The sequence below is a fragment of the Hyperolius riggenbachi genome, chromosome 8 (genome assembly GCF_040937935.1).
Source record: "Hyperolius riggenbachi isolate aHypRig1 chromosome 8, aHypRig1.pri, whole genome shotgun sequence".
Taxonomy (NCBI): domain Eukaryota; kingdom Metazoa; phylum Chordata; class Amphibia; order Anura; family Hyperoliidae; genus Hyperolius; species Hyperolius riggenbachi.
This window is the reverse complement of record NC_090653.1, coordinates 221,984,581-222,056,669: the sequence shown is the minus strand read 5'-3', so window position 1 is coordinate 222,056,669 and position 72,089 is coordinate 221,984,581. Positions and strand designations below refer to the sequence as shown.

The following is a 72,089-nucleotide window of genomic DNA, read 5'->3' as shown; positions in this document are numbered from 1 at the left end:
AAAAAATCGGGAAAAAAAGTAGGGCAAAAGGACAACCCATAATTCAAAACTTGATGTTCAGTCTCAGTCAACTTGTATTGAGAGATATTTACTACTAGGTCTACAGCCACTATTTTCGTATTCTCAATTCCATCCTGGAGTTTCCTTTCTGTTTCTCTTTGTTTGCGTTTTTGATATTTCTTGCCTCCCCTCCGCTTGTAGTGTCCGAGTTTTGTGACTGATCGTCCGTGATTAAAAAATCACTTGATGACTGTTCTACAGGTTCTCCTGGATATCGTTTTTTCAGATTTCTTTTAAACTTTCTTGGTCTGCCCGTTTGAAACCGGGTAAAAGGAGCACCTCCGGGTCCTCTTTGCCAACGGTATACATATCCAGATTGGTAGTCTTGGACATCACGGTGGAATTTTTCCCGTTTCTGTTGCTCCAGACCAAATTCATGTTCCTTAAGTTTCGCCAGGAGACCATGGTAATATTTATCAAATTTGTCTTACTCCATTACTTCAGTCAAGGTTTTAAATAGACTGGCAATTTGTGCATCCAGCAGGGGGAGCTCTTTCATAATCTTTTGTACTGTAACTAGAATTGCATCAAAAGATGCCTTATTCCATATTTGTTCCCACGTCGTACAATATTCTCTGCATTTTGGAAACAGAACAGGTGCAATTTGTGCTCTCATACTCCTTGGGATCTTTCCCTCCTTATAATACTCCACAAGAGTTTTGGCATGCAGATCCAATTCAGTATACCGTCTCTTTAGATTTTCCAGATCTCTCATTATAATGGGGTCTGGTGCTTTAAGAAAGTCCTTGCCTGCAGTTACAGAGGCCACAATTTCAGCAGCATCATGCTGTGTAAGTGAAAATGAGATACTGGATGCCTTTTCACCCAATTCTTCCATTGTGCAATATCGCTGTACTCAGTAGATCCGTATATTCTCCTATCGCGACAGCACCAGTGGAGTGAGACGTGCAATGATCAACCCTGGAGTGCACAGGGTAACTAAATCAGATAAGATCTCAGGATCTGCACCGTCTAAAATCAATATTTATTTAAAGCTCTTTAAAATTCGTAGCAAGCATCATTCAGTGTGGCCGGGTCACCATGACGCACGGCGTTTCAGAGATACAGCTCTTTCCTCAGATAGTACTGGCACACACTCTACCATTCATCTATTCAACTTGTTTGTGGGAGGGCCCACGCTCGAGCCCAGAGTCTTTTGTGGAACAATTACATGTGGTTTGTCCAGAGATTAAACTAACAATTGAGAGTAGTAGAGAAAGGATCAATTTTTTGGATACGTGGGTGATCAAACAAGGGGGACGGTTTGTCTCCGATTTATATGTAAAACCCACAGACAGGAACTCCATACTACATTATAACAGTTTTCATGTTCCACATGTTAAGAATAACATACCAAAGGGTCAGTTTAAGAGAGTTGAGAGATTAGTCAGTGATCCTGAAACTAAAATCCATAGATTGGAGGAAATGAAATATAAATTCTTAGCGAGAGGATACCCCTTTAACTGCTTGATGGATAATCATAGGACAGGAAGAAGCAATAGTGGTAGACAGAATAAATACAATAGAGTTGGTAGAGTTGGCAAAGAAGGTTTCAGCAATAGAATTCCATGTGTGACAACATATAATGTACTTTCGGATAAAATAGCTAGAATTATCAACAATCATTGGCCGACATTGAGAGAGGGCCTACCGTATGTACAAGAATTTCGGGAGCGACCACTTATGTCCTATAAAAGGGCCCCTTCCTTAAGAGATATTTTGGTTAAAGGGGATATAGGAAGTGAGAAGCCACAGACAACCATGAAAAATGGGACCTATCCCTGCTTAAACTGCCATCTTTGCAGTTATATAACAAAAGGGGATACATTTACCCATCCCTACAGAGGCACCAAATTTAAAATTAGAGGTCACTTCACTTGTGACTCTAGGTTTGTTATCTACATGTTAAAGTGCCCCTGTGGGTTTGGATATGTAGGCAAAACTACACAGGCCCTCAAAGATAGATTAGCTTCCCATAAATCAACAATCAGAAATAAAAAGATTAGAGACCTTGGAACCTAAGGGGTTAAATCGGGAATATGACGTTACAAATATGTTGACTTGATTATAGATTGTGATGTGCATTATACATTTGATGGAGATATTGGGTATAATATGTGATACATTATAACTGCTTTTGAATTAATGGATGGAGAGACCCCCTTTATTGCAACAGGGATGTTTTGTTTGTTGCCCTGGCTTAATGTGAGCGGAAGTTACCGTTCTTAGATTGGCTTTTTGGCCGCATGGAGGGGGCGTTTACATCCATGTGCGTGGAGGACATATGCATGCCTCCCCGCATATTGCAATTGATGAGCTGCTTGTTGACATTATGAGCGGACGTTGTCGCCCGCATTGTGATTGGTTGAGACAATTCGGAGCTCCGCCGCTTAGGTCCTGATTGGCTAGGGGGCGGTAATGTCTTCCGCTCTGTCCGCACAGAGGTAGTTTTAGAGCGGACGCTGTAGCGGCCCATATGATTGGATGGAGGTGGAGAGCAGTGCAGAGCGGACGTTGTCGGCGTGATGCTGATTGGCTGACCCCGCAGAGTGATTTGCACGGTGAGAGACGATACAGCGCTGTGGTTTGCATAGCGAGTCTGAGTGCAAATATGACCTTTAAGCCTGCTATCCACGCTAGTGTTTCATAACAATTATGCAACAAATGGATAGTATTAAGATGTGAGCAGTAATATTAAGTTTGTATGGAAAATTACCCTTGATATGAATATGTATATATGCTAATGCACTGTGGACCAACAGTCTTCCATCAGGTCCGCTGTTTGATGTTAAATAGCAAGTTGAATAGATGAATGGTAGAGTGTGTGCCAGTACTATCTGAGGAAAGAGCTGTATCTCTGAAACGCCGTGCGTCATGGTGACCCGGCCACACTGAATGATGCTTGCTACGAATTTTAAAGAGCTTTAAATAAATATTGATTTTAGACGGTGCAGATCCTGAAAGACCATGTGGGCTGGCATTTTTAAGGCGGAGGAGCTCCATGCTATGGCTTGATCATCATTTTTGGCAATACCAGCTTGCATGAGGGGCACGGGGATAATAAAAAAAAAACAGGCTGAAAAAACATGTGAATAGCAATTTGCCAGTCACTATCCCCTTAATGCTAGCAACTGTTGTCAAAAAACAGGCCCCAGATTGTTGTCAGATGTGGCTAAAAATTGCCAGATCTAGAAACTAATATCTAATGGCTTCTGTTTTCTGCTGAAAACTTGGTATAAAAGCGGTAAAACTGCTAGTTACTTACAAAGGTATATTTATGTATTCCAGTTATTGGTGGGATCCAAGGGACAAATCAACTAAAAATATAATTTGGGGCTTTGGTTAAGCCAGAGGACATTGCCTAATTGCCTATGTATGTAGCTAGCAAGATTTGGTTGAGCCAGGAAACTTTCTTGAGTCCCTGCCTATGTAGCTAGCAAGTTTTCGTTAAACCAGGGCCATACTTGAGGCCCCGCCTATGTACTGTATCTAGCAAGTTGACCACCACTGTTGTACAATCAGTTTGTACCGGATGGTCGCAGCATGTAGCGACTAGTCACCATAACTCAGCTGCTTGTTGTTGTCTGTGAAACACTGCAGAAAATGTGTCGGCACTTTGTCAGCAATTATAAGTAAATGATTGTTTATCACCATGAGATCACGTTTGATAGCATCGCTATCAAGTCTTGGGCAGTTTCACAGATGTTTACCCAAGAAAAATAGATACAAAAGTCTGTAGAGACATAATGATATGAAGGAAATTGGCCGGGAGGTTGTTTTGGGCTACATCACATTGGTTCCATCTGGATAGTGTAAACTCTGATCGTATAATAACTAGCAGTATCAACATAACAGATCTGTAAAGATGAAAATATGTGCAGTCCTCCTGATATCCTGAGATGGCACGTGTCCTTCCTCGGCCCACACACCGCAGATGCTCCTCACAGTATATCTATTCAGCTTTAACAACTCGTTTCAGTATTTGTTTCTTTAGCAATAGGACAATGTGTGCGACACGACAACAGCTATCAATGGCTGGTTATTTTTAGTGCAGGAGCAGTGTGATGTTTATTTCCTTTCCTTTAATTATTTTGCAAAATAAAAGACAGATACCTAATTGGATTCACGCTGTACATTGAAGCTGAACTCTGGGCACAATTGAACTGACCTTAGTCAAGGGCAACCTTAAAGTGAATCCGAGATGAATTTTTACTCATTGCATAATTGTGTTCCTTTCCTATTGTTTATAGCGCCTTCCTCAAGCCAAATACTTTTTTGTTTTTGTTTTAATGCTCCAATTCCCTATAAACTAAATAAGCCACGCCCCCAGGTTTTCAGAGAGCCAAGGCACTTTCAGACAGTAGCAAGGGCTCATGGCAGCTCAGTCTGGGCAGGAGGAGGGGGAGGTATTGCTAGGCAGAGATTTCAGAGGCAGAGGGAAGGAGGGAGGGTTAGGTTTTTTTGCTCAAGATGCAGATAAGCCTGCCTCTGTGTAATGTTTACAAACAACATGGCTGCTGTCATTGTATCACAGGAAGAAATATTCTTATTCTATTAAAGCTGTTTGCAGCTAGATTTGCTAAATCTAAACTTTAGATAAGATATATAGACAAGTTACTTGTTATAGTTAGTCTTTCATCTCGGATCCGCTTTAAGGCCCCTTTTACACTGAGACGTTTTCACGCTAGGGCAATGGAAGTCTATGGGGCCTTTCACACTGGACGCGATGCGCCGGAAGAGGCGCATCTGCCGCAAGAGCATCCGTGCGTTGTCAGGCAACACGTGCGGCAACATGCGGAAGACTAGAAGTCATGTAAGTCTATGGCGACACTGTTTTTTTAAAAATGTTTTTCGCATCGGCGTTACGGCGCACATGCGCAAAAGCGTATTTTTTAAATGCACTTCTGTGCACTTTGTATTTCCGCCATAGGAAGTGAGCGATAGATAGCCTTACTTCCTGTTTGGCTTCTGGCCAGAAGGGGGATCACTGCATATTAATGGGGAAATCCCTGAAAGCTTTTTTTAGTATTGTGATGCGATCATCTGATCGCATCGCATTGCTACCGCCAATTTACAGTGTGAAACCACCCTAAAGGAAACACCTTTTCACCCCTAAAGGTGAAAATAAACTGATGAGATAAACAATTGTATCTGTCCTCCTTCTCCTAAAAAATAATTTTTATGTATCCCACAGTTTTATTTTATATTTAAATCTGCTTTTACTGTTCCATTGTCTGCTCAATGACACATTTATTGAAGTATGCCAGAGCTAGAATCTATGAACTATTGACCCTTTTTATTTTTTTTTTATTTCTGCACGAGCGGGTGTTTGCTACTGCACAGACACTACCACTACTGACGGCTGAGCAGTGCTGCCAAAGCCGCACACAGAATGGCGCACGGCTGTGAAGAAGAGGATCCCGGTCGTGGAGGATTGGTGAAGCCTCTGAAGCATGCAAAGGCTTCCCTGTACTGATGTGTTTAGTTTTCTTTTTCAGTTTAGAGTCACTTTAAAATAAAATAAAGTGAAAAATCATGAACAATTTTGATATATTAAAATCCTAGTTCGGGCCATGTTGTGTGGAGTACTGTATATACCTGTGGAAAACTTGAGTTACTTGTCAAACTTTCTACCATTCACAACCAGTATTACTTATTGGAGGTAAGGTATCTTACATTTTCTTACTGATGTTCATTATGGGGGCCTCATCTTAAATCTACAAATACCAGTTCCAGTTTTTGTAGTGCCTATGATTTGACATCTTATCCCCTCAGTTGGGGCTGAATAGCACTGGCCCTTACTTCAGAGCCAGAGTTTTTCATCAAGAGAGTGACAGAGATATCCAAACCACAAGTAGTGAGGGGGCTATCTATCTTGCCTCTGAAACTCTGTAAGTGGCTGCCTAAATGTTTGGCACCTCCAAATTTGGGAGTACTATATATATATATATATATATATATATATATATATATATATATATATATATATACATACAGGATCTTCTCAAAAAATTAGCATATTGCGATAAAGTTCATTGTTTTCTGTAATGTACTGATAAACATTAGACTTTCATATATTTTAGATTCATTACACACAACTGAAGTAGTTCAAGCCTTTTATTGTTTTAATATTGATGATTCTGGCATACAGCTCATGAGAACCCAAATTTCCTATCTCAAAAAATTACCATATTTCATCCGACCAATGAAAGAAAAGTGTTTTTAAAACAAAAAAGTCAACCTTCAAATAATTATGTTCAGTTATGCACTCAATACTTGGCCGGGAATCCTTTTGCAGAAATGACTGCTTCAATGCGGCGTGGCATGGAGGCAATCAGCCCGTGGCACTGCTCAGGTGTTATGGAGGCCAAGGATGCTTCGATAGCGGCCTTAAGCTCATCCAGAGTGTTGGGTCTTGCGTCTCTCAACTTTCTCTTCACAATATCCCACAGATTCTCTATGGGGTTCAGGTCAGGAGAGTTGGCAGGCCAATTGAGCACAGTAATACCATGGTCAGTAAACCATTTACCAGTGGTTTTGGCACTGTGAGCAGGTGCCAGTTCGTGCTGAAAAATGAAATCTTCATCTCCATAAAGCTTTTCAGCTTTCATGAGCTGTATGCCAAAATCATCAATCTTAAAACAATAAAAGGCTTGAACTACTTCAGTTGTGTGTATTTGAATCTAAAATATGTGAAAGTCTAATGTTCATCAGTACATTACAGAAAATAATGAACTTTATCACAATATGCTAATTTTTTGAGAAGATCCTATATATATATATATATATACATATACATATATATATATATATATATATATAGAGAGAGAGAGAGAGAGAGAGAGAGAGAGAGAGGGTGCTGCAGCACACAACAGGAAAACAGTGACAGGGGCTCTTGGTTACGCTTTAACGCATTTAGGCTCACCAACTGCACCAAAGTGTCCCCGATCTGGTGAGTCCTACTCTAACCAGGCAAAAATGCTAGTTTTTATCAGCGTTCTAGTGGGAACCATGCCAAAAGCCCAGGGGTCAGCTAAATGGGAGGAATAAAATTAAAAACACCTCACCTTCTACTAGCTACTAACTGAACTATGAGCACCGCTCTGCAGCACCCTCTGTATTTATATATTTCTTATGGAGATTGGGGTTCTCCAGTGCTGCGTGCATGCTTTGCATAGTATTGCAGAAAATTCGGTTTGTGCTGCTCATCCCTTGGCATATATATATATATATATATATATATATACATATATATATATATATATATATATATTGCACACATTTTACTGTATACCATACCATATACTGTTTGGCTCTCTCAACGGACAATTCAAAAAACCGGGAGGACGGCCCGGACAGGTCTGAAAAAGTGGACCTGTCCGGCAAAAGAGGACGCCTGGTCAGCCTATAGTTACCCCCATTTCCTTGAGCACTAGATAGGGGTGAGACCATTTTACTTGATCTGAACAAGGGCACTTTGCAAGTGGGGAGAGGATTTCTGCCCCCTCTTGCAGGGCTCACCTCATGTCATGGACCACTTGGCTGGTATTGTACATGCAGTGGAACTCCACGCTGGCCTGCTAAGGTATTCTGATAATACCAGTATGCACGAGGGACAAAAGATTACTATATGCCTGGAGCTATATAGACTTTGAGCTTTATAAGCAAGATATAAAAATGGTGTAAAAAGTAGGGATGAGCCTTATTTCCTGGTGTAAAGCAGTTTATGAGTGTAATGCTAATCTGCCTCTTATTGAGCCAAATGGGCAATTGCCCCAAGGCCCCCGTGTGCTTCCCCGCCCCTCCCCCGCTCTCCCCAGGGGCCTTTGCAAAGTTTTGTCAGTATACCAACTCAGCAGTCCTGGTGCCATACTCTGTTCATGTTCCCACCTGGCTGCCTTTTCTGCATGACCTATGGCATATAATTACGCAATAACATGCGTTGGGTCACTGAGGAGAGATGCCCCTGTGAGGATGAAGATGTGAGCGCAATGACGCAGCAGCGTGTCGAGACAGGTGAGTTTGTGTTCAGGAAGAAAAAAGAGAGAGGACATCCGGGCACCTTCCGTCCTTCGTTTTATTGCCAAAATGTACATCCATTCGGGTAACATACCACAGGTGTGTTCAACTGGTGGCTTAGTTAGGTGGTGGTGAGTGGGAGGTGGGGTAGCCGGGCATCAGTTGGGGCTTGCGACGGCCGTTTCGCGTCTTGCTAGACGCTTGGTCACGCTGTGCTCCAGTAACTGGGGCAACTTCCAAGCTTCCGGTATATGCGGCGGTAAAACCCGCCTCTTCCGGAAGTTAAGAGTGCCCATACGTGAAGACCAATGGGAGAGGGCGCTGAGAGCCGGATGTCTATCCCAGGGCGGAAAAAACTACAGTTCCCATGATTCAGTATCCCATGATGTAGTTTTTTTCCGCCCTGGGATAGACATCCGGCTCTCAGCGCCCTCTCCCATTGGTCTTCACGTATGGGCACTCTTAACTTCCGGAAGAGGCGGGTTTTACCGCCGCATATACCGGAAGCTTGGAAGTTGCCCCAGTTACTGGAGCACAGCGTGACCAAGCGTCTAGCAAGACGCGAAACGGCCGTCGCAAGCCCCAACTGATGCCCGGCTACCCCACCTCCCACTCACCACCACCTAACTAAGCCACCAGTTGAACACACCTGTGGTATGTTACCCGAATGGATGTACATTTTGGCAATAAAACGAAGGACGGAAGGTGCCCGGATGTCCTCTCTCTTTTTTCTTCCTGAACACAAGATCAATTGTTTCTTTTTTCAACATGCCGATCCGATGTGCACACGTCTGAGCCTATAGCAACATCAGAGGGATATCGGAGGAAAGGTGAGAGTAACGTTCATTTGCCTGTTTACCACGACGCAATTTTGAATCTGCACAACAAGGGAGTGCCACTCTATACATACTATATCTACATATATGAACGAGACAGGTGAGTTGTAATGCTGAAAAAAACTTCGCCGTGGCCACAGGGAGCACAGTACATTTGGTGGGGCAGCAGCCGGCTCAGAAGCCCAGAGGGGTCCAGCTAATTTCACCCTGGGGCCCTACTTTGGCTTAAACCAGCCCTGCTTGAAATCACGGACCCAGCATCATGCTTGGATACCTTTAACTGACAGTTTACATGTTTTGACCCCCAATATACAGATGTTTGTTCCACCTGCAGAGATCACACATATTTTATCTTCACAATTTACATACCACATTATAAGCAGTTTATTTTTCACTGACTTCCTTCCTGACAGCCTTCTTAGTTACTCAACGTACACAGAAGGTAATCAAAGAAACCCCACGTAGTTTCCTCAGGTTGGACACATAATAACTTGTGTAGTGATACCCTTTTAAAACAGAAACAATAAAGAATGAATTCATTGATTCTTGTTGATATACAGTAACTGCCAAAAAAGGGATACAGCAAGCAGGGGCGTAACTACAATGTATGGGGCCCCCTTACAAAAATAGCTTGCATGGGGCCCCTAGGTTCATCCCCTAGCCAACCTCCCCCCCCCCCCCCCAAGGGATCAGACAGACAGATGGTAAACTAACATCCACGCCACTCACTCCATCTGCATGCAGAGTAGTGCAGGGAGCGTTATATTTACCTGGTTCCAGCGCCGCAGATTGTGCATCACAGCATCAGCACTCTGCTGCCCTCCGCCAAGCTCCCAATCACATGACTTGCATTAGTTATGTGATAGGGGGTTGGCGAATGTCAGCAGAGGGAGCTGTTGCTGTGATGCACGGAGGAGACCCACAGCTCTGGAAAAGGTAGCATGTATAATATTACCTGCTTCCATTGCTGCAGGTCTCCTCCATGCATCACAGCAGCAGCACTCTCTACTGCAATTCACCAGCTCCCTGTCACATGACCAATGCAAGTCACGTGATTAGGAGCTCGGCCAAGGGCAGCAGAGAGTGCTGCTGCTGTGATGCACAGAGATCTGCATCGCTGGAAGCAGGTAAATATAATGCTGCCTGCGCTACTCTACATGCAGATGGGAGGAGGAGGGGCCCCCAAAGCCCCCCTGCAGGCGCAGGGGTTGCAGGGGGTTCTGAATGCAAATTACCAGCAAGAGAATAAAAGAGAGTTCTACTTTAGCTCACAGCTTGTACTGTGTTACTACTAGGTATAAAAATGTCTAGGAATTCATGCTAGGATGAATTTTCTTGCTCAGCATGGGGTAGAGTCATGTGACCACTCATTGATGTTTCTTTAGAGACTGCATAGTATTACTGGCCTTCTACATTACTAAGGGATTGCTGCAGCAGAGTGACAATACAAAGAATCCAAGTAATCTGATTCATCAGATGATGCATTTCCAGAAATAGGTTTCATTATTAACTTGTCACCAGGACGGACAAATCCATACATAACGCCTTTATCAGTCTTCAGGAAGTGAGTGGGTCATGTTAAACATTGATACTGTACCCCATTTATGGTAGCTTGAATGTAATAACAACCACTAATAATGTTGTGACTCATATGTGGTAAGAATTTAAAGAGACACTGAAGCAAAAAAGAGACTTATAGAGACACTGAAGCGGAAAAAAAATAATTATGATATAATGAATTAGTTGTGTAGTACGGAAAATTACTAGAACATTAGTAGCAAAGAAAATATTCTCATATTTTTATTTTCAGTTATATTGTGTTTTTTATAGCATTGCCTCAGTCTCTAATATTTGCAGTTTACACACTACACAGCATTCTAAATGATTTTACAGAGCAGGCCAATGAACTTCTTGAACTGTCCTCAGACTGAGAAAAAGAAAATACAGTGACTGACAGTTGAGATAACAAGCTTCAGAAGACAGAGCTCTCTGCAACTTTGAAAGTCAAATGCTCAATGGCTTTTTTGCATAGATAACAACTAGAGTTTCTTACATTTTTCTGTACTGGAAACAATATTAGACTTATGTCTCTGCTGCTAATGTTTTATTTCTTAGCTGTACTACACATACAAATCATTTTATCATGTTTTTTTCGCTTCCGTGTCTCCTTAAAAAAAGAACCATAGGAACCTATATGTAGTTTAAATCCACAGACTTTATACCTAGATACCAGCACAGCTCTGATTCCTGCAGCTTGGCAACAGAATAACTGTATATACACCGAGCACAGAAGTTCTGTTTGTAGACAGTATAAACCTGCTGCCATATCTCTGTTTAGAAATAATGTCATTTTTAAAATTTTATTTTAATACAAATTTTTAATATTTAAAGGACAACTGTAACCTAAAAAAAAGTTAGATACCGAAGAGGAGGAAAGGCTCTGGATCCCTTGCTGCCTTCCCGTTCCTCTCTACATCCCCTTTTTTCAGCACCAGGCCCCCAATTCCAGCCTTGGACTCAAAATTGGAACTTAAGTGAAAAGGGGAAAAAAATCAATCAATGCATTGCAAAGTGAGAAGTTAAAAAATAGGAGATTGATTTTCGCCATGCAATTTGTTCATATTGTTTGATCCACAATCAGCCTGTACGTAATCATCTTTACTACTGGCAGACATGAAAAAAAAAAAAACAGACAGCACCAACTCCCATTATCTATAACCACACCCCCTAACAACGTGATAGGCTAAAAGGCTTTTTTTTTTATAGATTCATATGCACAGAGGTACTGGTACAGATACTGGTTGCTTAGCAGTTGGAAACAGACATTATTTTCCACAATGCAACAAGGTTCACAGACAGAAAACTCTCAGGACCGAGGTCCTGACATCACACTGTGGGAGGGGTTTCACCACAATATGAGCGATACAGACGTCCCTGATGATCTATTCGAGAAAATGTAAAGATTTATCATGGGAAAGGGGAATCTGTTACTGATTGGGATGAAGTTCCTCCTTAAAGCATTCAGGTCTCTTTGGAAGGCCATGGGCCTACTCAGGTCATCAAGTACTTCTGAAGTTGAGTGGCTCTGTACTGCTGCTCATCTTCTAAGGCAACCAGAGCCACCGTGCAACCCCCCCCCCCCCCCTTATGTGAATATCTAACTTTTATTATTTAACATCTTTATTTAACATCTCAAGAAACTACAAGCAAGGGCAGTCCACAAAGATTACATGATATCTGAAACTATAATCACATTTTTCTTCTGCAACATGTCCTGGACTTGGATTATATTTCTTGCTCCCCTACACAGATTATTTTGTGTCAATCCCCCTTCCATGTTCAGTTCCTCACCTTCTATATGCAGCATCCCCTTTCTTCCATGTTGAGCAGTAATTACCTATTTCATGTGTTGCCCCCATCGGCAACAGCATATATAGCACCCCCATGCATGTGCAGCAGCTTTACAATGGGCAGCAGAAACCCCCATTTAAAATGCAGGACTACAAGTGCAGAAGCCCTACTTTCTATTGGCAGAACTCTATTCACTGTACTGCTCCATGTGTCCTCCAACTCTTCTCTACCATTTTCTACCAACCTATGTGCATCCTATTCTATTTGCATTACTGCTGCTATATGCCCTTTTCCGTTTACAGCTCTCACTCCACAGGTACAGCCTTCTCTCAAGGACACATACTTCTAGTGCAGTGTTTCTCAAACCTGTCCTCGGGACTCCCAAACGGTGCATGTTTTGCAGGCAACTTCACCTATGCTCAGGTGGGGTAATTAGTGTCTCAGCGATATGGAATCCACCTAGCTGAGGTACTTATTACCCCACCTGTGCATAGGTGAGGTTGCCTGCAAAACATGCCCCATTGGGGAGTCACAAGGACAGGTTTGAAAACACTGTTCTAGTGTATTTGCAGAAAACTGAACCTAACCTTATCACAGCTGTTTTTAAGTGAACTTGTGTCCAAATCCTGTGAAGAATAGCAAGCACATGTGAAAACATTAACAGTAACAATAATAGCGGGAAGCTGGACAAACCAATTTTGGGGGAACCAAGACAGAAGACAAATGGCGGACACAGAGCCCTAGACTTCCTGGGCCCCCTTCAGAAACTAAAAACCTGAATTAGAAAATGTACAGACCAGAAATAAGAAAGCAGACAGCAGGCAAGTTCTTATTATCACTCATTGGGGAGTATGTACGAAAGTGCAGTTACTGGGAGCAAATTGCATAACTTGCATTATAAACGCAACCAGTGGCGTAACTACAAATCATGGGGGCCCCCAGAAAACCTGTTAAGGGGCTTCAAATGTTACTTCACGCCCTTTCCCCTGCCTACACCTGGTGAACCTCACAGCCTTGATACCCATCTTGCAAGGGTCATAAAACAAGTGTGGACATCATAATCTTCACACCCATGACAAGTGTAGCCACAAAAACACCTGATCTGAAGGATGGACCCCTATATTGGAGGGGGTGAAGCAGAAGTTGGGGCCCCCTTAAAGCTCTAGCCTCCCTGCAATTGTAGGGCCTGATCCCCTGTACTTACGCCCCCAGAGCGCAAAGTATTCATGGTTTGTAGAACATCTATTACTGGCTGAAGTCAACCAGAAACAAATAGTTTACATTCAGCATATATATGATTATTATTTATTGTATTTATAAAGCGCCAACATATTACGCAGAGCTGTACAATAGATAAATGGGTTAACATACAAGGTAGGACATACAGGAAACTCACAACAAAAACAAGATCATGCAAATTATTTGATAACAGTACAGTGTCATAGGTCAAAATAGAGACTAATCTAGTCCACAAGAGGGGCGATTCACAGTAAGATTGCATAATCAAGCTGGAAACACTAGGGATGAGGCCCCTGCCAGAGGCTTACAATCTAAAGGGTAGGGGTGGAGACAATAGGTGCATCTTTTGACAGGGTGTCCAACAGAACGTATTATAGTGCTGGTGTAGGGGGTATGCGAGCATGAAAAGGTGAGTCTTGAGGGTTAGTTTGAAGGTATTAAAGGTGGGGGAGAGTCTGATGGCTGGTGGGAGCGAGTTCCAGAGAGTGGGGGCAGCCCTAGTGTAGTCCTGCAATCATGCATGGGACTGAGATATGCATGGTGCGACTAGGCGCAGATCATTGGAGGATCGGAGGGGGAGGGCTGGTATGTGCGTGTGGACAAGATCGGAGAAGTAGGTCGGGCACTCGGGCAGGTCTTGTGCACTGATTTGTAGGCCAAGCACAGGATTTTGAAATTGATCTTAAAGCTGATGGGGAGCCAATGTAGGGCTTTACATAGCGGAGTCGTAGAGGCACTGCGATGAGAAGAATGTATCAGTCTGGTTGCCGCATCCATTACTGATTGAAGTAGGGCAATAAGGTTAGAGGGGAGGCCAGACAAAAGAGAATTGCAGTAGTCTAGGCGGGAGATGACAAGGGCATGGATGACATTGTATGTATGACGAGAGTTACGCAATTTACATGTTGTGCACTGCATAATTTGCATAACTCCTGATACCACCTAAAGTTAGGTAGTTTTCTGTGCATGTAAAGTTTCATGTACATTCATGCATACACCCCATTGGGCCTGATATATTAATTGCGGTAAGGTTGCTGTGTGCAGGCAGCCCACAGTAATTTTACCATTACTACTGCTGACAGTGTATCACAAGTTGCCTAATAAGCACATTACAAAACACAGCACACACTATCCTAGCAACATGTGCGTTATTAAGGTAGTGTGCTAATTAGGCAACTTGCGCTACACTGCCAGTGGTAGTAATGGTACAATTTCCGTGCACTGCCTTGTAATTTCAAACATCTCACCTTGAGGATGGTACACTAACAAAACTGTATGTGCATCTACTCTGCTCTATTTTTACTACTATGCAAAATTTAGCCCATTAAGCCTCATAGCCACGGTATGAAAAAATCCCACAAAACGAACGATGGATTGTTGCAATTATCGTCGGGAAAAGATTTAGCAAACATCTTGTTTCAGTGAACGATCTATGATGATTCCCATACATTTCGAACGACCATCATACAGATCACATCGGTAGATAATCGTTCAAATTGTCAGCAGTTTGTACAGAGCTATGTACAATTATTAAATGTTGTATCCGCAAAGTCTACGTTGCAAGTCTCACATTCAGCATCGTTTAGCGATCAGATCATATACCTATCACCTGTCAACACATCACATCACGTAGATATCCTAGTTATGTGTGAGCAATATTTTGTACTATTAAGTGTAAGAATATTTACATCCCATGCAATACATTTTGCTATAAATTTTATGCATGCTGAAATTTGCACACACAAAAAAAAAAGCATGAAAAATGATGTCTACAAAAATCACTTTAGTTGTCCTTTAAGTACATATTTTGAATGAAGTAGAATCTTGTAATAGTAAACTCCAAGGAAGAGGAAAAGTGGTTTACGGTATCAAAGTTTACTGTATCAGAAATTGTCATTTCCATGCACATTCAGTATACTATAGTGGTGCTGTATGTTAGTTGTCAATAATTGGGAGTAATTTTCTTCTTTTATAATGGCATTTTATTGAAATGCATACCTAAAGCACTTTTTTTTACAACCTTTCGTTTTGTTTTTTTTTCCAATGGCAAAAACGCATCACCAGCAATTGGCACCACAGAGTCAGACCACACATAAAGACACGCAGGCGGCAGGCGTCCAGAGCATCCGGCAGCTGCCACCGTTGGACTCGGACATTTTGGGCTGGCAAAGGGGGCCCACTGGGGGCGTTGCTAGCCCCAAAGATCAGAGGCACATGCCCCGGATCTATTCTGGGGTGCCCCAGATATTGTCCAAGCAGAGTCTGGCAGTAGGCGGCAGTACTCACCTTCGGCTGCTTGGTCTTCAGATTCTGCAGACATCTTTTCTTCCGGGCTTCTCCCCCTAGTGTCTGCGAATGAATCAGATTCTAGAGCACCTAGCATCTGTTTCTAGGATGATGGGGGAGAATCGCCAGCTACAGAGGATGTCTTCAGACTTGGAGAGCGGAAGCATGGGTGCGGGTCCGCTAAAAGGTAAAGAAATGCTATGGGGGGACTGCCAGACAACCTGGCAGCAGACCAGCTTGCCCAGCAGAAAGTCAGACAAGCCTGCAAAAAGCCAGGTAACTCTGCCTAGTTATGTTTAAGTGACACTGCCTATATTTTTTTTTATTAATGGGGAGGGGAGTGTCATCCAACATTTTGCAGGGCAAACCTACTAAGGCCTCATTCACATCTGAGGAGCGCAGATGGCCGTGCGATCTGTACGCAGCGCATCCGATCGCATGCCATCTGCTCCGCTGCGCTGCTGGTCCCCTCCATTGACAGTGATGGGATCTGCTCTGTGCTTCCGGGCAAAATGCAGGCAGCATTACGCAAGCGCTTCACAGCGCATCGTATTGCTGCGCAGCGCAGTAGATGTGAACGGTAGAAGGGCAGTCTATGCCCTTCTGCCGTTCCTGCGTTTCAGCACATCATACACGCTTCCATATCCGCACGGAAGCGCGTATGATGTGAACGAGGCCTAAGACCGCTTTTAAGTTCATGTAAATTTGACTCCACCCATGACCACACCCACATTCTGGTGCATGGCCAGACCCATTTTTGCATGGCTTGCCCAAAAGTGCCCCGGATCTCTCAGGGTCCTAGCAACACCCCTGGGGCCCCCTTTGCTTTACTTGTAGCATACAATACTTGTGGCGTACAATAGCAGATAGCTATTGCTGTCATCATACTTATGGAGTGCTATTCATTGCACTCCATTCAGGTATCAGCTCACTTGCCAGCATGAAGAGAGCAGCCGAGATCATTGGTTTCATGACGCATGTGCTGCCCACTTTTCACTGTATCTGAAGTCAGTGTCACGTAGAGGACAAAAAACTAGATTACTATACCCACATTTTTATTATATCTGAGTTTACTATACCAAGCAGCGTTGCTCCCATAGACTTATAATGATCAATCAGGACCTGGAAAAGGAAGTTTACTATACCTGAATGTTTACTATAACCGAATGTTTACTATACCCAAGTTTATTATAATGTGATTATACTGTAAAGGATTGCCTGAAAGGCATGCACACATATGTATGGAGTACTAGCAATACGTGTGCTCTTGTCAAGGTGAGATTAGCTGTTGCAGAAGAAGGGGGGTTCTTTATGTACATTGTCCTTTAGAATAGTGAAACTGATTCATACTTACCTTTGTGACATTTATCTAAACACCGTCAGTTGCAAAGTCCAGGTTCTGGAATGCTTTTGCCCTTTGCAGTGTGTTTGTTGTCAGAAAAATCCTTGAGACATTATATGGGGCTGTCAGCTAATCTGCGTTGTTACAGAGTGGATAAAGCTGGGGACTGGCACCATCCATATATAAAGCTCTTTTATTGAGTAAAGTGTCAGCTAGAACATCACAGCAATGTTTCAGAGCAACCTCCTCTCCTTTTTCAAGCTATATCTATCGGTAGCTCATATATTTCACAAAATGTAGTTACACATATCTATATAGCAAGACCAAGAATGTATCCAATCACATTCACTGGGACAGGGACTGAGTAGCCATTCCCAATGGTATAGCTCCCAACTGTTCCTTTTCCAGAGGGACAGTCCCTCTTTGGGAACCAAATCCCTCTGTCCCTCTTAATCCCTCATTTGTCCCTCTTTATCCCTCATTTGTCCCTCTTTATCCCTCATTTGTCCCTCTTTCAGGACTGATGTACAGATCTATGTAAATATTTGTATTTTTATACTTATACATGATTTTAATATACTCTAAATGATGTTTATATAATTTAAATTGATATATTTCTTATTTTAAATGTTACAATTAAGAACTATTGATGATAGAGAGGATCAGTGTGGTCTGAGTTTTAAAACGTAGTCTTTTGCTTCTGAACTTTTTCTGTTATCCGTAACTAGGATGTGTGGTGGGGGCGTGACTAGGGGTGTGGCAGAGGTGTGTCTTAAAGAGTCCATCTTTCTTGTCTCATAAAGTTGGGAGGTATGCATTGGTTCCATCAGTGCAGACCCGATGCTGAACTTAACGTTGCTGTGCTGTATTATCCGACACTCAACAAAGCACCTTTATGTACAGATGGTGCCAGTCCCTACCTATATGGACTGCGTGCTACTGGATTTGGCCTAGGGACATCTCCTACCAGATGAAGCACCTTTCTTCTCTTCCTCTGTTGTCCTTGTTACAGGGTGGCATGCACAGAGGTGTTCTGAACTCTGGAGGGGGTGGGGGGGGGGGGCTATGAGGCCCAAGTAAATGCAGGGTTCTTATACTTTAACCCTTTTCAAGCCTATGTTGGACAATGGAAATTTCCGACATAGGAAAACTGGCTGCCGCTGAATGGCGCTGTTGCTGGATAACAACCGCACAACGTTGACAGATTAATAATGTATGGTGTGTGTGCTCTGCACAACACTTTGTACATTGTAAATTATGATAAATTCCACAAATCTGAGGCAAGGCAACAAATCAACAGACAAAAGTTCAGTGCCTGAACTAGGGCTTTAACCAGTTGCTGACCTGCCATTGTTTTAGACAAGACAAATAACATTTATATAATAATGGCAGTATTTGTATAGCGCCTTTCTCCTGACGGACTCAAAGCGCTTGCGAGGCAGCCACTAGAGCGCACTCAGTAGGCAGTAGCAGTGTTAGGGAGTCTTGCCCAATGAACTCCTTACTGAATTACTGGCTTACTGAACAGGCAGAGCCAAGATTCGAACCCTGGTCTCCCGTGTCAGAGGCAGAGCCCTTAACTAGTACACCATCCAGCCACTATATTGTGCTTTTCTCCTGGCGGATTCAAAGCACCAGAGCTGCAGCCACTAGGACGCGCTTTATAGGCAGTAGCAGTGTTAGGGAGACTTGCCTAAGGTCTCCTACTGTATATGTGCTGGCTTACTGAACAGGCAGAGCCGAGATTCGAACCCTGGTCGCCTGCGTCAGAGGCAGAGCCCTTAACCATTACACCCTCCAGCCACTATCCTCCATTGTCCATTAATGAAGCAATAAACACCACTTTCCTGACTCCCCTTACTTCTTGTTTCTACCCCCTAATCAATTAGATTGTAAGCTTATAAGTATAGGGCTCTCTCCTAAGTCTTTTACTCTTTAAAGTTTTTACAAGGTCAGGTAAATGATCCACATCATTTACCTGACCGCTCCGTCATCAGTCTCTCAGCGGCGATCGCTGCTAGGAGAGTGTTAGACGGCGTCTACTTACATTGTACAGCACTGCGATCTACTGCAGCGCTGCACTGGGGACAGCCGTATCACTCGGCTGTACTCTAGAGAGGTTCAGGAGCGATTGGCTCTCATAGGCTGATGCCTATGAGAGCCGATCGCTGTCATTGGCTGGCGGCGGGAGGGACGGAGGGAGGGCAAGAAAATGAATAAGAAATAGGAAATTTTATTAAAAAACAACAACAAATAAATAAACAAAAACACAAATAAACATTGCAGGAGCAATCAGAGCCCACCAACAGAAAACTCTGTTGGTGGGCAGGAAAGGGGCGAAAATCACTTGTGTACTGAGTTGTACGGCCCTGCAGTGAGCCCTTAAAGCTGCAGTGGCCTAATTTGTAAACAATAGCCTGGTCACTAGGTGGGTGTAAGCCTATGGTCTTGAAGTGGAAAATTCCAGTCACCCAGTGGCCAACTGTGCAAAGTCTGAGAACCCCACCATTAACAGTGTAAGAATGGCTGCAGTTCACATTTTCCTAGTGAATTTTGTATTTGTCTCTGCCTGCTTTTTGGTTGTGGGGATAAAAAGTATCCTATATGTTAATCCAGGTAATGTACTATGTGTGTGCCACATTTCATTCAAATCCGATCAGCCATTGTTGCGTGATTGAGTAACAAACATCCAAACAATTGCATTTATAATATTAGTGAGATTGGCATCCCAACTACAAATTCTACAGTTTACAAGGGGAGCTGCTTATCTGTGTATTCTCTGTATTGCCCTCACGGCATGTGCACCTGCATGTACTATTTATTGTCTAATCTACAGCTCAATACAAGATGTTGGGGCTGTATAAATCAATATGGATAATAATGCTGTTACACTCTTCCTAGGCTCCAATCTTTGCTGCCCATTGGAGGAAGCAATGTAATATATTATAATATATTAATATTATAATGAAACCAGAATTCTGAGCATTCATAGCTACCACAGTCAAAGTTCTCAGACCCAGTGGCACAACTACAATTCATAGGGCCCCTCAGCAAATCTTTGATGTGGCCCCTCCAATGTTCACACCCCTTCCCTTGCCTCCCCTTGTGCCCTGCACAACCTGGGGCCCATCTTATGAGGATCATAAAACAAGTGTGGCTATCCTGACCTTCACACCCATAACAAGCGAAACAGGTGGCTTTGGAGCTTGGCGTTGGCCTCGTGGTGCCTGAGTTGGGCGCCGCAACAGCAGTGATGTTATACTGCAAGCCCCACGCAAGGGTAATTTGGGGTTCCGGCGTTCCAGACCCCAAATTACGTCTCCCTTCATGGTGCTAACGCTCAGAGGAGAAATAGTTTTTTACGCCGCCGGCAATTTCAGCGGCAGCAAGTTGAGCCATCATTCAGCACACCCTGCATCTAACTGATCGGCGGCGTAACCATATGTGCGTCAAAGTGTAGCCACAAAAACACCTGATGTGAAGTATAGTCCCCTGTATCGGAGGAAGGGAAGGTTAGTAGTTGGGTCTTCCTACAGCTCTGGGCCCCCCTGGGATCGCAGGGGCTGCTGCCCTGAAGTTATGATGCTGCTCAGATGTCCTTTTTCACTATACAATTATGTTGAATTTTAGATTCTTAATAAAATTCTTTAAAGAATAAAGCTTCCCACATACAGTGGGATGCAAAAGTTTGGGCGACCTTGTTAATCGTCATGATTTTCCTGTATAAATCGTTGGTTGTTACGATAAAAAATGTCAGTTAAATATATCATATAGGAGACACACACAGTGATATTTGAGAAGTGAAATTAAGTTTATTGGATTTACAGAAAGTGTGCAATAATTGTTTAACCACTTCCGGATTCTCGGTGCGTATATATACGCCCCTGAATCCTGAAGTGTATTCCATGGAAACGTTCCATGTCAGTTCACGGAGGGTGTCTCCGTGAACACCCTGCGAGCCGATCGGCGGCTCGCAGGGTAAATGTAAACACACGGGGAAGATCTTCCCCGGTGTTTACATGTATACGGCGCTGCTGCGCAGCAGCGCCGTAGAGGAGATCGGTGATCCACGGCCTCTGATTGGCCGGGGATCACCGACATCTGATAGGCTAAAGCCTATCCCATCAGGCGCAGGACGGAAATCCGTCCTGCGCCGCTCACAGGGGGAGGGAGAGGGAGGGAAGGGGAAGGAGGCCAGGAAGCGCTGCGGAGGGGGGCTTTGAAGAGCCCCCGCCCCGCAAGCGCAAGCAGCAGGCGGCGATCAGACCCCCCCAGCAGGACATCCCCCTAGTGGGGAAAAAAGGGGGGAAGTCTGATCGGCCTGGCTGCAACCTGATCTGTGCTGTGGGCTGGAGAGCCCACGCAGCACAGATCAGCACAAAATTTCATGGTATAGAAGTGGTTAAATAAAGTTAGGCAGGTGCATAAATTTGGGCACTGTTGTCATTTCATTTATTTCAAAACCTTTAGAACTAATTATTGGAACTCAAATTGGCTTGGTAAGCTCAGTGACCCCTGACCTACATACCACAGGTCAATCTAATTATGAGAAACAATATTTAAGGAGGTCAATTGTAAGTTTCCCTCCTCTTTTTATTTTCTCAACAAGACAAGACAAGACAAATAACATTTATATTGCGCTTTTCTCCTTGCGGACTCAAAGCGCCAGAGCAGAGCAGCAGCCACTAGGGCGCGCTCTATTGGCAGTAGCAGTGTAAGGGAGACTTGCCAAAGGTCTCCTACTGAATTAGTGCTGGCTTACTGAACAGGCAGAGCCGAGATTCGAACCCTGGTCTCCTGTGTCAGAGGCAGAGCCCTTAACCATTACACCATCAGCCAACTGCTTCTCAACAACACGGGGTGTCTCAGAACAACTCTCAAATGACCTGAAGACAAAGATTGTTCGCCATCATGGTTTAGGGGAAGGATACAGAAAGCTGTCTCCGAGATTTCAGCTGTCTGTTTCCACAGTTAGGAACATATTGAGGAAATGGAAGACCACTGGCTCAGTTCAAGTTAAGGCTCGAAGTGGCAGACGAAGAAAAATCTTGGATAGACAGAAGCAATGGATGGTGAGAAAAGTCAGATTCAACCCACAGACCAGCACCAAAGACCTACAACATCATCTTGCTGCAGATGGAGTCACTGTGCATTGTTCAACCATTTGGCACACTTTACACAAGGAGATGCTGTATGCAAGAGTGATGCAGAGGAAGTCTTTTCTCCGCCCACAGCGCAATCAGAGCCGCTTGAGGTATGTTAAAGCATATTTGGACAAGCCAGCTTGATTTTGGAATAAGGTGCTGTGGACTGATGGAACTAAAATGTAGTTATTTGGGCATAACAAGGGGCGTTATGCATGGAGCAAAAAGAACACAGCATTCCAAGAAAAATACCTGCTACCTACAGTAAAATATGGTGGTGGTTCCATCATGCTGTGGGGCTGTGTGCCCAGGCGCATCGGAGGGACACGGCGAGGGCACCGTTCAGCTGCAGAGGGCTGAGGGGAGCCCCAGGTGAGTAAAAGACATTTTTTTTTTAAGTGACTTAAGTATTCCTTTAATATTGCACACTTTCTGCAAATCCAATAAACTTCATTTCACTTCTCAAATATCACTGTGTGTGTCTCCTATATGATATATTTAACTTACATTTTTTATCGTAACAACCAACAATTTATACAGGAAAATCATGACGATTAATAAGTTTGCCCAAACTTTCGCATCCCACTGTAATTACTTAGGAAATGTAAATTGTCAAATGATAGAGAAGTACACAGACATGATGATCCCAAGATTGCTTGTATGCGCAGAAAAATTAAAGACAAACATTGTGAGAAAATTCAGCAAACACAGGAAAAGGTTCTGGCTGCCGCCCACTTAGCACTTACTTAGCAGGTTACAGCAAACAAATGATGACAGAGGAGGTCATAGAGCTAGCTGTGAGCCACTTGTTACAGTTCCCACATAACTGTCTCTGACTCAGAATGGCATTTGCTCACGTATTTTTTTAGAGTTCTTCAAATTATCCTTGTTATAAGAGGATCTGCAGTCACCATGGGTACATAAAAAACATAGCAGTTGACACAGGGTTGATTTTTCTGGCTGATTCAATCAGTTTGATCAAATCCAAAGGTGCGTAGACATGAAAAATTACTGTCCCCCACAAGGATCGCAACTCAATCCCTCAGGGGAGAGTTTGTGGGAGTTCTATACAGACGTGTTGCTAACCTTAGGGCCCCTGAGCTCTGCCGGGTTCCCCCAGGTTTCCCCCGACTTATGTTCCTTGAGTCCCCTGCAAAGTTTTCCGCAGCATGGCAGCATAGCATCTCACCTGTTAAAGAGAATCTGTATTGTTAAAATCGCACAAAAGTAAACATACCAGTGCGTTAGGGGACATCTCCTATTACCCTCTGTCACAATTTCGCCGCTCCCCGCCGCATTAAAAGTGGTTAAAAACAGTTTTAAAAAGTTTGTTTATAAACAAACAAAATGGCCACCAAAACAGGAAGTAGGTTGATGTACAGTATGTCCACACATAGAAAATACATCCATACACAAGCAGGCTGTATACAGCCTTCCTTTTGTATCTCAAGAGATCATTGTGTTTCTTTCCCCCTTCTGCTCTCATGCACTGAAGTTTCAGGCTGCTCTTTTCTTCTTGCAAACAGCTTTGCCCTTGTCTATAATTCCTCAGTATGTGAAAGCCCAGCCAGCTCAGAGGACGATTTATCCAGCTTGTAAAAGATAAGAGAGAAGAGAGAATCTGCCATAATCTAAATAACACACAGGCAGTGTGCAGAGAGGGGCCTGGAGGGGGGAGATTTATCACAGAACCACAACACTGAAGAACTTGGCAGCCTTCCAGACACAGGCTGACAAGTCTGACAAGGGAAAGATACATTGATTTATTACAGAGACTGTGATAGTAGAACGTGCTGCAGTTAGCCAGAACTCATTAGAATAGCTTTTGGAACTTGTAGGATGATAAAAAACAGGATGCAATTTTTGTTACGGAGTCTCTTTAAGGCGCGTTGCTCCATTACTCTGTGCTCTCTGTCTTCATCTTCGCAGGGCGCCTCTTCTCAGTGACCTGGCGCATACCATTATGTGATGACATGCTCTGGGTCCCTTAGAAGAGGCCCTGGTGAGGATGAAAATGGGAGCGCAGACTAATGGAGCAGCGCACTGAGACAGGTGATAATAATATAATTGTATAGCGCTTTTCTCCTGTCGGACTCAAAGCGCTCAAGAGCTGCAGCCACTGGGACGCGCTCAAGCGGCCACCCTGCAGTGTTGGGGAGTCTTGCCTTGAACTCTTACTGAATAGGTACTGACCCTAGCCAGGATTTGAACCCTGGTCTCCCATGTCAAAGGCAGTGCCCTTAACTAGTACTCTATCCAGCCAAGTATGCTGACCAGGGCTGCTCAAATCCGGATCCGGGAGACATCCGGATAGTTTTATCTAAATATCTCCCAGTTACCTGTGCGGGGTGGGCAATCTTACCTGTCTGACGTCTTCTTCGGTCCGTCCCTCGGCGTCTCCCACGCTGCGGTACAAGTGGCGGTCTCGTGATTACAAACACTTCCTCCTTCCGGGTTGAAGGAGGAAGTGTTTGTAATCACGTGACACGCGTGGATCGCATCGTGGGAGGCGCCGAGGGACGGACCGAAGAAGACGTCAGACAGGTAAGATTGACCCCCCCTCCGCCCACCCCGCACAGGTTTACTGGGAGATATCCAGATAGCAACTATCCGGGTATCTCCCGGATCCGGATTTGAGCAGCCCTAATGCTGACAAGTAGCTGGTAGATGTACATGTTTCCCTCACAAAATAATACATCTTTTTTTTTAAACCAGATAAATCATGTACTGGTAAATGCCTGTAACTCATCGTCTATAATAAATATTAAGTGCTGCAGAGGAGCCAATTGTGACTCAGACCACTACTTGGTTAAGATAGTGGTAGTAGGTCGTTTTCTGCTCACAAACTTAAGTCCACAGATAGTACAGGAACCGGGCTGCTCAAGCCCACAACAACAGAAATTCAAGATGTAGTCTGCACGTTATCAGGTGGAGATAAAAGTGCTTTATTGAAATAGGCATACATCAAGCATAAAATCCACATACCAACATCCTGACATGTTTCAGACGCATATCATCCTTAATCATAGACATGGCTATAGGATTTTATGGCTGATTTATGCCTGAGTCAATAAAGCATTTTTATCTCCACCGGATAATGTGCGGATCATATCTTCACTTCTGTGGTTAAGATAGTGGTAAGCAGGGGTGTAACTAGACATTACTGGGCCCCCCTGCAAAACTTTGGATGGAACCCCCCCACCCCCCTCGCTTTCTGCACAGGAAAACAGAGGACCAATGTGTTTTCCCCATGCAGATAAGAACACTTAGACTTAAAGGAAACGTCAGGCAATCTATGCTACCACCAGATCTACTTACCAGGGGTTTCCTCCAGCCCCTTGCAGCCGACAAGTCCCTCGTCGCAGCTCTGCTCCCAGTACATACATACACACACAGCCGTATTATTTTACTACATGAGAGCACATGCTATATGGAGGAACAACAATGGCATTCTGAACATAAGATATAGTGTTCACTTTAACTTTAGCTTTAACTTTAGCTTTAACTTTAAAACATTCAGAATGTCACTTATTGATATTGTTATTACAGGATCTCGGACTCAGTATGAGACAACAAGCTCTCAATGAAGCAGCCACAATCAGACATCAATCTTATCCACTTCACTGTGTCCGTAATCAGACACCATAAGGCCAATAGCCTGTGCGTGTGATAAGAATCTAGGAATCTCTTCTGAGGGATTGCTAAATGCTGAATAAGGGCTAGTCTACAACTTTTTTTAAACCTGTGACTCCTTTGTTTGTAACGTTGTACATGAAGTCATCAGAACTTTGCTGCAGTGTGAGACAGATGTTTTTTATGAAAACTAGGTAGCAGGGACAGTGTACAAATTCCAAAGTGTGTATGATTCCTTATCTGTGTGGTGGACACATGCAGTCAATATAGCAATGGTACAAAAGCAGAAAGTGTTTTCTCTCCATGCCCTTAGTTGTCAGTCTCATAATCTTTCCCTCCACGGGGCCCCTGTTGCTTTTGGGCCCCCATGCAGGTGCATCCCGTGCAGGGTCTGTTGTTACACCCCTGGTGGTAAGGGAGAGATTGTTCAGAGTGCCCGGAACAGAAGGCACAAAGAGAAAGAACTGGGATATACAGAAGCTAAAAAAAGAAGAATAGAATACAGAAAAGTAATACAAACTAAACTCCACGCTGCAGAAAGGCAAGAAGACATAGAGAAAGTGTGGAAGAGAATAAAAGCTAGAATTAAGAAATCTGCAGAGGAAATAACAGGAGTAAGAGATGTGCGAAGGAAAAGGAACAAATGTTTTGATGAGGACTGTAAAACTGCAACAGAAAGAAAGAATAAAGAAAAGGAAAGAATGTTGCAGAGAGAAACGAGGAAACTATGAACTCAGGAGAATCCCAAACAAAATATGTAAAAGAAAGAAGAAAGAAATCCTAAAAGGTAAAATAGAAGAAATAGAGAAGCTAAACAATCAAAACGAAACAAGGAAATTGTATAAGGCTTTAGAAAGAATAAGGAGAGGATACCAACCAAGATTAAAGGGTTGTAAAGACAAACTAGGAAGAGTATTGGGAGAACAAGATATATTAAAGAAGTATGAAGATCTAATAGAAGAACCAAAGAGACAACATAAAGATGCCATTATAAGAAACATGAAAAACAACAAACCTCCAGAAGATAATATTGTAGCTGAATTACTTCAATCTGGAGGGACTTCATTGACTGACGCCATTTTTAATCTTATTTTAAGAATATGGGAAAGCGAACAAATGCCTTGACTGTAGGTATTATATGTCTAATATATAAAAACGACAGAAAAATAATATGTGAAAACTACAGAAAAATAACGCTCTGAAATGTGGTTCATAAGTTGCTGTCTGGAGGAATAAATCTGAAACAAATAATGCAGAAAAGATCTTAGGGCTCGTTTCCATACAGGGCACTTTCATACACACTTATGGAAACGCGATCAAAGGGACAGCAGACAGTGCTGCACTGTCTGCCGTTTCCATACCTGCGCTGAATCGCTGTGCATGGTTTGCTGCATTTCGTGGCGCTTCAGCCCGCGATCCTATTCAGTAATGAATCGGATTGCAAGCAACCCCCCCCCCCCTCCGCCGGGAATGACGCGTAGTGCAGAGCCACTGGGCTCTGCGCTCTAATGGAAACGAACCCTTAGGAGAGTATCAGTGCAGCTTCTCACCAAATAAACGCACAACTGACCCAATATTCACAGCAAGGCAGATAATGAAGAAGTTCTGTGAGCATTGCCAGGAACTACACATGCTGTTTGTGGACTTTAGGCAGGCATTTAACAGGGTAAATAGGAAAAAATTATGATATACTTGAAAAAATGGAAATACCCCCCCACCCCCCAAAAAATAATACTATAGCAAACCTTATTCAAATGACCATGGATGACACAAAGGCCAAAATAACAATAGGCAATGAAAAGGGAAGAGAGGTTGAATTTACAAATGGAGTCAAGCAAGGAGATGTAATGTCTGCAGTATTATTTATTCTTGACCTACATAATGTCAATTGGAAAATTGACCCGAATGGAATGATATATAATAAGTCCAGTCAAATTTGTGCTTATGCAAATGATATATTGATCCTGACAAGAAATTACAGCATTAAAGAAAATATATGGAACAATGGAACTGTTGGCAGTATCAACAGTTAACTTTAAAGAGTAACTGTCAGGCTGCAGAAGCTAATTTAAACCTCTATTCTCCTGTGTTAAACAGTTTAGAAGGAAGCCATAAAGCAATTAGTGAAGATAAAAATCTCAGTTACCTTTGATGTGTGCTTATCAGCAAGTCTGTTACAGAGCCATAAGGACGCAAGCCGCATACTAAACTGCAAAGCATTCTGGGGCCCTCCCCTCGGCTGCTAATGAGACGGTACAGGAGCTTCTAATCAGTCCAGCGCGTAGCACTGATAAATATCCGGGCAGAGTACACTGCAGGAGTCAGCTATTGTTCCTAGCCACATGGCTCATTAATATTCACTGCACACTGTGTTGTTCAAGTAGGAGCTTATCTGTGATCAGGAAGCAGGCAGGACATGACGACACATTTGACAGAAAAACATGGAGCCTGCCATGAGCTGTCAGGAGCATCTATCTCTGCATATACTATATACAAATTCTGTGAAATCCAAACGTGGACAGTGAAATGCATATGTAATGTAAGTACAGCCAATCTTTAGCTACTGATATATGTGTTTATTTTCTCTGAGACCTTATACCTAACAGCTCCTCTTTAACCATTTCACCTCCAAGCGTTTTTCCCTTTAAACATTAGAGCAATAGCGCTCCTTCCATTAATTCACTTATAACTTTATTACTACTATTCACAACAAAACAATCTATATCTTTTTTTTGCCACCAATAAGGCTTTCTTTGGTTGGTACTTTTTGCTAATAATTATTTTATTCTAACTGCATTTTAATGGAAATAATAAGAAAAAAATTGCAAAAATTCAATATTTCTCAGTTTTTCATCATTATACTTTTAAAATAATACATGCTACCGTAATTAAAACCCACACATTTTATTTGCCCATATGTCCCGGTTATTGCAACGTTTAAAATATTTCCCTAGTACAATGTATGGCGCCAATATTTTATTTGGAAATAAAGGTGCATTTTTTTCGAATTTGTGTCCATCACTATTTACAAGCCTGTGATTTAAATAATAACAGTAATAGATCCTATTGACATACATTTTAAAAAAGTTCAGTCCCTAAAATAACTATTTATGGTTTTTTTAATGTTAATCTTTTGTTTCTATGTAAAAAAAACCCTGGGTACTATGGGAGAGTGTGGGAAGGAAATAGTTTATTTTAAATGTAAATGTATGACTTTTTTATTAAAAAAAATTGTATGTAGGTGTAATTTTACCACAAGATGTCCTCGTTCATTTCTTTCTATTGCGTACTATGAGTATGCTAAACTGGAAGTAATGTATGGACGTGTAAGTATCGGTTTTTGTGAATGACGCAGCATCTCATTGATTGCCAGCACTCATTCACACGGGCACTTGGATTAACCACTTCACCACTGAGGGGTTTTACCCCCTGACCACCAGAGCAATTTTCACCTTTCAGCGCTCCGTCCATTCATTCGTCTATAACTTTATTATTACTTATCGCAATGAAATGAACTATATCTTGTTTTTTCCGCCACCAATTAGGCTTTCTTTAGGTGGGACATTATGCCAAGAATTATTTTATTCTAAATGTGTTTTAATGGGGAAAATAGGAAAAAATGTGGGAAAAAATTATTATTTTCAGTTTTCGGCCATTATAGTTTTTAAATAATGCATGCTACTGTAATTAAAACCCATGAAATTTATTTGCCCCTTATTCCCGATTATAAAACCGTTTAAATTATGTCCCTATCACAATGTTTGGCCCCAATATTTTATTTTGAAATAAAGGTGCATTTTTTTCAGTTTTGCGTCCATCCCTAATTACAAGCCCGTAGTTTATAAAGTAACAGTGTTATACCCTCTTGACATAAATATTTAAAAAGTTTAGTCCCTAAGGTAACTATTTATGTTTTTTTTTATTGTATATATATTTTTTTTAAAAAAAATTACAAAAAAAAAAAAATTGGGGAGTGTGGGAGGTAATGAGTTAATTTATTATGTAAAACAATTTATTTGTATGTGTAAAATGCATTAGGGTGTAGTTTACTATTTGGACACAAGATGGCCACAGTGAGTATGTTTACATGCGACCTGTAAGCGACCGGAAGGACGCTTACAGGAAGCAGTAGGAGGCTGGGAGACTCACAATGATCGCGCTGTTTCTGAAAGAAGCAGCAGATCATTGCGGGGGCTTAGATCAACGAACGGGAATGGATTTTCCCGTTCATTGATCTCCAGGCAAGCGGGCGGCGGCGTGCACGAGCGGCGGGTGCGCGCGCACGAGCGGCGGCAGCGCGGACAGCGGCGGGAGCGCGGAAGGTACGGATTTCTCCGTCCCTGGTTTTTTAGGAGAGAAAAAAGGGGCGGAGAAATTCGTACCGCCGGGGGTAAAGTGGTTAATGAATGGGAACTGCTCTTTACCAATTTTCTGTCAAAATAAAAGGTTTCCTTTAAATTTCTGTTAATATTGTAATTACGGTTATTTATATCTGAGTTTCATTCATCTTTTCCCTGACTTGATTAGGACTACCCTTGTTGGAAGCCTTTCTAGTTGAGGGTGGGTCGCGACTACTAACTTGTAAGAAATAGGGGACGCAGAGGGAAATACTATTATTATTATTATTTAGTATTTTTATAGCGCTGACATCTTCTGCAGTACAAAGTATATTGTCTTTTCACTTAACTGTCCCTCAGAGGAGCGCACAATCTCATCCCTACCACAGTCATTCGTCTATGTACCGTATATGTATGTATCATAGTCTAGGTAGAGTGACCAGACGTCCCGGATTGCCCGGGACGCGTCCCGGATTTGGGGTCCGCTGTCCCAGGCAGCATGAGGTCCCGGGAAACGTCCCGCTTTCAGCAGCGGGACGTCCCGGCCTCGAGACTCTGGCCACTCTCTCCGCATGAACTGGCAGCGGCGTCTATAGACGCCGTGCCAGTTCATTGCCTGCAGCCCCGCTCCAGCTTCCTCTTCCGGTGTCTGTTCCTGACACCGGCAGGCGAGCAGGGCTACGGCAAGATGGCTGCCGAAGCCCTGTACCGGAGACTATGTGTCTCCAGTACAGGGCTTCGGGCGCCATCTTGCTGTAGCCCTGTCAGCACGGGAGACTTCAGGAGGAAGGTGGTCCCGGGAGCAGCGCACCAGAGGCCGGACACTTCTGCCAGGTGAGTAAATGCTTTCTTTTCCAGGTGAACTTTGCCCGCATTGCGTTTCTTGCCTGGTGAAATGTTTGCCCGCAGTGCGTTTCTTGCCTGGTGAAATGTTTGCCCACAGTGCGTTTCTTGCCTGGTGAAATGTTTGCCCGCAGTGCGTTTCTTGCCTGGTGAAATGTTTGCCCGCAGTGCGTTTCTTGCCTGGTGAAATGTTTGCCCGCAGTGCGTTTCTTGCCTGGTGAAATGTTTGCCCGCAGTGCGTTTCTTGCCTGGTGAAATGTTTGCCTGCATTGCGTTTCCTTTCTGGTGAAATGTTTGCCCGCATTGCGTTTCCTTTCTGGTGAAATGTTTGCCCGCAGTGCGTTTCTTGCCTGGTGAAATGTTTGCCCGCAGTGCGTTTCTTGCCTGGTGAAATGTTTGCCCGCAGTGCGTTTCTTGCCTGGTGAAATATTTGCCCGCATTGCGTTTCCTTTCTGGTGAAATGTTTGCCCGCATTGCGTTTCCTTTCTGGTGAAATGTTTGCCCGCAGTGCGTTTCTTGCCTGGTGAAATGTTTGCCCGCATTGCGTTTCTTGCCTGGTGAAATGTTTGCCCGCATTGCGTTTCTTGCCTGGTGAAATGTTTGCCCGCATTGCGTTTCTTTTCTGGTGAAATGTTTGCCCGCATTGCGTTTATTTTGTACTGACATGTTGCCCGCATTGCGTTTATTTTGTACTGACATGTTGCCCGCATTGCGTTTATTTTGTACTGACATGTTGCCCGCATTGCGTTTATTTTGTACTGACATGTTTGCCCGCATTGCGTTTATTTTGTACTGACATGTTTGCCCGCATTGCGTTTATTTTGTACTGACATGTTTGCCCGCATTGCGTTTATTTTGTACTGACATGTTTGCCCACATTGCGTTTATTTTGTACTGACATGTTTGCCCGCATTGCGTTTATTTTGTACTGACATGTTTGCCCGCATTGCATTTATTTTATACTGACATGTTTGCCCGCATTGTATTTATTTTATACTGACATGTTGCCCGCATTGCGGTTATTTTGTGCTGACATGTTGCCTATTGCGTTTATTTTCTGGTGTCCGGGGTAACTGTTACTGCATTTATTATTTAATGGTCATAGATGGCTATGTTTGCTGCTTTGTGGTTACGGTATACTATTAGCATCACACAGTTTCTGCACACCCATGATGCAAAGTCTCGTTTGTCCACATCATGGCGTAAACGCTGCTTTCTTATGCCTCACTGTTACATCATTACGTTAGCTCCGCCCATACAATGTCATGGCCACGCCCATCCCCACTTTTCGCCGCGGCACGCTGCGCGCGCCGCCCCCCCCCCCCCCCACCCCGTCCCAGGTTGGACCCACAAAAATCTGGTCACTCTAGTCTAGGGCCAATGCAGGGGGAAGCCAGTTAATTTATCCTTATGTTTTTGGGATATGGGAGGAAACCAGAGTGCCCGGAGGAAACCCACGTAGACTATCCATTAACCATTTCAGCCCGCAGGGATTTTTCACCTTATGCAACATAGCAATTTTCACCTCCCATTCATTCGCCAATAACTTTATCACTACTTATCCCAATGAATTGATCTACAGTATATCTTGTTTTTTCCGCCACCAATTAGACTTTGTTTGGGTGGTACATTTTGCTAAGAATAATTTTTTTCTAAATGGATTTTCACAGGAATATTAAGAAAAAAAATGGAAAAAAAATCATTATTTCTCAGTTTTTGGCCATTATAGCTTTAAAATAATACATGCTACCATAATTAAAACCTACTGTATGTATTTTATTTGCCCATTTGTCTCGGTTATTACACCATTTAAATGTTGTCCCTAATGTATGGCGCCAATATTTTATTCTGAAATAAAGGTGCATTTTTGTTCAGTTTTGCGTCATCACTATTTAGAAGCTTATAATTTTAAAAATGTTTGTAATATACCCTCTTCTTGTGCATATTTAAAAAGTTAATTTCAGTTATATTTTGTTTTCCATTAATTTTATTTCGGTAATTTTTGGTGTGGGAGTTAGATTTATATAGCGCCAACATATTACGCAGCGCTGTACAATAAATAGGATTACAGACAATGATAACAGGGTTGACAGAACAATACAGGTAACAGACCATAGACACAACAATACAGGTAATAGCAATTAGATACACAACACAATGCAGATAATAGTACAATGCCAGATCATAAACTGGAATGGTAGTGGTAAAAAATTACCAGTTCCAAATTCTGGGTAAAGTGCACACAGTCAAGTATAATACACAAGGGGAGAGGGCCCTGCCAAAGGCTTACAATCTAGAGAGAGGGGCTGGTGACACAAAAGGAGGGGGTGCATCAAGAAGTTATTGGCAGAAAGGATTAGGGTAGTGTTGAGTTGATGTAGGCCTCCTTGAAGAAGTGAGTTTTGAGTGCTTTTTTAAAGGTGTTGAAGGTGGGAGCGAGCCTGATGGGCAGTGGGAGAGAGTTCCACAGGATAGGGGCAGCTCTAGTAAAGTCCTGCAGTCTGGCATGGGAGTGCGAGATGTGTGGGGTGGTTAAGAGGAGGTTGTTGGAGGAGGGAAGTGGGCGGCCAGGTGTATATCTGCTGACCAGGTCAGAGATGTAGGTTGGGCAGGACTTGTGTATGGATTTGTATGCCAAACATAGGATCTTGAAGCTGATTCTGAAGTGAATTGGAAGCCAATGAAGGGATTTGCATAGGGGAGTTGTGGGGACAGAGCAGTGGGAGGAGTAGAAGAGTCTGGCTGCTGCGTTCATGATGGATTTTAGGGGGGCGATGCGGTTTTGAGGAAGGCCTGACAAGAGGGAGTTGCAGTAGTCCAGGCAGGAGATGATGAGGGCATGGACAAGGAGTTTGGTAGTGTCTGGGGTCAGGAAAGGCTGGATCTTGGAGATGTTGTGTAAGTGGAAATAGCAGGCTCTAGCTACGGTTTGGATGTGGGAGGTGAAGGAGAGGGCCGAGTCTAGGGTGACACCCAGGCAGCGGGCTTGTGTGGTTGGATGAATGATTGTGCCATTGAGTGACATAGAGGTCAGTGGGGGGTGAAGCAGCACGGGGCGGGAAGATTAGGAGTTCAGTCTTATCCAGGTTTAATTTTAGGAACCTGGCAGACATCCACGATGAAATAGCTGAGAGACCAGAGGACACCTTCTCCATGGTGGTGGTGGAGAGCTCAGTGGTATGGTGGTAAATCTGGGTGTCATCTGCATATAGGTGATAGTTGAAACCCAGAGAGGAGATGAGTTTTCCGATGGAGGTGGTGTAAATGGAGAACAGCAGGGGACCAAGAACAGAGCCTTGGGGGACCCCAACTGAAAGTGGGAAGGAGGTTGAGGAGGAACCATTGAAGGAGGTCTTGAAGGAGCCATTTGAGAGGTAGGAGGAAAACCATGCTAGGGCACGGTCTTGGATACCCACAGATTGCAGGGACTGGAGTAGCAGGGAGTGATCAACAGTGATCAAAAAATCTGCACAGCAGAGCCGTCAGAATTCGCACTCCGCACACCCGCACGCGAATCGTCGGTCATGTAACTAAATAGGAAAACCGCAAGCAGTTGAGTCTTGCGGTTTTCCCGGCGTTTCCGTGCACGATTTCGTAAAAAAACCCATGTCAATGCTTGCCGGCATTGACATGGTTAAAATCGCGTTGTTAAAATCGCAAACGATTCCGCGTGAAAATCCGCATGAAAACGTCGACGAATGCGCAACCGTATGCGGATTCGTTGACGCGTTTTCCGCGAGCAAATTGCGCCGCACAAATGGAAGCGTACCCTTAGATCGATGAATGGGAACTATATTCCCATTCATTGAACTCTGGGCTAACGGGGGCAGCACAGGGGCGTGCAGGAGTGGGCGGCAGCCCAGCAGCTGCCGCTTGGATGTGACAATCACGTCCAGGCGGCAGGAATGGTTAAACTATAAATAGTGTACATCAAGAAAGGGTGCCAGTAAATTTAGGCACCCAGAAAAGACGATAGTAGAATATTGGTAAATGTACAGATATCCTACTATTACAGTGTAAAAAAAAAAAAAGTAGTAAAATATTGGTAATAAATACCAATATTTTACTACAGCTAAACGTAACCCTACTCTCATACTGAACCCTCCCACTGCTGATGCCTAACTTTAACCTGCCTCCGCCATGCGCCATGCCAAACCTTACCCCCCCCCCCCCCCACCTAACCGTAAAGCCCACCCCCCAATTCACACAAAAAAAACCCTGCAAAAAATGCTAATTTTCAGGCGACACCATAGGTGCCCATTCAAATATTTGGCATAGTGGGGAATTTGGGCAGCCAATAAATATCAAAATAAGGCTACAAATAGCGCCTACTATTTGCAGCGTATTTTGCATCATGGGAGGCCACGGCCACCTCACCCAGTATTTTATCAAGCGCCGCGGGTGCCCAAATTTTGCACTATTACTCATACTTGGTGGCGCCCATATTTTCGCTGCTAGCAGGCACTCTCAAATTTCCTGTTGCCCTCTAAATTGCATAGCAGGACCCTTTCCGTGGCCTTTAGCTGCTGGACTACAGGCACTTTACTAAACCTATTCAGTTGGCGGCGAGGACAGTGTGTGTCTCCGATTCCTTACAATTTAGCAGTCAAAGTGACCGTTGGTCTCTGAGGTTTCCCACAGCCACTGGGTCCCCTAACCATACCTCCCAACTTTTTGAGGTGAGAAAGAGGGACACTTAAGTCACACCCCTTATCACATCCCCATCACACCCCTATTCACGCATACCACGAGTTCATAAGAAAAATATGTTGTTTTATAACTCAAACCACACTGGTCCTTTCTATCCTGGTTCATTTTCCCTCATATTAACATTTTAAAATTAGTAACATATCAATCTAAAGGATGGGAATAAAGTTTAGTCAATCAAACACATTTTAGTAGAGAAATATACATATTTACATAGAAAGAGGGACAAAGTGCTGAAAGAGGCACAAATGAGGAGGAAAGAGGGACGGCTCCCAAGGAGGGACTGTCCCACCAAAAGAGGGACAGTTGGGAGCTATGCCCTAACTATGTGCCCAGTGTCAACTCAGTATTTTTCTCTCTATTATTGTTGTTTCATGGGATCTAATTATATTTTATATTATTTTTTGTATTTTAAATAAATCAGAATAAATGCAAGTCAATGGAAATGTAGGGTCAACAAGCTGTAGTGAATAGCTCTTTTGTAGCGTAGATAAATGCAGGGTGTGATGCAGCCATGACAGGCTTGTGACCTGCAGCATCTTCCTGCCTGTCTGAACTCCGAGGTGAGGCCAATGGCACTCAGCTTCTGACAAGCAGAGAGGGAGTGCCACCCCCCATCGCCAGGCCCCAGTTGCTAAGCAACAAGCCGCAGCCATGTTGCTTCTCCCTCCCTCCCTCTGTAGGGTCGCTGATGCGTTTCCGGTTCCTTTGCACTCTCCGCCCGCCGGAGTCACCGGAAGCGGAGGGAGCCGGGCGGACAGGAACGGAGAGCCCGTGACAGCGAGAAGAGCCGCCACCTCCCTCCCTGTCCCTGTGTGAGTGTGTGGCCAGCCCTCACCCCCTTGTCACCTCTCCATCACTGCTGCTGCTGTCCCCTTCAGGCGCCACGCCCCCTCCCCGGTGTCCGGGCTCCCCGCCATGGCCAAGAACACCCTGTCGTCGCGATTCCGCAAGGTGGACATCGACGAGTATGACGAGAACAAGTTTGTAGACGATCAGCTGGTGGAGGAACCAGCGGAGCCCCAGGGGCCGGACGAGGGAGAGGTGGACAATCTCATCAGGCAATATCCTTTTCTGCTGGCTAGTGCCATTCATTCCCGGCGCCGTGACATGAGGCTGCTGAGAGACAGGGGGACCCCGTGTACTATATGATGGGCAATGATGCTGCTGAGAGGCGGGGGACCTTGTACATGATGGACAGTGATGCTGCCGAGAGGCAGGTGGACCTTGTGTATGTTGGGCAGTGATGCTGCTGAGAGGCAGGTGGACCTTGTGTATGGATAGTAATGCTGCTGAGAGGTAGGGGGACCTTGTGCATGTTGGGCAGTGATGCTACTGAGAGGCAGGTGGACCTTGTGTATGATGGACAGTGATGCTGCTGAGAGGTAGGGGGACCTTGTGCATGTTGGGCAGTGATGCTACTGAGAGGCAGGTGGACCTTGTGTATGATGGACAGTGATGCTGCTGAGAGGCAGGTGGACCTTGTGTATGATGGACAGTGATGCTGCTGAGAGGCAGGTGGACCTTGTGTATGATGGACAGTGATGCTGCTGAGAGGCAGGTGGACCTTGTGTATGGATAGTAATGCTGCTGAGAGGTAGGGGGACCTTGTGCATGTTGGGCAGTGATGCTACTGAGAGGCAGTTGGACCATGTGCATGATGGACAGTGATGCTGCTGAGAGGCAGGTGGACCTTGTGTATGATGGACAGTGATGCTGCTGAGAGGCAGGTGGACCTTGTGTATGGATAGTAATGCTGCTGAGAGGTAGGGGGACCTTGTGCATGTTGGGCAGTGATGCTACTGAGAGGCAGGTAGACCTTGTGTATGATGGACAGTGATGCTGCTGAGAGGCAGGTGGACCATGTGCATGTTGGGCAGTGATGCTACTGAGAGGCAGGTGGACCTTGTGTATGATGGACAGTGATGCTGCTGAGAGGCAGGTGGACCTTGTGTATGGATAGTAATGCTGCTGAGAGGTAGGGGGACCTTGTGCATGTTGGGCAGTGATGCTACTGAGAGGCAGGTAGACCTTGTGTATGATGGACAGTGATGCTGCTGAGAGGCAGGTGGACCATGTGCATGATGAGCAGTAATGCTGCTGAAAGACAAGTGGCTCCCTGTGTAGGATGGGCAGGGGGGGCATGTGTATGATGGGCAGTGATGTTACTGAGAGACAGGTGGACCTTGTACATGTTTGGCAGTGATGCTGCTGAGAGGAATGGGAGGGGTTGTGCATGTTGGACAGCGATGCTGCTGAGAGACAGCGGAACCTTATATATGATGGACAGTGATGCTGCCGAGAGGCGGGTGGACCTTATATATGATGGACAGTGATGCTGCCGATAGGCGGGGGGACCTGATGGACAGTGATGCTGCCGAGAGGCGGGTGGACCATGTGCATGATGAGCAGTGATGCTGCTGAAATACAGGTGCCCCCCTATGTAGGATGGGCAATGAGGCTACTGAGAGGCAGGGGGACCATATGTATCATGGGCAGTGATGCTACTGAGATGCAGGTAGACCTTGCGTATGATGGGCAGTGATGTTACTGAGAGGAAGGTGGACCTTGTACATGTTTGGCAGTGATGCTGCTGAGAAGCTTGGGGGGGGGGGGGGGGTTGTTGTGCATGTTGGGCAGTGATGCTGCTGAGAGACAGCGGGACCTTATATATGATGCACAGTGATGCTGCTGAGAGGCGGGTGGACCTTGGGTATGTTGGGCAGTGATGCTGCTGAGAGGCAGGTAGACTGTGTGCACGATGGGCAGTGATGCTGCTGAGAGGCAGGGGAACACGGAGCAGTGCTTTTCAGCGCTGCTAGCTTTGGGCGCAGCCAGCGCCGCCATAGACTGTAATAGGAATCAGTCTATAGCGGCGCTCAGTGAGGAAGGTCGGCTCCGTCAGAAGACGGAGCCGAAGTTGTTTAAAAAACACAATAATTCGGCCTCCAGCAATCGCTGGAAGCCGAATTATTTCATTCCCCCACTATCCATGTCGGCCTGGAGGGGGAATAGTAATTAAAACGCCCCGGACTTGTGCAGAAGCAGGACCAGCCATTTAACAGCTGGATCCTGCGCCCAAGTCTACCAGCGCCGTATTCAAATGTACGCGGGGAACATTGTGTGTGATGGACAGTGATGCTGCTGTGAGGCAGGTGGAACTTGTGTATGGGCAGTGATGCTACTGAGATGCAGGTAGACCTTGTGTATGGGCAGTGATGCTGCTGAGAGGCAGGTGACCCTTGTGTATAGGCAGTGATGCTGCTGAGATGCAGGGGGACCTTGTGTATGGGCAGTGATGCTACTGAGAGGCAGGTAGACCTGATGGGCAGTGATGCTGCTGTGAGGCAGGGGGACCTTGTGTATGATGGGCAGTGATGCTGCTGTGAGGCTGGGGTACCTTATGTATGATGGACAGTGATGCTACTGAGATGCAGGTAGACCTGGTGTATGATGGGCAGTGATGCTGCTGTGAGGCAGGTTGCCCTTGTGTATGGGCAGTGCTGCTACTGAAAGGCAGGTGGCCCTTGTGTTTCATGGGCAGGGAATGTTGCTGAGATGCAGGTGGACCTCATGTATCCTGGGCAGTGATGCTGCAGAGGTGGGCTTCTATTACACAGAAAATGGGCTCTGCTGCTTTTTGGTGCTGGGTATAGAGATCTTGCCATGGAAAACAGCAAGTGACAGTATAGAGTAATATGGAGGCCACTATCATTCTTTTCACTTAAACAGTTGTCAGTCATCAGGCTGATGTTTCTACTAAATTATGTCTGAGGGCCCTTTTCCACTACCCTTTGTTTTGCGATCTGACTTCAATTGCTAACGGATCGCAAAATGCAGAGTACAGTTTAACCTAATGGAATTTAGCTTTTTATGCTTTGTATAGAAGCTGAATTACAGTAGTGTAAATTAGGAAGAAACACGATCGCATCGCAGTGGATTGCGTTTCATAGTAGAAAAGAGCCCTGAGTCTCATGTCTGGAACGAATATGCAGCCAGAGAAGACAAGTTAAACAGACCACCTCATCTGTATATTTGTTCTAGTTCAGTGTAATGCTGGGAATACACAATGAATTTTTTGGCAGATTTACTGGCTGATCGATTTTTCAATCGGTTTCCATTCACTTCTGCGCGAAAATCAATCAGAAAAATCAAAACCAGATCGGACCTGTCTGAAATTATCTATCGAGCCATCTATCTGCCCAAAAAACTCACAGTATATTCTCAGCCTAAGAAGAACAGTACAGTAGTCAGGACAGTAGAAATATAGAAGGTAGTAAAGATGTAAGCCATCATTTCCCTCTCACTGCACTGTGCCAGTAGCTACCTGGTACAGAATAATACATTTTTTAGGTCTTTAAACAAAAGTGGATTTTATTTTTATGATTGTGTCCTGTAACCATGTTCTGTCTCATGTGGGACTACAAGTTCAAGCAGTTTGCATCTGGAGGTTTTCAGCTGAAGAACTTTAGACCATGCACCAGGGAAATATTATAAAATATGCAGCTTGGGTGGTGGAGGATATGACTACTGCCATCGTTTCTTGCTCGACAGTGATTACACATGGGTTATACAGCAGTGTCTTCTCGTTAGAAGAATGAGTGGCTATGGGTATGAGTACCTGCATTGTGAGGTTTTCAGATTGAGACTTGTCAGTAATTTTTGCCTTGACATGTTAGTCAAAGAGCTTTTTCTTGGCAACTTTTTCTTAGCATAATAAGTGTTTGGGTTAGAGGCCTAGTACTGGAACATTTGACTCACTGGCTTCATTATTATGGATGGAAGGGAAGTAAACGACCTTCAGGTAATTTCCATGAGGGATGCATAGCTTATATGGATACTTAAGCCACTGTAAGTTAATGGCTGGCCGCAATACATGCCTTTGTAGGCTATCGGCATGGGAGTAACTTCTATAAGCATGGCTTCATACACCACACCCTGGTTATGTTTGACTTGATTGGGTTATAAAAAAAAAATAATAATACTGAGTTGTTTCCTCCGTGAGAGAGGAACATTCCTTTCAGGTTTATGGAGGCAGTGTGAATACAGCATAAGATTGCAGTCACTGATTTGTTCACACAGGTACTCCTAGTTTTTGGATTGCAAAGTAGAGTACATCCTGTATGTGTATGCTGATAGCCAGTGGGTCTGAACTAAATCTGGCCATGCACTACACAACTGTGTTTTCGTTCTTCTACATCATCAAGAATGAATGACGCTCTCATGATGTCGATCGAAATGCCAATCGTGGTGTCAATGGACAAAAATTGTTTTCTAATTAGATGTATTTGTCTAATCAAATGTCTGCTTTTTGATCTGTTAGCCATTTTTTTGTCAAGTCAAATGTCTAATGGTGCTAAAATATTGTATAGTATATGGCCAGCTACATTATTTTCCATAAAAAAGAGAAAATCCTTTTACTACGCTCAGGCAGCATGACAAGTCACGGCAGGTATAGTTGCTAGGCGATTGCATCTAGCTAGTCTAAAGCCCTGGACTCTAATCACACTTTACTCATAGGTGATATTTTATTTGTCAAGACCTTCAGTTCCCAGTAGCTATTCCTGCAGTCGCCCAGCTGAATCCCGCTGTGGTAATTTAGCAGTTAACCAATTCTATTAGCATTATTTGGACAGGGGACCAGTTGGGGGTTTCTAGTAGAGACTGTAGTAAAGATATGCATTTGGTTTGCTTTGAATCTCTGGCATATGTTTGTAAAAAGAAACTGGGCATTACAGGAATGCTTATTGAATACCCCCATTATTCAATTTACAAAATGCTTGGTATTTCTGGTGCATCTAAGCACCTATTTAAGGAGCCCTGAAGTAAGAGGACTTTTAGGCTGTCATTTTTTTCTCTTTAAAGGACAGCTATAGTTGTTTCCTTTTAAAGATTCTGGTTGCCTGTCAGTCCTGCTGAACATTCTGGCATCAGTAGTGTCTGAATTACACACCTGAAGCAAGGGTGTTCAGGGTCTAGACAAAGAATTAGCAGGACTGCCAGGCAACTGGTATTGTTTAAAAGGAAATAAGGTAGCATCCATATACCACTTTTGACAAATGATGACTCCTATATGAATGCTAGACGCTGTACATCTATACATATTCACATTTTTGTACTGATAAGTGTGAATTGGGATCAGAAACTGAACAGGACTGAAGCTGTTGGACCTAGTAATTAAGGCCTTGTTCACATTGCGTTTTGTTCGTGTGTCCGTCTGTGTTGTTTTTTATTTATTTATTATTATTTTTTGAGGCGTATTTTTTTCCGATTCCCGGCTCTTGGGTGGGCGATTCGTTTTTGTGCTTAGTGGTTTTCTAAGCGTTTTTTCCGAGCGGTTTTGTAATTTACTCCCTGTAAGTGAAGTGAACTCTTTGACCCGGAAAATAATAAATACAATGTATTTATTCTTAAACGCGAGTGCAATCGCCTTAATGCGGCGGTTTGCCGATTTTCCTATACCTTCCATTGTCGCGGAATCGCCCCGAAAATGGAACACGCACACTCTCCTATCTGCACCACAAACGACCCACGCTGATATGAACCTTCTCCTAGACATCCGTTGGCCATGGGGTCGGGGGGGGGGTCGTTTTTAAGAACCGCAGGAGGCCGAGAAAAACCCGAAAGCGCCTGCAGTCTGAACAAGCTCTAGAGGAATGACTTCATGCTTTTTAGTTTTATTTCTTTGATCAAAGCAGTATGAAATGGTCTAAGGATATGCTTTATGCATCATTTGTAGGCAAGTTCTGAAGAACATTTTATTTAATAGCTCTACACCTGTTCTCTGTAGTCACCAGAGTTCAGTTATAGATCTCTCATGCTGTCTGGTCTTGTGATCCTAAACGAACTGGATTTGCTGTGTTGGAAACAGTCTGATCTTGTGCCTACAAGTTTACTTAGCATTGTCGGTTTACATAGAGCATCTGTTCATTGTCCCACAGCCCACTGCAATTCCCCTTGCATTCTTTCTGTGTATGTTCCAGGCCGTGCTGAGATTTTCTCTTAATAGTTGCTGTGGTTTATGCATACCTGCAGTGCTGTCATATAAGAGTTTTGTTCCAAATTCCCTATTTTAGAAGTGTTCTGTTCTCCGCACTAAATATAGGTTCATGACTGAGCTCCCAGTTTGAAGGGACATTGTATTCCTATGGGATGTATTAAGCCTGCCTTGTATTCAGAGAACGTTGCTGCTAGGGGTTCAGCACATTGTTAACCAGTGACTGTCACTAGCTGCTGAAACGCAAAGAAAGTAACAGGTTTATTTGACTTCTTTGTCATGAAGTAAGGGTTTGATCTTCACATTACTGTTATTATTGTAGTGGTAAACATGAACTACCTTTCAGGAAGAAAGGTGTCCTATTTTTTTCATAGTCCAATTCATTCATATTATTATTATTTTTTTTTAATGCTGAAATTGAAATATCTGCCAACTCCTGCAATCCATGGTGTATTTATAGATGTAACTGTGGAGACAGTTCAGACGGCATATTTCAGCTGCCCAGTTACTAGTGTTCTAATGTTCTATGCATATTTGGTGTTACTCAAACAAGTGTGTGGGTAGCCTTACTGTCTGTTTCTAGACAGTCCAGAACCATTCAGTTACTGTGGGGGCCAAAAACTGTCAATTTTTGCTTGTTTTTCCAAACTAATACAGTGCTGTGTTAAGGCTGGGTTCACACAAAGATGTACAGTTCCAGTCCTGTCCTGTCAGTTTTCATCAGGTTTTTATCAGTTTTCTAGTTCACACACAAAATGTGTACAGTTGCATTCCTGTCAGGTAAAACTGACAGGATAGGACTGGAACGGATATGTACAGATTTTGTGTGCAAACACATCCTAAAACGTTTTTTGCCAATGCAGCCAGTCATGGCCACGTCTACAGCATGTGTATAGTGTCAGTGACACATCTCCAAGAGACCCGGAGTGCCAGATATCTTGGCTGAGTGCAGGCCAAGCTTATAATTATTCTCCTTACCCCTCCCGCTCTGTTGTGCACTGCAATGTTGTCCCTCTGCCATCAGCAGAATGCATCACTAGCATCTAGGCTAGTGATATGTCTATACAGAACTCTGCTCTGGACTGTCGTCCAAGTGATCAAGTCCTGTTCCTTGCGAACGACTATAATTGTGCATATGTACACTCCATAAGAGTCATATCCATGTAACTTATTAATGTAATGTGGCTGATATATGGGAGCAGCTTACAGGAGGTAAAACCTGTAAATTCTTGACTATAAGCAAGAGGGCTTCTTTAAAGAGAGACTGAAGCCTAAAAAATACCTGTTTTTACTCGGTAGTCCTGTTCAGTAATAAGGCCGTAGCTGAAACACAGCATTCCTGTAGCAGAACAATCAATAATACCCCAGAAATCCCAGGGCAAAATTCCACGACTTTCCAGGCCATGCATTTTGCTGCCCGAGGGAGGCAGAGCTTTGTGCATTAGCTCTGCTTCCAGTCATGATCTCGACAGATCTCCTCCTCTCCCCACCCCTTTCAGTGAAAGAAGACTGAAAGGGGTGTGGAGAGGCAGAGATCCGCCAAGATTGACGCGAGCAGAGGCGGAGCTTTTGCACAAAGCTCTGCCTCTACCCAGAAGGAGCCCTGAATTGTGCATCAGGGATTTTGGGGGTATTATTGATCGTTGTGCCTTGGGGGGGATGCAGTGTTTCAGCTATGGCTTTTATTACTGAACAGGACTACCAAGTAACAGGTATTCTTTTAGGCTTCAGACTCTCTGTAACCAGCCTAGCGTTCTATTAAGATCGCCGGGCTGGCGACCGGACAGTTAATAAAAAAAAAACTATTGCATGCAGCCAACTGAAAGTTGGCTGCATGAAAGCCCACTAGAGGGCACTCCTGATGCGTACTTCTGATAGCCTCCGGCGATCAGGAGTAACAAGAAAGGCCGCGATGAGCGGCCTGCCTTGTTTCGCTTTCCTTGTTGCCATGGCGACGAGCGGAGTGACGTCATGGACGTCAGCTGACGTCAGACGCCTCCGATCCAGCCCTTAGCGCTGGCCAGAACTGTTTGGTCCGGCTGCGCTGGTCTCGGGCAGCTGGGGTGACCCTCTTTTGCCGCTGCACGCGGCGCATCGCCGCCCTGTGGCGGCGATCAGGTAGCACACGCGGCTGGCAAAGTGCCGGCTGCGTGTGCACCTTTTTTATTTGATGAAAATCGACCCAGCAGGGCCTGACGAACTGAGCTTGTCCATACCGCCAGGCTGGTTAACCTCCCTGGTGTTATGATTCTTTCCAGATTTAGGGTCGAAAAACCGTGCCATTTTTTCACAAGCTCTTTGACCCTAAAAGCAAGAAAAAAAACATACCACAAAGAGATCTGCAGCAGCTCCTGCATATAACTCACTCAGGCGCGGGATTACCGCTCTGAGCTGCGGATTTCCGCCCCAAGCCTGACTCGGGATTACCGCTAAGGACTATATTGCACAGGACAGAAGGAAAGCATAGACATACACATTGTATGTATGTAGATTTTTAGTGTCTAATTCCTTCTCATCTGTGACTAATCACAAGTTGTAATTTGATCTCATCCTTGTCTGTTAGCTGCCACGGCATAGCAGCTAATTTGTAAACACAGGATGTTAACCCTATGTCTGCTTCCATGAAAGCAGGAAGTAGACATACTGCAGATTTATTGCAGTATTTGTATCAGCAGTAACAAAGACATGTTTTTCTTTAAAGGTTAGTATGTTGTTGCCAGTAAAGAAGACTTCACCACTCTGCTCTTTTTATTGGAGTGTGAATTGCATCATTGTTTGCTACAAATATAACCCTGTACAAGATGGTAGCGTACAGTACAACCCACTAGTGGGGAAGTGTTAGAAGAATAGAAATGGAAGAGAAATGAAAAACTGAGGAAAAATATAATATAGGGGAAAAATAAGAGCATGAATAGAGGAGACGAAAGAGAAGCGACCCTCTAACCCAACCAATTTATGATCCTGTGTGAATTTGTGTATACAAACTTTAATGCATTTGAAGCGAAATGCTTATGGGTTTGTTAAATCATGCATAAATCCAGAATATACCGTAACTTTCTTTGGGAGGGTGGACAGATTATTCTCCAAGAGGTTCTCAAACTCGTTTGGTGTTCCTCCTCATTGAACCTTTCCTTTTCTCTAAGCATGAAATGTAGCTCTAGATTTGCAATCAACCAAATGGATTTAGAGAGTATGAGCGTTCAAGATTAAAGATTACAAGCGTTGCTGTGGTTGCTCACCGACACTTTGAATGGTTGCCTTAGCCGAGATCCATCTTGTGTGTGTACAAGACTTGGACTCACAGGGTTAGACAAGAAAGGACTTAGTCAACCAACTATCTGCAGAATAGTCCACAGACTTTGTAGAGCTATCTGCTCCTGAAACAAGCTAATCTTTTCAACTGACAAATTTCAGCCAAAGGTGTAATAATGCAGCAGGGAATGGCAGTCTTCTCCATAATTACTGTTGCCAAAAAAACATGACTGTAACCTGGGATTCTGTCAAATGATCTGTCTTTAGGGCTTCGTTTTTCTTGCATGCATCCAGTTGGCCAACCAATTTCATGTGTCTGTGGGTACTTTAAAGAATTTCTATAGAACAATGACAAATGTAGCTTTACCACAATGGGGCCAGTGTACTTTTCTTGGGGCTTGGGCTAATATATTTTCCCTGTCAATATACCGATGCTTATTCAATCTGCTTACATTGTTTGTGTTACAAATATCACTTTCCGACAATGCTCTGTGAGACAATCTTAGAACTCCATTGACTAGGCGAACTAATTTGAGTGGAAGATGTGAGTCCCTTATTTATTAATGAAACACACTGTTTCTTGGCAAAAGTAGCAGCGTGAACTGTGTTAGCTATTGGCAGAAGAAGGACAATGAAGGGTTGAATGATGATGTGCATTGACTACCAAAGTACATTACAGTCTCCAGCTTTTGAGACAACGCAAGTCTCAGAAGATTTCAGAAAAATACCCTCCTAGCACCCTTCTTGAAATAATTGGATCAGCTGTTATTTAAATGAAGTACAGTTAATTTAGATACCTTCCTTTCTAGAATGGAAAAACACAACTGCCACTATCAGGAAAGCCCAGAAGAGGATGTACCACCTGCTAAAAAAAAAGTTGTTCTTACCTCAGACAGTAGTGGGGCAGTTTAGTTTGCTTTCATTTGAATTGAACATTAAGTCCGTGAGGACAATCCCTATGAGTAAACAACAGAGTTTATGGCTCCTAATAAAAAAAGACTAATCGTCAGATTAGGGTGCCCAACTTAGGCAACCCTTATTGTGGAGATATACATATCAGTATAAAACATACACAGTGGAGGTCTTTGCTTATCCCCCGCTCTGACAGTTTTGTCTGAGTGGTGTAGCTATTCCACGTGTGGTTTAATCTCACACAATAGGGGACAGTTGTGTTGCTATTGCTCAGTCATTGTGGCCTGATGCACCAGACTCGCATAGCTAAAATTAAACACAATCTGCCACCTACTAAACGCTAGAGGATACTAAATGATAGAGTGCTATATTACAATGTGCTGGTATATGGTAGTCCTGACATGTTTCACCCTGACGGCTTTTTCAAAGAAGTGCTATACATATATACAGTTGTAAACAGGGCACCCCCCACCAACAAAAATTCCCCCAGCAAATGGCCCCAGTTAGAGCTGCAGCACCCTGTTCGGTGCGTGTTTAAATACTGTGAGGATGATAGCACCGCCCACATGGGCGGATTCCTTCGTATTATGCGGTATGCTACTTACATGGCAAGCTAAAGTGGCAGTGCGCCTACATAGCAGTCCCCTCCAGGCCCTGTGTCGAGCGTGGAGGGCGTTGGGGCGTTCGCTGACAGCCAGTGTGATGACGCGGCGGCACTTCCGGTATACGGGACGTCACATCCGGTTGCGCCGCAACCATGGTAACCATGGATGCGGACACGCGTAGTGTTTCAAGCGCGTCCACCCCCTGGCGTTCATTTGAATCCATATGTCTGGTTTTGCTTACGCCCTAGTACAGGAGATGAGACTGTCACTGCAGTGCATCATCTGATCAGCTCTGAAAGAATCATTGGCGGCAGCCTGCTCTTCTTACAGGACCTCTACAGCAGCAGCTTCAGAAAAAGAGCCAACAAGTTCACCTTTCACTTCTCTCACCCTTCCTTCTCCGTTTTTCAGCTTCTGTCTATAGTTTAGAGATGCCAAAATGTTAACTTCCAGGCACAGAATTTGCCTGCAAATGGTAGCTTTGCCCGTGGCAAACCTTAGGTCGAAAAACAAATATTTGCCTAAGAAGAAAGCCCCTGGATCCTGCAGAGGCTTCCCACACCATACTCCGGACTAATGTTGCCACTCGCGGACCCCCATAAGAAGTCTGACAAGAGCTTGTCGGGTTTCTGTTCGCAACCATGCTCTTCATGCATGAGCATGGCCGTGCTGTGCCTGCGCTAGTATGGCTGTGCCTGCTCAGTGAGCTGGAGACGCTCGTTTACAAGGTCAGAAAAGATAATTTATCGGACACAACAATTCATTTGTCTGGTTAAAGAGTAACTCCAGTGAACTTTGGGTAAATGTTTATATACCCTTAATTGTCCCCTAATTGGATCGGCGATTAAACGGGTGAATAACTCACCCATTCACTGTGACATGGTCATTAATCTTAAATCTTGCCCCATTGAAAAAAACTCTGTGGTGGGTTTTGCCTGAAGTCTGCAGAGAGCTCTGGTGCTCTTAGGCCACCCTCACCTGTGTTGCTGTGGCCTGCCCCTAGCTCGGCAGCCACAGCCTGAGAGTGGGCGGGCCATGGCAACAGGTGGAGGCTGCCTCAGAACTCCGGACCTCTCGATGAAGTTTTGGGCAAGTAACAGGATGGCAGGGTTAAAGATTAATGACCGTTTCACAATGAACTGTGAATTACTCGTTTGTTGGGTCGCCAATGCCCCTGAATACGTAAATTCACTTGATGTAGTCTTTATGGTAAATATAAAGTTGTCAACAAATAGGAAGTGCTCTGCTTGCGATACAGCAATTTGCACACACTTGTTTGTCACTGAAAAATGGGCTTACAATGTAAAACGTACCATTGCGTGTTGTGTCCAATAAATTCCCTTTTCTGACCTATGCTGAGGAGCTTTACTTGGAAGAGGAAGGTCCACCACCCTTCCTCCTTGCAAACTGTAACTTGTTTATTAGATTGTGGGGCCTCATAGCAGTGGATTAGTAGGACATTACAATGGGTAACTGCGTGCCACATTTATAAACTATCCATGGAGGTAATCTTTTAATTCATCTGACACACTTATGTTGGTGTCGCACATGCCACCTTTTTATCTGCAGTTTGACTGTTGATAAAGTTATTCTGATTTACTGGTCTCTGTCTTTTTGTGTGTTCTTTTTACTAACTTTTCTTGAAAGTTCCTGAAATTCCTGTTTCATTGACACTTGCTTTTTCACATCAGAATCATGGTGTTAGCCTTTGGCTAAGAGCTCTTTTTGATAATGGGAAGACACAGTGACATGACTGAGCAGAGACAAGTGACAGGGTGGGAACAGACACTTGTAACTTGCTTTGAGTGTACCTGAAAAACTGCATCGTTTTATAGAATGAGCGGTGACAGGATGTGCTTTATGCCCTAGTAGTGCCTCACCTCTATGAAGTAGCTGGAGATCTGTGTCAGATAAGAACACAGGATGCTTATTGTGTGTTTTACATGTAATGGTTAACTTATAAACCACTCTGCACGATTCTACCTGTGTGCAGTGCTGTGTAGAATATTTATTATATTCTGCATCTCACAACTAATGAACAAAGCACGACTTTATTAAGCAGTGTGTTTTCATATCCAGTTCTTTTTTGCAGTGACCAATAATTTAAAAACTACTCTGCTTTAGGCTGCAATATTATTTACTAGGCCTCGAGTACACTATGTGTTATAGCGCATAGTTTCTGATACACAAGAATGTCACACATTGCATAAAAATAAGAATTCTCAGCTACTGTGTTGTGGCTCATTACAGTCTGAGAATGCATTGCCTTCAGAGGTTATGATTTAATAACATTTGACACCTGGTTTCAGATTCAAAGGGGTGTCTCCTTTCTCTAAGCTCCCTTGAGAGTAGTATGTTTGTTCTAAAGTATCACAGTAATCTCAAGCAGACCAAAATGATAGTCTGCAAATCTAGAGTCTGTGGTTTTTAGTTCATCTGTTGCTTGTTTTTTGTTTGGGATACTTATAAACTTGCACACTGCTGTTTTAACCTTCATCAGTGCAGGGTACCAATTGACGTGGTTCTTTTGTAGGACCTACTTTGTAGAGGTATTACAGAGTAGCCAATTGAGTCACACAGAAGCAGAACTGTGTAGAACCACTGCTGAGGTAATACCATAGTTGAACATTTTCAGCCATTAACGCACTGTCCTCAAGATATAGGTTAAACTTCAACATAATAATAAAAAATGTTCTATGCGAAACTAGGCAACATAGGCATACAGAGTTCCAGATATGAAATGTCATAGGGCTTGTTCAGACAGCTGGCTTCCAGTCGATGCCACACGCAGCATCTCGTAAACTCGGACTGCAATAAAAACACCGGCAAGTGATGGCAATACATTGAGAAGAGCGCTGCTGTTCATCTCCGTGTAGGACGTGGTGAATCCCGTCAGTAAACGATATGCACGGCGGCCGGCAGTCGCCCATCTGAACCAGCCCTTAGGACTTTGAATTCCAGTGTCTGTAACAGCCTCAGTCACCAATAGACAGAAGACCAGCAGATTTATGTTTTGAGGCTAATTAGCTGCATGTGTAGTGAAATCTGCTGATTTGTAAATTCCTCGAGTGAGAGTGGCCATTTTCCCTACCAGTCTTCTTACTTTCACAGCGTCCCAGTTGGCTGACACGTTTTTACATTAGTTCATTGTCTCTGTTCTAGGAATGATTAACTGCTCTGTGGTAATTGCTGTTTTGCAATAATCCACGTTTGTGGTTGAAACTTTACTGGGTGGTGCATTCTTAGTTTTGCTGGTTGTTAAACTTGATGAACAAGTTGCATGTTCATCCAAATTCAATTCATATCTGAGCTTTGTTGCTTCTGTTCATGATATCAGGAAAGAAGCACTGTTTAAAGGGAACCTAAACTGAGAAGAATAGGGATGTTTCCTTTTAAACAATACCAGTTGCCTGGCAGTCCTGCTGATGTCTTTGGCTGCAGCAGTGGCAGGATCACAGACCTGAAACAGACATGCAGCTAATCCAGTTTGACTTCAGTCAGAGCACCTGATCTGCATGCTTGTTGAGGGGCTGTGGATAAAAGTATTAGAGACACAGGATCAGCAGGAGAGTTGGGCAACTGGTATTATTTTAAAACGAAAAATATCCTTCTCAGTTTAGGTTCCCTTTAAGGCTGATCTATCATTCCTTTTTGTAAACTCGGCTGCTAAACTCAAAGCCAAGATCTTCTGGATTATCTCTGTATTTAGTCATGGCCATACTTCATTGATTTGTGTGAATCCACCATTAAACACACAAAAATACGTAATTTGGTGCCGTAAATACAAGAACTGTGCAGTAAATACAAGAATATATACTACTACAGGATGAAGATATACATGTAGGTATAACTGATGTTTGGAAATTGACATTATAGTGTAGCAAATTACCATGTGTGCTGCAATTTCATACCCAGGGCTGTGGAGTTGGTAAAAAAAAAATGATCCTACTCCTCAGTTTGACCCAACCGACTCAAACTCTGACTCCAGGTACCCTACATTGCTCCAACTCCTCGACTCTGACGCCTTAGTCTAATACTTACCAGGGCTGTGTAGTCGGTACAAAAGTCATCTGACTCCCGACTCCTCAGTTTATGAAACCTCTGACTCCAGGTACCCTAAATTGCTCTGACTCATCAACTCCAACTCCACAGCCCTGTTCATACCTAGAACAGAAGCCGGGCAGCTGTGTACAGCGCATGCGTTAACACGCTTATGCACTCTCGGGCATGCGCAGTACAGAGCCACTCTTCTTCAGAAGCATTCTTGTACACAAGTGTTTCCGAAGCCACCAGAGGCGACAACTTAAACGGGGTGGTGGCGCTGGAGAGAAAGGTACAAAAGAGGACAAGGAAGGCTCTTCAGGATCCAGAGCCTTCCCTGTCCGTAGGTAAGTATCGAGCTTTACACTCTCTTTAAATATCACTCTTTTTTAATATATGATATGTATGTATGTGTATATGTGTATCTATCTATCTATCTATCTATCTATCTATCTATCTATCTATCTATCTATCTATCTATCTATCTATCTCCCTGAATAAACAGTCACCTGTAGAATACATAATTTACTTGCCTGCTCAGTCACATGAGTTGCCCATGTCCCGCTATCTCTAAATTTGTGCAGGGGCCCTTTGGACTGCTTACCCCTATGAGAGGGGAAAAAAAGCTTTGACATGTATTAACACCAATACTACTACACTACATTCTTCACATTCATTGCAGCGAAAACCTGTTAAAAATGATATTTTGTACACATCTGTGTGATTTTATTAGTATGTACCCTCCACACATTCCTTATTGCAACACGGACATCCGTATACAGTAATAGTTGTTATGGTGCGTATGCAAGTAACAATACCTGTCACGCGAGATTGAAAATGAGAGCAAATCTCCCTGTTGTGCCCACAGAAAGTAATAATGCAGTGACAGCGGTGCCTATCCTTCCTTTCTCTAAAATGAACCATGTGTTTTTAGGTTTATTTGGACTTGGGCTCCCTGCACACTGCATGCGATTCCGATACAGATTTTTATCGGTTTTTACATCAGATTCCGATTCAGATTTTTAATCGTTACTGCATGCTGCGTTTTTTCCTCAGTTTTTCTGTTGATTGCTTTCACGGAAAATTGGAATTGCAAATCGGAAACGGAATCGTAAAAACGGATTTGCAGTGTGCAATTTGCTCTTGCGTCTGTTACTGTTGGTGGATTAAATGGTGGTTTACATGCTGCTTGCTCTTACCAATGCCATAGAGTTGTAAAACTGTCACGTGTCACTGGCGGTGACAGGAATACATTCATCCTTACCATATTAAGGCATGGAATGAAATAACTATTTACTATACTGTATGTGCATATTTTATACCCAATATTTTTTTTCATCAATTTATGGGTTTAAAAAAAACATGAAATGCGTAAAACATGATTTAAAATTTCTGAAATCCTGATGAAAAACTGGAATATCACACGTTTAAGTGCAGAAATAGTTGCGCTGATCACCGAGTCGCCACACACTGCACATTCTGCTTCTATAAACTGCTGGAATTACCATTAGTAGTGCTCATGTAAACTGGCTACAGAAACAGACAAAACTTACCCAACAGGTCTGATTATGTTTTCTCTAAACAGCCAAATAATCTGGCCTTACGGGGAGACCCATGACTTTGTCATTTCCCAAGTGAGGTTGCACTGTGATTTATTTCACATCGCTTTGTAGCCGGTCTTGCATTTTGCAGAAGTCACTGCCTCAGCTTATTTCTGCCCTGGGTTTTGGTCCTGCTTGCATCACAGATCCCTTGGACATTAGATTGAGTGCTTGCACACATTGCGAATGGGTTTAAGTAAATCACTTGCAAATAATTTGCTATATAAGAAGCTACTGATATGCAATGTAAATGCTTGTGTTTCACCATAAGTGACTCCCACTATGAACTGCCTGTGGTAATTATTAACCTGTGTATGGCTAAGCTTAGTTTTTCCATGCAATGTGGAGTGTCTTCTATAGACAGTAGATCATCTATGACTTATCTCTTTGGCTGGTATGCAATAACCTTTCTCCTGAGTTTTGTCACAGGAGATGCTTTAACACCTTGAGTAAAAGTTAATTGAACAAGGGCCCTTGAGTGATTGTGGTTGCTTTGTAATCTCACTACCACATACATGGGTAGAATGATAAGCACCAATCTTTATTGGTAAATTGTATCAGGGTCTTTTTACCCTCTTGTTGGCTAGTTATACCCCCATTATTATCACATCTCTTGTTGCATCCTTAAAGCAGACCTGAACTCAGAACTTCCTCTTTGCTCTAAAAGATAAGCAACAGCATAATTACATTTGCACTGCTGCTACTTCCTGCTTTCTTGGATGCAGACATATTGTTAACATCATGTGTTCTCAAATGTGCCTTCAAATGACTGCCATAGCAGTCAGGTGACACGGGAGAGATCAAATGACAACTTGTGATTAGACACAAACGAGGAGGAATTAGACAAGCTAAAATCTATATTAATAACTGAGTTCATTTCTCTCTGTTTTCCTTCTGTCCTGTGCAAGAGTTCAGGTCCACTTTAAGGCTGCTTTCACAGTGGGACGTTACAGGCACACGTTAGTGCAGCCTGTAACGCACCCCCACCGAACAGCAATGAAAAATCAATGGGCCGTTCAGTGCCCACATTGCGTTACACAGTAACGCTTCACGTCAAGACAACGTACTGCATGCAGTACTTTATACGCGGCTAAGCCGCGTTAGACTGTTTGCACATGCTCAGTACGGGTGTTTTTTTTATTTTAGGGGCGGAGAGGAGGCGGGGAGAGGCCGCTACGTAGCCAGGCACATGGCTACTTGGCATTCACTGCACTTGCAGTGTTTACTCTTTGAAGCGGCCACTGATTGGCTGGCGGGACCATGTGATGTGGAGAGCTCCGCTCACGTGGTCTCCGCAGCACCTCCGACAGAGCAGGCGCACCAAGAGCTGCTTGTAACGCGACTCTTGGTAGCGTCCTGCTCCAACACCACCAGGCGTAGCGTTAGGGTTAGGTTTTCAGAAGATGACTTTTCTTCAAACGCCATTTTATTCTAAAAAGACAAAGAACAAATACACACACAATAAATGAGAAAACCATGAAGTACCTACTTCTGATCACAGACTCCTCCAGAATGTGTCACACTATATGTCCAAATCCAGAGTTGCCCAAATGAAAAAAAATGTATCCACGATTCACTATGTATAACACATGATTCAACGTACAATCTCCTGTAATGTAATCTGTTTGTAAGTAGGGGAACGCCTGTACATTTATGCATTGTCAGTTAGTACAAACTTACCATCATATTGAACATGGGAATTCAGTCTCAGTGCAGCATCTCTGTTTTAATCACGGCATAAACCTTCACAGTTGTAGACATTTATGGCAGTGGAAAGGAAAGGCACTCACACCTCTACTGCTGGCTTGTTTCACTGGATAGTTATTGCTCCAGAGGTTTGTGGGATCTGCTGATGGCTTTGAACATGGTCACCAGATGTGGCAGGAAATGTACGTTTCACATGTGCTATGCTTACATGTTATAGGTATAGCTAGTTGTGTGACATTCTGCTTTCTGTATAACTGTACATCCTGACACTTTTGTTCAGAGCTGCTCACAAATTAGAATTCAGACTGCGGGCTCCTAACACCTGAAGCAAAGATGTGCTATGTTTGCATTAGCATCAATTTGCACTAAGGGCACAAGATATCAGCAGCTTGCACTTGTTACTGTTGAGTTGGCAGCCATATTTGGTCATGTTAACTAAACGGGAAGCATGAGGAGGCTGGGGAGCAGAGACATGGCTTTCTCCCTATAGACATTCATGTTTGACCTGCATGAACACTATGAGAGAAAAAGAGGGGGGGGGGGGGGGTGGAGTGTGGCAAAAATGCTAAAACTTGCATGTGTCTATAGGAGATACTTTCTGCTTTTTGTTGAATGCAGCACGGTGGCGTGAGGGCAGCACTGTGGTGTAGTGGATAGCACTCTCATTTTGCAGCACTGGGTCCCCTGGTTCGAATCCCACAGCCAGGGCACTATCTGCGCAGAGTTTGTATGTTCTTCCAGTGTCTGTGTGGGTTTCCTTTGAGCTCTCCAGTTTCCTTCCACCTCCCAAAAACATACATAAGTTAATTGGCTTCCCCTATCAAATTGGCCCAAAACTATGACTGATATATGACTATGGTTAGGATTAGATTGTGAGCCCCTTTGAGGGACAGTTAAGGGACAAGACCATATACTATGCACATGGCTGCGGAAGAGGTCGTACTATGTAAATACTAAATAATCATTTAATTTTATTTATGATTATTTAGCAAGCTCTGCTGGTAAGGTGAGCTGTATGAAGTAGATGTGGTAAATAATTCATATCTACCCAAAACAGATAATTTATCCCCCTACCATAGGGTCCCACTTGATCTTTCCAAATTTGGTCTAATATCCGTCTCATCCCCTTAGCTGCAAACATCGTACTGCTTATTGAAGCCAGTGTTCTCCCCAGGCTCTTTTAGCCGGGTGCTCCACCCGGCTAGTTTTGGTGACCACTCGGCTGTCACCGGCTCACCTCCTCCTATGCTGTAAGCAGAGTTGCTCACAGAAGCACTGGCCCTGCATTCTCATCTCACCCCACCCGGCTACTTGTTCATGCCACCCAGCTGGAAAAAATTTCTGGGGAGAACACTGGAAGCTATGGGGTTTTCCATCCTAGTGCTGTTTTACCCCACAGCCTCCTGTGCTCTGCCTCACATTCTCTCAAAGGCCTTTCCCCATAAACCTTTGATCAACAAAATCTGCAACCCAGATAATGTGTACTGTATCCATTTGGCCGACCTCAACCACACCGACCTCCAACCACTCACATATAGATTGGTTGGACAATTTTTCATTTGTTTTCCACAATGTGTGTTTAGGAGGTTGGTGAAATTGCTGAGTCCGTTGTTCCCCCACCTGCAGAAGCCACTCTTCCGCGTGCTGCGCTGTGCCATCCTCACTTCTTTATAGACACACTGCATCAGTAGGCATTGGCGCCCCATTGTCACCTGCAGGGTAGAGTTCAATTCTGTTTGACGACACAGATTTGGCCCAAATTGTACGTATGTATGCACCTTTAACCCTAACCTCAACTTGCTCCATAATGCCAGTACAGTGCCTGATCTGGTGTTCCATGCTTTTGTTTCCCAATGTCTTTTCCCACTGTACCCTTTACTCTCATCAAAGGTCTTCTAGCTCCAGGTCGTGAAGTGGCTGGCACTCTTATATTGCAGTACTGGGGTTATGGGTTACAAAACTCCAGCAGGAATACTATTCACAGTTTATTTGTACTCCAGGGTACACCTACAATGTATAAAAAACATACTAGATGATTGTTTTGGCACTTACTGGAATTGCCCTGGAGTGTATGCTTGTGTGAATGTTTTAGATGTGCTAGATTGTTAGCTCCTTCTCAGGCCAAGGACTGATGTCATTAGTTCTGTGTATTTTATGCTTCTGTGAATGTTTTAGGTGTGCTAGATTGTTAGCTTCTCTTCAGGCCAAGGACAGATGTCTTTGGTTCTGTGTATTTTATGCTTCTGTGAATGTTTTAGGTGTGCTAGATTGTTAGCTTCTCCTCAGGCCAAGGATGTCATTGGTCCTGTGTATTTTGTAAAGGTGTGTGTAATATGTAAGCACTTAGTAAGTACAGGAAATGGGTCTGCTTCCCTATCAGTCTGTAGTACAGAAAAGACACAGAAGGACCCCTGACCTTTACATAGATATGTCAGGTATGCTACAGGCGCTGATTCATTACCTGGAATCTCTTGCTTAGGAATGTCTTACCCTTCACCTATCATATATGTGGCGCTAGGAGTCTTTCTTTATTTTCAGTAAAGTTTTTGTGAAGCTGGTGTGTTACCTGCAATACAGCATTACATACCAGAAACCACATTCCTGTGCAGTGACATGTGACCTTCACAGAGGGTTGGCATCCATTACGCTCACCCAGTAGCACACTCCAGCCGATTGACTGTATGGCCTGCTTATTAGTCACTTTCCTGTGTCTGGAACTAGCTTATTTGCACAGACATTTATCTAGTGTCAATAGAATAAAGTTAGAATCGAATGTCTGAATGCAGGTTTTGAGAAAGGATGAGTAATGATTCTTATCCACTTTTCTGAAATAGAATTATAACACAAATAATAGCAATAGTTCCTGAATGACGTACAGTAGAAACTCCAGAGAAATGTGAATGGGAAATTAACTATACTGTATTAAAGTTGTGTACGATAACCTCTGAATAGTGGATATTAAAAGCACATTAAAAGATTTGTAAAACCTCACAATTTATGGTTTAAATGCTAAAATAGAAAATAAGCCCAAAGGTTTAAGAACCCTGGGGAAAACGTATGAAGATCAATACCAATAAAACTGGAGCAAATGCTTAGTGTCCAATGGCCAGGATCTGAGCATCCAATTGGTGTCCTGGACAGGGCTGTTGAGTCTGAGTTGGAGTCGAGGAGTCGGAGCAATTTTGGGTACCTGGAGTCGATGGTTTCATAAACTGAGGAGTCTGAGTCGGAGGATTTTTGTACCAAATCCACATCCTTGGTATGTATTAGACTAAGGAGTTGGAGTCGAAGAGTCCGAGACATTTTTGGTACCTGGAGTTGAAGTCAGTCAGTGATTTCATAAATTGATTAGTCGGAGTTGGATGATTTTTGTACCGGCTCCATAGCCCTGGTCCTGCACTTGAGCGTCCAGCTGGAGTCCGGGACCTGAGCGTCCAGCCGGTATCCTGGATCTGATTATCTGCTCCACTTTCCCCAGATTTGCTCCAATTTTTCCTGCACTGGTTTTGATGAACCTCTCCCATTGTCCTGTTAAGGTTGTATGTATAAAATAATTTATGTAATTTTAATTAGTATTCATCATGAGGCTTGCTAATGAATGCGTCAAAGGACTCATTATGGAATAATTAATTAGATACTATAGTGAGTCATAGGGTGTGTATACATGAATACTGGAAATGATTATGAGACAATTATGAATGTAAATACTTGTTTGTACTTTAAAAACAGTACAATTGTCTCTTTATAGTTTCACAGGTGTCTAGATATACATCATGAGTACCACCAATTTTCCTAGGTAAAGCTTATTCCTTCAGGAATTTAACTGGTGATCAGATATAAGATTTTTATAAGGCTTCTAGTTTACGCTGGAATATTATCAGGTAATTCTTGACCAAATCATGGGCCAGTAAGGGCCCTTTTCCACTAGCAACATTTTGCAATCAGATTCCGATTGCCAGTGGATCACAAAATGCTAGGCACTTTACAATCTGATGGACACCACGGAGGGATGTTTCCATTGGTGCTACGCATTTGTGAAGTGAATTTTTTTTTTTTCCAGATCGCAAATGTAGTCCTTATACTTTTTTTTTTTTGTTTGTTTTGCAATTGAAGTCCAAAATATAGGAGTGCAGGAAAATAGTTTGATAATCGCATAATGTGCCATAAACTTGTTGGATCACACGAAAATCAAGGCTGAATCACGGAAGTGAATATTGAGATAAACGCAATAACATCTCTTATTGAAAAAGGGCCATTAAGGTGCAGTGTTTCTCAACCTTTTAATAGCAAGACCTCCTTTATTGCTTTGGACATATCCCGTAACCCCACAATGCATATATATTGTTAGGTTTACTCCATAATTGTAAAAAATACTTTGCAAGCATTCCTTGATGCTTTAAATTAACTATTAATACTCATTTAGAATGATTTATGTGTCATTTATCTTTTTTTTTTTTTAGTCTCAACACTTACTATAATGGACTGACTATGATTAGTTAAAGTTCCTCCTGGGATACGTGTACCATGTGTGGAGAACCTAGGTCTAAGGCTCAGTTCCAACTAGAACCAGATTTCCAATGGTCAGCATGAGCGGACCATGTATTGTCCACTCCAATATAACGGGAGTGGAGGAGGTGGCACTGCACTGTGGGGATGGTTGTTTCCACACCCAGGAACGTGTACTCATATGATGTACTCTGGACCAATCGGATAACAAAAATTAGGAGAGTGTTGGTGGAACAGTGGGTGCAGGGGGTGCCCGGTAAGAAAACCCGGTTTAATGACCCTGGTAAGAAACACCTGTTTAATCACTACAGCAAAAAAACACCTGTTGAATCAGTATGTAAGTCTTCTACAGTGAATAAATGTAACTCATTGAAGGTAGTGCCTGATTGTCATCTGTATGAAAAACTTCTTTGTGTGATCCTTAACTGCTTGCTGCACAGGGGACCTGCTTCGAGCTTTCCACGCTGCCTTCCGGAACTCTCCTGTGAACTCCAAAAACCCACAAGTGAAAGTAAGTATAGAAGGGCACAACATTGGAAGAAGTTTTCTGTAAAAAACTGGAGCCTCACATGGTAGCCTTCTGGTCATGTCACGCAGGCGACTGCTGCTGTTACACATTGCTGTCACATGTCTCTAGAGCACGGGTCTCAAACTCAATTTACCTGGGGGCCGCAGGAGGCAAAGTCAGGATGAGGCTGGGCCGCATAAGGGATTTCACAAAAAAAGTCCAGTGCTCCCAATACAAGTAATCCGCCGTGTCCCGCCGCAAAACGAGGGCTGAAAGCTCTGCCCCTTCCAGGAAATGCCAGTGGATTGCCCCCCGGGCGATTTGGGGGCTCTGCAGCCCTCGTTTAGCGGTGGGGATGCGGCGGATTACTTGGGAGCTCTGAAGCGAACTATAAGGAAGCTTTTGCCGGCGCGGGCCACAAAATATTGTATCGAGGGCCGCGAGTTTGAGACCCCTGCTCTAGAGGGTGAGACACCTTAATATTGTCAGTGTCTTGCAGGAGGGATACAGTCACTGGCAACTATCACTCCTAATAGCCGTGTAGTTTCAGCTACAGGTCACAGCTGTTAGGGATGTGTCATGGGGATGAGAGGGCTGCAGTCACCCATGTGACTTTGACATTAAAGGCCCATTCTAAAGCATTATGCAAATAATGAGAATTGTGTCAACTTCCGTGGGAAGATCACACAGGGTGGAGTCCTTAAACTGGTGCAATAAGAAAGGAGGTAACAGACTCTCAGCAAGCACATCTGTTTATTAAAATTGGAGCCACCATTATTTCCTGTTTGCATGTGCATGTAGGGTTTTTTTTTATGTTGGAAGTGGAAGTGACATGTGATTACACCCAGTCATTCAGAGCCTTACTAATGTGGTTACAAAGGAGACTTAGGCTACAGTTCCACTGTAGAGTCTCTTCAGGAAAATCCTGTGCGATTTTTTTTTTTTTTTTTTTTTTTTTTTTTTTTTTTTTTTTTTTTTTTTTGCAAATAAAAAAACCCCATAATATTTTACATGTGTTTTCATGCGAAATTTCACTTTCGATTTTGCCAAGTTCCTCTTTCTCGTAAGAATACAAACGTGAAATTTGGCATTTGAATGCGATTTTTCTCATTATTTACATTTTGTTCAGGCATACAATTTCATGCGAAAATTAGTATAAAATGAAAACTAGCCCCTTCACAATCATTGGTTTTCATCGATATGTGAATGTTCATACCGAAAATTTGTGGAAAAATCACACAAGTGGAAATCTAGCCTGAAATGTTTTTGTTTTTTTCCCTAGCTGCATCTGTAAGCCTGTGATTAGCTGGTTGTGGTCATGTGGTAATGCTGTGCTTTCATTCCTGCAGGATCTCTTCAGTAGGTAGTTGATCTGTGTAATCTTCAGTCCTGCTCCATCAGTGTGAGTTCTATAGTGGAACATGTGCAGCAATAGATCATCTAAAGCAGGGGTCTCAAACTTGCGGCCCGCGGGCCATTTGCGGCCCTCGACACTATTTTGTGGCCCTCGCCGGCAAAAGCTTCCTTATAGTTCGCTTCAGTGCTCCCAAGTAATCCGCCGCATCCCCGCCGCTAAACGAGGGATGCAGAGCCCCCAAATCGCCCGGGGGGCAATCCGTCGGCATTTCCTGGAAGGTGCAGAGCTTTCAGCTTCAGCTCTGCCCCTCCTGACGTCAATCACCGCACAGATCGCCGCCTCTCCCCGCCCCTCTCTGTGAAGGAAGAGTGAGAGGGGCGGGCAGAGGCGGCAATGCGCCGCGATTGTGAAATTCCTTATGTAGCCCAGCCTCATCCTGACTTTGCCTCCTGCGGCCCCCCAGGTAAATTGAGTTTGAGACCCTTGATCTAAAGGCTTCCATCCACTGAGACATTCCCCAGCAGATTTGATCACTGTAATCGAATCTGACGATGATTGTTGCCTGATCGGAATTTAATTGATTTCTTGCAAAAGTCAACGGACAGTATCGATTGGATAGTCGATTGGGGGTGTGGCGGTATCTATGGGGGCCCAGAGATGAGTGACGTGTCTCCCGACGAATGCTATGCTACTAGTGCTGCAGAGAGTTCTGTCACTCACCTCTCCAGCTGGTGCGCCCCTTCCTCTGTGCGTCTCATTTCCCATCTCCCCTTTCCTGCAGTGATCCAGCAGTGCATGTGAGTGTGTACCTGCCTCCAGGTCACTACAGGCATGGGAAGATGCCGGACACACACAGTAGGGGCGCGCCAGCTGGTGAGGTGAGTGTGAGAGCGGCTCTTCTGTGCCTATACTCTGCATAGGGCCTTGGAGAACAGCATTAGCGGGGGCATACCTGTAGTGTGGGGGACAAGGTGAGTGGGCCTTCATACAACAGTTTTATTGATTTGTAATAATTTCATGCTGAAATCTATTAAAATGAATGTACAGCATGTGGCAATGATAGATCCCTGTCTGATCAGATGTCTACCAGGAAGGGATCCATCCTTTGGGCATGTCGGGAGAAAATCTGCTAGTGTATGGCAGGGTTAAGAGCAGCTGTAGGTCGAGGCTAGAGATAGACAATAGGCAGACTGTGGGCAGCTTGCTGGCATGCCGGCTCTTAGTTAATTTGGAACCTGGCAAGAGGTTAACAGCAGCATTTCTCAGCTCCTCAGTTTGTCCAATTGAGTAGATATGATTCACATTTTCACTAAAAGTGATATTGTCTAATGTATGAAGGTATTTTAACATAAATTGGAAATATTTACTTCTACTTCTATTAAGTATTGTATTAGCATACCACAAGCATACCGGGTGTACAGAAGGATCAGAGTTAAACGGAGCCATCAAGTTTATGTATCCCAGTTTACTGTGGAGTAAGAATGCTTTTCTTCCCCAGCTTATGGGTTGCTAGTGGACACAGTTCATCAGTTGTTGGTTTTTTTTCATTATTTTTAGTAAAAACCTAGCCTCTTATTGGATGATGAAGGTCACAAGGGGAATGGACACTTTTCTAGCATTTAACTAGCACTATTAGAAATCCAAGTATAGCCTTTAATTTGCATTTAGTGGAACGTTTATATTACATGTATTATGCATGGAAAAGCTCTGTAAACATCTAGCATCTTTGCATAATAAAGATGAAGCTGCAGTAATTCTCAGCTGCTCATTTCACCTTAGCAGCCTTTACTACCTGCAAACTCCCCCCTACCCCTTCCCCCAGTCAACCTGGAGTCATCACTCCTGATTGCTCGGTTCCCATTTAAGGCAAGTGGAAAACGGCACGGTAAGCTCTCTTGTGCATGTTTGCTCCATCTGCTTTGCAAGCACGCTGTTTGCCTGCCTTGATCGCTGTGTTTGATCTGCATAGTCATGTGTTCCGCTGTTGCTGACCTCTCAGCTCTGTCCTGAAGCTCACAGACCGGAGGCCGGCAGGAGCATGGGCTTCCCATTGAATTACAATAGACCAATTCGCCCTACCTACAGGGAGAATTTTCATTGGCCCACCGTGAACCAAGGAGAATCTTTCCTGTTGCCAAAGATTCTCATTTGTCTTTTGCAATCCAGTGGGGATCACCATGCTTTTGCTCGGCACTAAGTAGAGGGGTCTGCAACAGGGGAGACAAGTGAGTATCGGCGATTGAAGCGGACGCAACAACCAACCTAATGAGAATGGACACTGGAAGTGGTTCAGACTGAATGGCTTTCAGCAAGCAGCTGTAGGTCTCTGAGAAAGGGACATGATATAGTGTAACATACTCTTTTATTTTTACAAAAACAACCTGTTTTGCTTACAGAACTTGTCTATACATAGTTCATTTAAAACCCTAGTCTGTTAAATGTTGAAAGATGAAAATAACTCTCCTCTTACTCACAAAAAAAGTCTTGGGCCTCGATGATGTTTCCAAATTTTTGAAGAGGAGCCAATTGTCATGTTTTACTTGGCTCATCATCATTATTGTAGGATGTGTGATATATGTGAGAAGTCAGTTACCATGTGCATCCAATATCAAGGATTTCCCCAACACCAAAATTCCTTACAGGAACTTGGCGACACTTGTGTGTTCTTTGCAAGGTTGTTAGGATTGTCTTTCAGTGTAAGAACATAGTTTTTTGCCTTTGCTTTCTTCTGACATATAACACTTGCTCTTACCAGGAAAAAACCCAAGCAGTTGTACTTAAAGTCCTCACATCGTTCAAAAGTAATGAGATTGAGCAAGCAGTGAAAACACTGGATCGAAACGGAATTGACCTACTTATGAAATATATCTACAAGGGTTTTGAGAAGCCTACAGAGAACAGCAGTGCTATATTGCTACAGTGGCACGAAAAGGTAAGCTGATGGGATAGCAAACTTCAAAACTTATAAAGTCTACAACAGTGCTTCTTTCTTACAATAGTTTCTAATGTTAAACTGTTATATTAGAGCAAATTAAATAAGATTTAAAGGATATTCAAGGTGGGTGGGGGGTTTAGATTTACTTACCTGGGGCTTCTACCAGCCTCTAGCAGTCTATCATGTCCTTCGCTGTAGTTCCAGTGCCCTCCAGAGTGGCGCTGTCCCTTCCGAAAGATCAGCGACTAATGAGCATGCTTGCTTCACAACGACTTAAACTGCACATGCATAGAATGCTCCCGGGCCACGAAAGTGCGATCAAAAGAGGCATGTGGACAGGCCCACGCATTTGCAATAGTCACGACCACAACTGTGGTCAGATATTTCAAATCGGAACTACTGCGATGCACCTGATTTATTGGCTTTAAGAAGCCCCAGGTAAGTAAGTATCTAAACTCACCCAAAACCCCACTCACACCTGCAACGGATATCCTTTAAGGGGCAATGCCATTAAATGGTGTTCATTGAAAGTAGATACAGTTTTTGTATTACTCACTTTGAGGACCATCTTTCTCAGTTTATTAAGTCCTGGGCAGTGTAATTCTTTATCTCTTTACTTGCTACTGTCTCTAAACTTACTTGTTGACACTCAAATTTTGGGTGTAAAGTGGGAAAGTTGGCTTATCCGCTGGTGATATACCCTCCTAAGCAGAATTGGCATTGGGGCATCCTGCAGAATGCAGAACTACCTCTCATCTCTCCAGCTTGCATCAATGCATCTACCCAGAAACTTGTGAATTGGGCCTCTAGAGCTGCAGGCTCACGTGACTGTGAGCTTTGAGCTCTACTAGCCAGTTCAGAAGCTGCCTGGGAGACGCAGGGAACGGAGCTGCAGCGAGGACAGAATGTTATGTTTACGTTGGTATAGTCCTGCGTATGCTCTGCATCCACCGGCATGCTCCAATGCACGCTCTGCATGGGGGACTAGGGTGCCAGGTCTTGGCTTTTCGCCTATCTTTTAGGATAAAAGGAGGGAGGGCGGCACTAGTGTAGCATTCCCTGCCACCACTTTGGTAACGTGGTTTCAAGTTTTATATTCTATTGCTTTCTTTTGGTGCAAAAATTAACAGGTGTCGGAATTATGCAAGTCAAATACAGTACAGCATTGTCATCTCGCATCAGGAGTCCTTAACATCTCCTTACTTCTATTGTAGACAGCCATTGCTGTTCACAGTTACAGAATGTTTAATGTGATTGGCTGTAACATGGCTTGCAAGCATTATAGTAATTCTCCCACTGGAGCCCACAGCTCCGCCCCTTCGGCAGGGATCAGCTCTGGGGATAAATTGAGCACAGCAGTGAGCACATTGTATGAAGAAGGTACAGCAATAGCTCCGAGCAGTACTGATGTCTCAGGGGAAGCCAGTAAGTGGTTTTAGTGGGCCAAATGTCAACCAGCACTGAGAAATAAGATTAGGTCTGAATGTCCTTTAACTGCATTTTATCTCCTAATTTGAAGTTATTTGTGTTGTTCACTCCTAAACATCTTTTCATTTCTCCAGCTTGATTTAATAAACTGGCTTTGTGATTCAGGCTGCTGTGCTACCAGCTGGGTTATGATTATAGGCTACAATGATAATGCTCAGCCTGTTAAGTGCCATTAACATTAGTGAAAGCTTCAGTTCATTTAATCATCTTATATTTTACATCCCTAGTCTGTAATCACATTGAATTATGATCCAAAGCTCGGCTAGAACGTAGATTACAAAACAGAAAAACTTGGAATACAAACAGGGACCTCAGTCATTAGAAAGGTGCAGCTGGTATCTGAAGTCATTCTGTGAAGGTGGTGTGTGTACATCATGATAGTCGTTTATTGGACAAACGCCTTAGTCCTCTATGCCTGTATTCGGTATGTAATTGCACAGTGTACTGGAACATGCAAGGTCTTCAGCAGTGTTTGACACAGTACGTCTTTGCATTTCACTGCACCCACCGCCCAGGTAATGGGGTAACCTTCAAACAGTCTGCTCTTTATTTAGACGTAATAAGGTTGAATCTTATTTAAAACTTAATTTTAGATGTGCTCCTGATACCGGTATATTTATGATTCCAATTTGATAGCTTTTACAGAACTATCTCGGGATAACCAGCTAACAGTAGCTCTGGAAACCCATTATCATTTGACCGTTAGCATGTTGGTTTAATGTTTGACTACTGACGAGCAGCCCTGCCCATTGTTGTTTACAGATATCGGACGGAGTAGAAATTATTTATCATAGTTTCTCATAGTCAGTCGTTCAAGTGTGTGTTGAATTTGACAACCATAGTATTTCCCTGTACACTGGTAACTATTTCTCCGAGGCCAGCTGTCTCCCGTACGCTGGTAACTTTTCCTCTGAGGCCACTTGTACTATTCCTTCTGAGGCCTTCTGTCCCCATACACTGGTAACTTATTCCTCCAAGGCCAGCTCTCCCCGTCCGCTAGTAATTATTCCTCTGAGGCTAGCTGTCCTATATTTTCCAAGGCCTTCTGTCTCTGTACCACTGGTCACTATTCCTCCAAGGTCAACTCTTCCTTTATGCTGGTCACTATTCTCCGAGATTAGCTGTTCCCATACGCTGGTAACTATTCCTCCAAGGCCTTCTGTCCATATACACTGGTAACTATTCCTCCAAGGCCAGTTGTCCCTGTATGCTGGTCACTATTACTCCAAGGCCAGCTGTCCCATATGCTGGTTACTATTCTTCTAAGGACAGCTGTCCCCGTAGGCTGGTAACTATTCCTCAGACCGTAAAGCCCCATAGACACACTGGATTGAGGTCAGCTGAGGCGGCTGATCACAACCACCTCAGCCAATAATCCGGCGTGTGTACAATGGCCCCTGACTGCCGCTAAGCAAGCGCCCCGCCAGGTGGATCATCTTGCTGAAGCAATGGCCCATTCCCTGCCCACGACATGTCACACCTACTTTGCTCCGTCGTGCCTATACAGCTGACTCCACGTCTGTACTGCATCAGGCCCAGCAATGTCCCACAAGGGATCGGATCCCAATCCCTGAATGGAGATGTTTTAGTCTACACTACATAAAGACGAAAACTTTATTCCAAAAAGCCTAAATAAGCATGCAATCCCAGCTCATATGTTTAAAATTATGAGGTCTAGTGCCACATACCCAACATCATTAGTTAGACCCACAGAGAATTTAAAAAATCTTCAGGGGTGTATAATAAATTTGATGGAACCACGTCATTTTGTATCAACTTATCACGTGAGTATATCAGTTTTCATTTTCAGTAGAATCTCTCTATAATAAACGTTGTCCCCAGATCCCTACCATGCGCCTGTATAAATATACAATATAAGACGTATTATGATATAGTAAACTACTTGGCCAGGTCCCTTGAAGTTTACTATAAATGGACACAGGTCCCAGGTCCACTATACCTGGGACCTGTGTAAATTGGGAGGTAGCCTTGTCAAATTTCACTTGGTGTGCTAGTTAAACTATATTGGACCTCTCTGGCTATCTATAGTGGGGGAGGGGGCCCTCTCTGGCTACCCATAATGAGGGGCACACTGGCCACTTGTATTGGGGTCACTCACTCCCACCTAAACAGGGGGGTACATACGCTCTGTGGCTGCCTAAACTTGGGGGGGGGGGGGGCTCCCTATACTTTTAAGTCTGATTCTTTCTAGAAAACACTTTGTACCGCTTTTAGAACCTAAAATCTGGGAAGAATCATACCACTAAGGAGGTTAAAGAGTTGTTGGCTCTTGAGTTGCAAGGATGTCCAAATATACACTTTAGATTCACCAAGAGCTGCCTTTGTAAGTGAATGTATTGAATTAATTTTGTATTTCTCATTGGCAAATATGTGACCTTCTTGTCTCTTCTTTGTGCAGGCATTTGTAATAGGAGGCCTTGGTTCCATAGTCCGAGTTCTGACCTCACGAAAAACTGTGTAAAAGACTGTATTAGCTGAATCCAGAATTTTATGTTCCGGGGCTCCACCGCAGGGAAGAAAGAGTGGATGCAGAGGCCACCTGTCTGCAGAGTGCTATACATTAAAACTGTTTTGGAAAATTCAATTGGGAATGCTTCTTATTACCGACTGTGGACAAGACATGAATGTATGTTTGTTTAATGGGGTATATTTTGTTCCAAGCACCAGTCCTCTTTAACAAAAGATGATACTGTGTAAACTGACAAGGATGAGGAATTAGAGCTGGGGGGAGTGCTGACATTAGATAAGGGCGAGATATGGCCACCATACCAGATGAGCAGAGAGAAGCAGGCGGCGGTATTCCTTCTACCAGCCATAGTGGCCCTGTTCAAACTGACATCTTCTACCCTCCTCTGCCAACATAAGATTCCCAGTTACAAAATGTGATGAAAGGAGCAGAACTGACCTTTTCCAACGAACTAGGACTGGTAGCTATTTTTTTTTCTTTTTGTTAACTTGTACATACAGGATTTTAGGAGTTCCTTGATTTTGGTCTTACTTGAAACAACGGCCTTAACCCTTGACCCCGCCAGAGTGGCCGGCGATGCAGCAATCTTCCAGGTGGTGTCCTCCTCTCTGGCGCAGGCAGGGTTAAGGCCGGTAGTGGTTGGGGGAAATCGGATATGTGTTTGTGCCGTTTCTAAGTTAAAGCTGCAGTATGGCTGGGGAGGTGTTCTTTGTCCTGAGCGTGATGTTTTGGAGAAAGATGCCCACTCTGGCAGAACCCACTGCTCTACTGATACCTGTAAACTTAATTAAACTTCCAGCTTCCATGAGTGAAGTGATAAAACCAATCTGCTCTATCGTTGTGTTATTGGTCCTTGTCTCTATCTTTGTGTTATTGGTCTTCGTCTCATTTCTTTCCAGTTCAGTGTTAAAAGTAGCTACATGTTTCATTTTACCAACTGGAACATCTACTTTGTATACGATTATGCAAAGGGAGTGGGGTCTGCTACACACCATGCAATCTTTTTATTTCAGATCCCGCTTGAGTGAGAGATCTGATAGATACTCTGATCTAACATCGATTGGAGATAGAAGAAAGTTGCGTATATATGTATTCATATTTTGATCACTTTAACAATCATTTTTCCAATTGGATATTGATGCTTGAAAAATGAATCAAAAATGTTATTAGGTTCAAACATACAAATGTAACACAGAGAACACATTGGGTATTTAGTATGGGTGGTATTTAGAGAGTTATTTTCCAGCCTGTCTGATCTGCTTCCATTCCAGAAAGAGAACGATTTTAGTCGGCAATCAGTAGGTTGTCTATTTTCTTTTTTTTTGCCTGATCCAATCATTTTGTTGATCGTAGACATAATCTGAAGTGAAAATTGTGTGGTGTGTACCAGGCACAAGACTGGCTTCTAAAGGTAGCCATACATCAGGCGACTTGGCGGCCGATCAACCATACGTTTCCATTACTGTAATCTAATCAGATGAAAATCAGTGCCGCCGAGTGCATGCCCGACCGACTATGTGACCAATTTTGGGACAGAATTGGTTGCATAAGTCGATCACACATGCTGCAAGATGTTGGCCCACTTGCTCGATCGGGTGCATGGCGGTGGTAACTGCGTGCAATTTCAGGATGTTAGACGAATGCGATGAAACCCTTGGTGCTGCCCCCCACCCATGTTAAATGTCCCTCCAGTGCCCAGTGCAAGTTTTACATGACTTGTCCGCGGCCTCCGCTTGTCCTCTGCTGCTTCCGGGATTTCTTGTTTCTGCATACAGGTGCGCCCCACATGGTTGTGTAGTAAGGGTGCACGTGTGTGACGTTCGATGTCACACGCGGCCACGGTACTAGGCAACCACATGCGGCACATGTATGGAGAACGGAAAGAGCAGAGGCCGCAGACAGTAATGTATAACTTGTACTGGGCACCGGAGGGACACTTAACATTAGGGTGACAGAGGTGAGGAGGCGGATCAATTTCATGAAATCGATTGGGAATCAGCCTGCAGTGTATGGGCACATTTGATCAGAGAGAGAATTCTCTTGGTCGAATCTGCCCATCATCGCTAGACGTATGGCTACCTTTAGAGGAACTGGGCAATCACTTATCAGAATGCTTTAAGTGGTTTCCATGGATTTTGATAAGTGGTTTAAAAGTATTACATTGTACCTGTAGGGGAAAAAAATGCCCCTCAAGTTACTCACCTCGGGAGGAAGAAGCCTCTGGATCCTAAAGAGTTTTCCCCTGTCCTTCACCATCTGGTCCATTCCAGCGCTAGGACCCCCCAAAAATCACTTGTTGACACCTCGCACATGTGCACTAGCATAGACATGCTCTGCTTTCTTCTGTAAAAGCTGAGCCTGATCATGCCCCTGCGCATCTGTGAGTCGTATGTGCCTGTGCAGTAGCCCTTGTGGGTCCGTACTACTGAGCAGGTGCAGTGCTGCTGTGCTTCCGGGGGTCTCATCACCGGAACAAGTCGGTGGAGGACGGGAAGCATCTTTAGGAACCAGAGTTTTTCCTTCTCCTGTGGTATCTGTTTTTGGGTACTGCAAACCACTTTGGTTTGTTTTAACCACTTGAGGACTCAGCCTTTACCCCCCCTTAAGGACCAGCGCTGTTTTTTTCCATTCAGACCACTGCAGCTTTAACGGTTTATTGCTCGGTCATACAACCTACCACCTAAATGAATTTTGGCTCCTTTTCTTCTCACTAATACAGCTTTCTTTTGATGCTATTTGATTGCTGCTGCGAGTTTTACTTTTTATTATATTCATCAAAAAAGACATGAATTTTGGCAAAAAAATGATTTTTTAAACTTTCTGTGCTGACATTTTTCAAATAAAGTAAAATTTCTGTATACATGCAGCGCGAAAAATGTGGACAAACATGTTTTTGATGAAAAAAAACCCATTCAGTGTATATTTATTGGTTTGGGTAAAAGTTATAGCGTTTACAAACTATGGTGCAAAAAGTGAATTTTCCCATTTTTAAGCATCTCTGACTTTCCTGACCCTCTGTCATGTTTCATGAGGGGCTAGAATTCCAGGATAGTATAAATACCCCACAAATAACCCCATTTTAGAAAGAAGACATCCCAAAGTATTCACTGAGAGGCATAGTGAGTTCATAGAAGATTTTATTTTGTCACAAGTTAGCGGAAAATGACAGTTTGTCACAAAAAAAAAAAAAAAAAAAAAGGTTTCCATTTCTGCTAACTTGTAACAAAAAAAAATGAAATCTGCCATGGACTCAACATGCCCCTCAATGAATACCTTGAAGTGTCTATTTTTCAAAATGGGGTCATTTATGGGGTGTGTTTACTGTCCTGGCATTTTGGGGGGTGCGGAATTGTAAGCACCCCTGTAAAGCCTAAAAGTAGTCATTGCACTGTGGGCCTCTTAGCGCAGTTTGGCTGCAAAAAAGTGTCACACATATGGTATCGCCATACTCGGGAGAAGTAGTACAATGTGTTTTGGGGTGTATTTTTACACATACCCATGCTGGGTGGGAGAAATATCTCTGCAAATGACAATTTTTTGATTTTTTTTTACACACAATTGTCCATTTACAGAGTTATTTCTCCCACTCAGCATGGGTATGTATAAAAATACACCCCAAAACACATTGTACTACTTCTCCTGAGTACGGCGATACCACATGTGTGGCACTTTTTTGCACCCTAACTGCGCTAAGGGGCCCAAAGTCCAATGAGTACCTTTAGGATTTCACAGGTCATTTTGAGAAATTTGGTTTCAAGACTACTCCTCACGGTTTAGGGCCCCTAAAATGCCAGGGCAGTATAGGAACCCCACAAATGACCCCATTTTACAAAGAAGACACCCCAAGGTACTCAATTAGGAGTATGGTGAGTTCATAGAAGATTTTACTTTTTGT

General features: G+C 43.6%; 1 protein-coding gene across 1 annotated transcript; it reads left to right on the top strand.

The window, feature by feature from the left end:
- Positions 1-36,489: 36,489 nt before the first annotated feature.
- ARPC5L (actin related protein 2/3 complex subunit 5 like) lies at positions 36,490-69,020 on the top strand. The gene is made up of 4 exons (XM_068248203.1): positions 36,490-36,862; positions 59,858-59,929; positions 64,039-64,215; positions 68,126-69,020. Exons 1-4 carry the CDS (start codon positions 36,716-36,718, stop codon positions 68,186-68,188), a joined length of 459 nt encoding a protein of 152 aa, XP_068104304.1. The 5' UTR covers positions 36,490-36,715; the 3' UTR covers positions 68,189-69,020.
- The last annotated feature ends 3,069 nt before the right edge of the window (positions 69,021-72,089 follow it).

Coding starts and splice junctions, on each gene's coding strand:
- ARPC5L (XM_068248203.1), top strand. CDS start 36,716: ATGGCCAAGAACACCCTGTCGTCGCGATTCCGCAAGGTGGACATCGAC. Junction 36,863..59,857: donor TGGACAATCTCATCAGGCAA/TATCCTTTTCTG, acceptor GCTTGCTGCACA/GGGGACCTGCTTCGAGCTTT. Junction 59,930..64,038: donor CCAAAAACCCACAAGTGAAA/GTAAGTATAGAA, acceptor TGCTCTTACCAG/GAAAAAACCCAAGCAGTTGT.